The sequence below is a fragment of the Nicotiana tabacum genome, chromosome 1, assembly GCF_000715075.1.
Source record: "Nicotiana tabacum cultivar K326 chromosome 1, ASM71507v2, whole genome shotgun sequence".
NCBI lineage: Eukaryota > Viridiplantae > Streptophyta > Magnoliopsida > Solanales > Solanaceae > Nicotiana > Nicotiana tabacum.
In genome coordinates, this window is record NC_134080.1 from 114,144,355 (window position 1) to 114,216,443 (window position 72,089).

A 72,089-nucleotide genomic window follows, 5' to 3' on the forward strand; every position below is an offset into this window, starting at 1 on the left:
GACGGTTATGACAGAGGTACATGCTGGAGTTTGTGGGCCCCATATGAGCGGATATGTATTGGCGAAGAAGATTCTTCGAGCAGAGTATTATTGGCTCACCATGGAGCATGATTGTATCAAATTCGTTCGGAAATGCCATCAGTGTCAGATACACGGCGATCTAATTCATTCTCCACCAACGGAATTGCACACAATGTCAGCACCGTGGCCATTTGTGGCATGGGGGATGGACGTCATTGGGCCTATTGAGCCGGCAGCTTCGAACGGTCACAGGTTCATTCTGGTGGCCATCGATTATTTTACTAAGTGGGTTGAAGCCAAAACTTTCAAGTCAGTAACCATGAAGGCAGTGGTGGATTTTGTCCATTCCCATATCATCTGTAGATTTGGGATCCTGAAAGTGATAATCACGGACAATGGTGCTAATCTTAACAGCAGTTTGATGAGAGAAGTATGCGAACAGTTTAAGATTACACACCGTAATTCCATACCATATTGTCCCAAGGCAAATGGAGCTGTTGAAGCGGTCAACAAGAACATCAAGAAGATACTGAGAAGATGGTAGAAGGATCCAGGCAATGGCATGAAAAATTATCATTCGCATTGTTGGGTTATCGCACTACCGTCCGGACTTCAGTAGGTGCAACCCCTTATTTGTTGGTGTATGGAACTGAAGCAGTGATACCGGAGGAAGTGGAAATTCCATCCCTTCGGATTGTCGCCAAGGCTGAGATTGATGATGATGAGTGGGTCAAAACCCGTTTGGAACAGTTGAGCTTGATTGATGAAAAGAGATTGGCAGCTGTGTGTCATGGCCAGTTATATCAAAGGAGAATGGCAAGAGCCTACAACAAGAGGGTGCGCCCTAGAAAATTTGAAGTGGGGCAACAAGTGTTGAAACGAATCCTGCCACACCAAACGGAAGCAAAGGGCAAGTTCGCCCCGAATTGGCAAGGACCATTCATTGTAACCAGAGTATTGTCCAATGGCACTCTATGTTTAATGGATATCGAAGGAAAATGCGTCGACATGGCTATCAATTCCGACGCAGTTAAGAGATATTATGTGTGATCCCTTTTGATTGTAATTGATATTTGTTTGTGGATTGGCATTTATCGGAGAATGAAATGACGGAGGCAATTCTTTCTTCTATCAAAACACTTTAACCTTGCTTTCCCTTTTGAGCCTCATTTATTCTTTCATATCCCTCTTTTGGAATCAGTAATTAAAATAAAATATAAAAAGAGAGAAAAACACTGATAAAGACAAAAGAAAAATCACAAGAAAGAAAAAAAACAAAGAACGTGGGAACTACGTTTGACCTGATTCCTCAAAGAAGGATACGTAGGCGCCTCACGGCTCGGTCATAGTGTAACAAAAATAAGAATCCCCAAGCAAGAAAACTGGGGCAGAAGTTGTGTTTATAATTTTGGGAAAGAAAGTTTGATTTCAATAGTTGTAATGTTTTACCCGTCAAAATTATTTTGAGCCTTTTGATACCCCTTTTCCCTTTTTTAGCCATACACAAAAAACCCATATTGATGTCCAAAAAAGACCTCCCGATCAGTATTCGAGAAGTGCCAAGTTCATGCACGTGGAAGTCGGGAACAACACTCTGATCCCCAACAGAGAAGATGATCATAAACTGGAAACGAATTGATAGCTAAAAGAATCCCCAACAAAGAGCGTCGTATCGACACGCTCCAATCCCCAGTTGAAAAATAAAATAAAATGAGAGAGTCTTATTGGTGAAAACCTTCACAGGCACCATGAGACGACGGGAGTTGAGAGAAATGAGAGAGTCTTATTAGTGAAAACCCCTCGAAGGGCACTATGATGCGACAAGGCAAGATTGGCGGAAAGGGTCCGCCTTTGACAAAAGTCGAATATTCATTTATCCCTAGCGAGATGAGGCCATCCGAAAGATTGATCGATACAAATAGACTGGGTTGATTGATCTGGAATGCACGACATGATCGTTGGGATTGGTTATATCATTCAGATAAGTTCTTTTCTTTTCTCTGTCCCCTAGCGTTTGTTCAGAAAGACTTCTTTTTCTATCTTTTTTATCACTCTTTTATTTCTTGGTTTAAAAGATTTTATTTCTCCCCCAACAGTTTATTTTTGAAATTTTCAGAGTTTACTACCAATTGCCAAAATGGTGCAAGGCGAAATACGAAAGGGACAAGCCAAAGATAAGGCGACAAAACGAAAAGAAGTTTGTCGCAAGACCAAATGATGAATGGGTCTAGATCCTAAGAGGCCCAAATTTCCAAGGGAAGTTATGGATCAAATTCCAAGATGATCCGTAGCAGATTTGCGAGATACAAGGACAACTCTGACAGATTCTCGATTAAGCTCCACAATGGTCGGACGACACGGAGTGGGGAAGGAAGAGAAACGACAACCATCCCCAGCGGGAATATCAGCCCCAACAATCAATATTCTCCCTAGCAAGTTTTATAGCAATGCAAGGAAAAGAAAAGGGGAAAACCATCCTCAGCAGAAGTGGCACGACCACTCGCCTCATGTTAAACTAACAAATTTTTCTTTGATTTGAAACAGGGAAAAGAAATATTATTGACCACAGGAAGACAGAGTCACAAAGCATATTATCAAACTGGGGTAGAAAATTTTCTCTCATTACGAAACTTTTCTCTCAATAAGAAGTTGTTGAAGTCAGGAGCCCGCCTGGAGAATGGAGGTGATAATTTTTTGAAAAAAAGTTGTTGAAGTCAGGAGCCCGCCTGGAGAATTGAGGCTGATTTATTTTAAGAAGTTGTGGAAGTCAGGAGCCCGCCTAGAGAACGGAGGCTAAATTATTTTTAGGAAAGTTGTAGAAGTCAGGAGCCCGCCTGGAGAACGGAGGCTAAATTATTTTGAGAAAAGTTGTTGAAGTCAGGAGCCCGCATGGAGAATAGAGGCTGATTTATTTTAAGAAGTTGCCGAAGTCAGGAGCCCACCTGGAGAATAGAGGCTGATTTATTTTAAGAAGTTGCCGAAGTCAGGAGCCCGCCTGGAGAACGGAGGCTAAATTATTTTTAGGAAAGTTGTAGAAGTCAGGAGCCCGCCTGGAGAACGGAGGCTAAATTATTTTTGAAGAAATTGTTGAAGTGAGGAGCCCGCCTGGAGAATGGAGGCTGAATTATTTTGAAGAAATTGTTAAAGTTAGGAGCCCGCCTGGAGAATGGAGGTGTTACATTTAAGTTGTTGAAGTCAGGAGCCCGCCTGGAGAATGGAGGCTGAATTATTTTGAGAAAGTTGTTGAAGTCAGGAGCCCGCCTGGAGAATGGAGGCTGAATTAAATTTTAAGAAGTTGAAGAAGTCAGGAGCCCGCCTGTAGAACGGAGGTTGTTATATGTTCAAGATGAAGAAGTCAGGAGCCCGCCTATAGAACGGAGGTTGTTGTATGTCGAAGATGAAGAAGTCAGGAGCCCGCCTGTAGAACAGAGGTTGTTATATGTTGAAAAATGAAGAAGTCAGGAGCCCGCCTGTAGAAAGGAGGTTGTCATATGTTCAAAATGATGAAGTCAGGAACTCGCCTGTAGAACGGAGGTTGTTGTATGTCGAAGATGAAGAAGTCAGGAGCCCGCCTGTAGAACGGAGGTTGTTATATGTTGAAAAATGAAGAAGTCAGGAGCCCACTTGTAGAACGGAGGTTGTTATATGTTGAAGATTGATGAAGTCCGGAGCCCTCCTGTTGAACAGAGGTTGTTGTATGTCAAAGATGAAGAAGTCAGGAGCCCGCCTGTAGAACAGAGGTTTCTATATGTTGAAAAATGATAAAGTCAGGAGCCCGCCTGTAGAACGGAGGTTGTTATATGTCGAAGATTGATGAAGTCAGGAACCCGCCTGTAGAACGGAGGTTGTCATATGTTGAAGTTGAAGAATTCAGGAGCCCGCCTGTAGAACGGAGGTTGTTATATGTTGAAGATTGATGAAGTCAGGAGCCCGCCTGTAGAACAGAGGTTGTTATATGTTCAAGATGATGAAGTCAGGAGCCCGCCTGTAGAACGGAGGTTGCTATATGTTGAAAAATGATGAAGTCAGGAGTCCGCCTGTAGAACAAAGGTTGTTATATGTCGAAGATTGATGATGTCAGGAACCCTCCTGTAGAACGGAGGTTGTCATATGTTGAAGTTGAAGAAGTCAGGAGCCCGCCTATAGAACGGAGGTCGTCAAATTCAAGATAGAAGAAGTCAGGAGCCCGCCTGTAAAACGGAGGTTGTTAAATTCAAGATGATGAAGTCAGGAGCCCGCCTGTAGAACGGAGGTTGTTATGTGTTGAAGAATGAAGAAGTCAGAAGCCCGCCTGTAGAACAGAGGAACATCTTTCAAGATCAAGCAGTAACCCACCGGAAGGCAGAAGGTTACAACAAAAATCCCCAGCAGAATGAAGAAAGCTGCATCCTCAGCGGACAGAACAAAATGATGAATACTGGTATTCGGAAAAGTAAAAGGCCAGTGTCATCACCAGCAATTGTCAGAAAAGAGAAGCACCGGAAGAAACACCATCCGACAAGAAAGCAAGACAGCAAGAACAAGTTTGAAGATAGATAAGATCTTGTGATCCGTAGTCTAGTCTAGCATCTTGTTTTCTTTTTAGCACGGTGTAATAAGGAGACCGGTAGAGTAGTAGTAACAACAAATATTACAGTCACATGGTAGTCCCAGCTACCAAAACTTCCCGATCTACATTAACCTGATTCCCTTTTAGCCAGGGATATGTAGGAGACCTTTGAAGCAAAGGTTCGGTTAAATCTTTTTTCAAAAAATGCTTCACACGGAGTACTCCAACAGGGCAAAAATCACTCGTATCCGCTCACTTTATCTTTGCGTGAAAGCTCTTTGTGCTTTCGGACAAAGAGGGGCAGCTGTGAGCACGTGATTTTTGCTTCACGGAAATTACTCCAAAAGAAATCAAAAAATAAAACAAAATCCATCTGTGTACGATTTTTAGAATTTATGTGACATTTTGGTAATTATTTGGTCCGTAAAAGCTTGTCGTTGTTGTGATTGATATATATATATATATATATATATATATATATATATATATATATATATATATATATATATATATATATATATATATATATGTATGTATGTATAAATACATGTTGCATGCGCATTCAAGATTTAATTGTGCATTTTGGAGTCAATTAAACCATGTTTTATTTTAAAAGAAAGAAAATCACAAAAATAGGCATAGGCGTCTTTCATTGTATGATTGTATTTTTAATTTGTGGGTTAATTGCTATGGGTGTCAGAAATGTGTGTGTAATTTTATTTATGATTTTTACAATTTATTTAGGATTTTGTTTTAATTTTGGTAATCAAAGGAAAGGGAAAAAGGGATGAAATACCAGGAAATTCGGTTTGGGCCAGGCATGAATTAAACAAACCAGGCCCAAACCCATTGCACTGACCCAGCCCAAGCCAGTCTTACAGAGACGCCTCCAAATGACGTCGTATTGGCGTCTCCAATCTGAGCCGTCCATCTCCATTGATCCAACGGCTCCAGGCTCTCCCCTAGACCCGTTGACCTGACCCAATCCATTCCCATACCCAGTCTCACCCACCACTACGCCCAAACGACGTCGTCCCCCTTTAGTGAATAGATCCTGGCCATCGATCTCACCTGATCCAATGGCCAGGATCTAACCCCCCTAAGTCGTATATAAGCCTAACCTTGTTACCCCGCCCCCTATCGAAACACCCCCCTGTTTCATCGTCTCTCTCAGAGACGATCCCAAACCCCCCCCCCCCCAAAACCCTAGTAGCCGCCATAGCTCCCCTTCAACGTAAACCCGATGGCAACAACGCCACCGGTCACCATAGCTACACCATTGAACCTACAAACCACCCTGAGCACGAATTCCTGGTCACTTAACTTCGAATCATCTCCAGGTTTCTCGAATCTTCGATCAAAGATTTGAGCCAAAACCCTAAATCACCTAATGAGTCCCAAATTCACACCAGTCACTCCCCTGACATCCCTCATACCCTAATCAACGTTGGTTTCGTTCGAATCTCCCTCATACCCTAATGAGTTCGGTTCAGGCCTGGGTCGTTTTTGATGCTTAAGCTTCCGAGGTAATTTTCTTTTCTTTCCTTCTATTCAGTATTAAGTGTATGTTATGAGATATCTATTCGCTTCGACTAATGTCGTCGAGTAGTTAAGTTTCGTAAGCTCCCTGCTAAGTGTCCCGAAAATTGAAATAATTTGGTGGCCTGTTTAGTCTATATTGTTTGTCGATTGGTTGTTACATGTAATTGTTCGTATAGTCAATTTGAGTAACGTCGTCGAATAATTAAGTTTCATAAGTTCCATGTTTTGTCCGAAAACACATGAATCACCTGTGTGTTCTGTTTTAGCCTTCTTTTGTTGTCGACTGATTAGTATACGCTATAACTCGCAAAGTCGATTCGATACATATTGTCGTTTGTGTTTTACAGTCTTGAAAGGCAACAACTTGATTCATACTGTCTGATTCTGATTAAATAGTTGTCTAAATCCAGTGGTAAACTAATTATAGGTTGTAGTTTGTTAGTTGGTGAGGTTCGAATTAGGATTAAAATGGTTATAGCTGACAGACTCAACGATGTGAAGAGGGTGGGGTAAGGCAGTAATAATCAGCGACTTTAGGGTTAATTTGGGGTGTCAAAGACTGACAAATGCTTAGGATTAGTGGACTGTCAGTTGGTTAATGAAAAATACTATTAATCTAGTATTAGTGGGGTGCACAACACAAGAACATGGGTTTAAAATAAATAATCTAATAAAGCCCATGACTCTTGAATGAATCAATATGACAATCATGCTATAGTGGGGAACCAAATGACTTGCATCAAGAAGATACTTAGGCATGGGAAGTTGAAGGGTATGGGCAGGAAAGTCTGGATACGAGGCAATCCTGTGAAGGTCTTTTGGACCTATAAATGAGCTCATTTTTTTTACTGATGAGGGGTCGGCAATTGAGAGAGAAAAGCTGATAGTCTTAAAAGGCAAAAAGGGGGGCTGGTCAGTTGTTTGGTTGGATATGGTTGGGTTTTTCAAGCTGTTTTGCTAAGTCCGATTGTTTGATTGTCAAGCTATTTTCTGTCAAGTCTGTTATCTAGTTGGGTTGTTACTATTTCAGTGGGGTATTCTGGTTTCCCTGCTGGGTTACTACTGTACTCTGGGTTTGTGTATGCTGCTGGACTGCTTCTGGTTTTATTGCTATTAAAGTTGTTATTGGTTGTTCGTTGAGCTACTGTTATTGTGGAACTGCTGTTGCTGTTTTGTTACTGCTGTGTTACTGTTGTCCGTTTGCTTGTTGTTGTTGTTATTACTGCCTTACTGCTGCCCAGCTGCTGTTGCTGATCTTCTTCCTCTTCTTGTTCTTGTTTCCAATCTCAGGTACACAACTGATACACTGTCAATGTAGGCTGAAAATTGAAACCTGAGTATAGAAATGAAGAGTTGAAGTGCCTCTTTCGAATTTGCTTTAGTTGTATATTGAATGTTAAGCTGTGTATAATAGTTCATGTATTCCATTAGAATCATGTCTGGGTTTGTTCGGATTTTGTTTCAATGGGTAATTGTCTAGCCATAGCTTTCAATATAATTAGAGTTTGTTTGACTCAGCATTTTGTCTAAAAGGCAAAAATCCGAAATAATGTAGATCTCATGTTGATTTCAATTTCAAGTTGAAAGTATGTCTCCACAGCTTTAGTATTGCAATAGTTAGTTGACAAAGTCATTGACGGTTTGCTTCGAGTGTCATATAATCAGATAGGAACATAGTATGAATTCACGCCCTTAAATTTATAGAATCCGTAGGCTTGACATACTTGTGGCGCGATTCAAGAAATGTAGAAAGAATAAGAACCCTAACCCAATAGGTTATTCAAGTTAACAAGCAAGTTAAGTAACTTTCGTAACCATAAGTAATTAAGGTTGGCTTAGCTTCAAGTAGTTGAAAACAATTAGTCCTAACGGTTCATTTCGTCTAACAATGTGGGTTTAAATTAGTTATAAGATACTTTGTCCCTTTTGAATGCGTATTGTCTGTCAATTCCGTATTTGGTTATAATTTCAGCTTCAGTAGTATCGGCTTATAGAATGAGGCATGAAACAACTTCCTTTCGCGCAAAGTTTGATTGCAATTTTCTGGCTGTGTTTGCTTGAATCCGTGAAATAAATGATGGTCTTTTCAAGCATGTAAATAAAGTAGGACCTTTTCTTCTTCCATTTAGAGACGGACGAAAAAAAAATATAAAAAAAATATATATAGCTGCTTTAGGATATCCTTCTAGAATAACGAATGAGATGAGCCTCGCTAAACAAAACACATAAATTGAGGGGCCCTCGTTAAATATATATATTAAAGTACTTAGTTTTCGGGACGGGCCGTTTAGCAAATTTCACGGCCTTCCCAGAATAATAACACGATAGTCTCTTTAGGCGCGTGTTTCATAATTTACTCTCTTAAACTTGGGTTTGCATTTCATGCGACCCAAATCCAAATCCCAAAACATTGAATAAAAATGTGTTCCGGATTGCGGGTGCATTTCATGTGACGTAATCCAAAGACGTGTTTTAAACAATGTTCACATTCTTTTAAAATAATAATAATAAAGTGGTAAAAAGTTAAAATTGGCACATAGGTTTATAGTCGTATAAAATCAGATAAACAAGCCGAATATGACAGTTGAGCGACCGTGCTAGAACCACGGAACTCGGGAATGCCTAACACCTTCTCCCGGGTTAACAGAATTCCTTATCCAAATTTCTGGTACACAGACTGTAATAAAGAGTCACTCTTTTCCTTGATTCAGGATTAAATTGGTGGCTTGAGACACCCTAAATCTCCCAAGTGGAGACTCTGAAAATAAATAAACAAATCCCGTTCGATTGTCCTTTAATTGGAAAAACTCCCTCCGGACCCCGAAAGGGTGCGGGCCGAAAGGAGGTGTGACAATGCCCACCATGTTAATAACACATAACATAGTTTAATAAGCCTACATGGCACCACGAAATCCTAGGTTGCTTAGCGAAATTTTTCGGGGCCTTACAGTCTCTAGCCTCTTGTGTTATTGTGGAAGATGCAGAAGATGTGAAAGTTTCTGATATGAGTTTAAATTCATTTACACTCCGTCCCATTGAATGTAATATATCATTTATTTGATTTAGGACCAAATAACGAATGTTGTTTGTTTGTTTGGTATAATTGAGAAATCTTCAAACATGGATCTTTCAAATCGTTCCCATAATTATCTTGGATTAGCGGGGTTACAATATACTAATAGCATTGCAAATAAACGTCTTAGACTGTGTCATGACCCCAAAACCAACCCGGTCGTGATGGAACCTATCGTGAAACTAGGCCAACCGACACAACTCCCGAATTAACTATTTAATCAATAACAATCATTTTAAGCCTTTAATTAATCAGATATCTCATAATGTAAGTCTAAATGAACAGTGCAAAATAAATACACAAGCCCGACATTGGGGTGTCACAAGTCACAAGCATCTACTAAGGTCTGAATACAACAAAGAGTCTAAAAATGTACTAAATATAGCCTAAGGAAGACAAGAGGGAGAAAAGCAGTGCTGCGAACGTCGGGCAGCTACCTCGCTAACTCCGATGACTCTGCCACTAAACAATCAGCACCCGCTATCAGATTTAGAAATGCCTAAATCTGCACACAAGGTGCAGGGAGTAATGTGAGTATGCTAACTCAGTAAGTAATAAAAGTAAATGAAAGCTGAGCAGTAAGAAAACACGTAAACAATGTCATAACACTAAAACAAATGTAGATCTTTTCCAAAGCAGTACACAAATCATTTACTTCGTAAATCAAGCTCAGTTTCAGTAAAAATCTTTTAAAACAACTTTCAATTGTTTTCAAACGAGTGATAAAACAGTGAGTATAAATGATAGAAAATGTAAACAGCCCCTCGAGCAAAACATGTACCATAAACCGCCCCTCTGGCATAATATGAACAGAACCAGCCCCTCGGGCTACCTCACAATCACTCGCAATTAGCCCCTCGGACATAACATGAATCAAGAATAGCCCCTCGGGCAACAACATGAAACAACAACAGCCCCTCGGGCGACATCATATCATTCACACTGGGTACCCGCGCTTACTGGGGGTGTACAGATGGTTTTCAAACACAATGATATCAAACAGTTTTCAACCTAATACGCGGTTTAACAGTCATACGGGACGGACTAAGTCACAATCCGCAATGGTGCACGACCCCATGCTCATCATCTAGCGTGTGCATCACCTCAAAGTAGCACAATGATGTGAAATCCGGGGTTTCATACCCTCAGGGCAAACATTTACAATCATTATTTACCTCAAATCGGTCCAAACTATAGCTCACGATGTACTTTGCCTCTCAAATCAGCCTCCAAATGCTCCAAATCTAACCAATAGCAGTATATTATCATCAATATACTGAAAAGAACAAAGCCCAAGCGAAAATAATCAAATTAACTCAAAAATTCCGAAATTGGCTCAAACCCGGCCCCCGGGTCCACGTCTCGAAATCTGATAAAAATCACGAAAATGGAAAACCCATTCGCTCACGAGTCTACCCATATCAAATTCACCAAAATCCGACATCTAATGGCCATCCAAATCCCCAAAATCAACTCTCCAAACCTTCCTTCATTTTCCCCAATGTTCACCCCAAATTCATAAATTAAATGATAAGAATCAAGGCATAATCATGAAATTTAACCAAATTTGAGTGAAGAACACTTACCCCAATCAATCCTCTGAAAATTCCTTCAAAAATCTCTTCAATCCGAGCTCCATAGCTCCAAAAATGCAAAAATGGTCAAAATCCTCGAAATAGAGTACTTTATAATCTGCCCAGGCATTTACTCTATGCTATCGCGGACAAACTAATGCGATAGAGAAGCACAAAATTTTCCAACCCTTCTTTTACCCTATGTGATCGCCGCCATTCCCCCGCGATCGCGTAGAACAAATTTTTCCAACAGCCTTCTCCAACTCTTCTGGACAACCTCTAGTATAATGGTCATATCTTTTTGTACAAAACTCCAAATTACAATTGGTTTCATTTTTTAAAAACTAGACATTAAGGGCTACAACTTTCACTTTGGATCATCTTCAAATTCCTTATAGATTGTGAGATATAAGCTTCCAAAATCGGGTCAGTGCAGCAGAGATTTTACTCTATGCGATCGCGGGAAGACTTACGCGATCGCATAGCACAACTCCATTTTTCCAAATTTTCTCTATGCTAACACGGTCAGATCTATGCTAACGCATTGTACACCTCTGAAGCCAAAAACCAGCAACTAAAAATGGCCTACAAATGGTCGGAAACCACCTCAAAACTCACCCGAGGCCTCGGGACCTCAACCAAACATGCCAACACATCTCATATCATCATTAAAACTTGTTCCAACCTTCAGAACACTCAAAACAACATCAAAACATCAAATCAACCACGGATTCAAGCCAAAGAACTCCAAAAACTTTCAAATTTCGCTTTCGATCAAAAAGTCTATCAAACCTCGTCCGAATGACCTGAAATTTTGCACACATGTCACAAATGACACAAAGGACCTACTCCAACTTCCAGAATTCCATTCTTACCCCTATATCAAAATCTCACCTATCAACCAGAAAATGCCAAAATTCCAATTCGCCAATTCAAGCCTAAACCTTCCACGGATCTCCAAAATACATTCCGATCACGCTCCTAAGTCCCAAATCACCTTACAGAGCTAACCAAATCATAAAAATTTCAATCCGAGATCATATACTAACAAGTCAAAATTTGGTCAAACATTTAAGATTTTAAGCTTCAAACTGAGAACTGTTCTTCCAAATTCATTTCGATTACCCTGAAAATCAAAACCGACAATTTACATAAGTTATAATACATCATACGAGACTAGTCATGCCTGAGAACTGTCGAGCGAAGTGCAAAAGCTCAAAACAACCAGTCGGGTCGTTACATCCTCCCCCACTTAAACATACGTTCGTCCTCGAATGTGCCTAGAGTTGTTCCGAAAACCATCAAATCGATGTGATACCTTCCCATGCACATACCCGGGGGTGATCCCATATCACCCTACCTCATATAGGTCCGATAACACAATGTGACTGAAATTTTGCAATCCAACCTAGCCCAAAAACCTTAGAACCACATTTCCACTTCTGAAATCATCTACAAGATTAGAATCTCACATTTATGCTCTGAATAAGCCTGAACAAGATGTAATAACCCATACCTGCAACCTCAGGTGCAATTACATGATATACCACATAACTCAAACACTTGTAGCGATAACTTCTAATCACAGCAGCTGCACACAACATCCGAATTTCGATAATAAGCCTTTTATCAAATAAAGCCTCATTCTAACACTTTCGTATACTGCCAATGATAAATGAAACACGTAGAAAGTAATAACCATTCCTCAGATTAACCATTCGTAAAGCCACTTCTCTTTTGGCAAGGACCATGATAATTTCTAAGCCGAACATCGATATTATCCTTCCAACATGCTGAAATTGAATCCGTTTGTATTCATTATAGATCCCAATGATCTCATCTAATCCAACACAACTACTCTGGTGACATGACACATAAATACAAACTAAATCCACAACTCGTGCAATCCGCGCACCAATAAGCAACAATCCGAACATACTCAAATCATGAAAATGACTCAAATGAGAGAGTTGTACCGCAAGCTCACCAGTATCACCACAACACAATACTGGGAACCCATCACACATCGTAGAAACAGAACATACGAATCTAACCCAAAGGGTCATAACTTCACTGCAATACGCGATCCTATCCAAACACTGGTCCACATGAAACACCTCAAGTCACTATGCTTAAAATCGACAACTGCGCACAGTTTGATGTCTAGAACCAAAGCAAATCATCATAACCACGGTGAACCAATTGACATAACATTACACAAACCAAAGGGACTCAACCGATACGCCATCCGCCGAGCAATACCCAATACTCTTCCCGCTCGAATTCCAGTGAGAGACCCCAATAAAACCGCACCATATGTGCCAACGCCTCACAACATGGAAATGTAACTCATAGATCTCCCCAGATCACTAATAATCTCAATAATAATCAAATCAACACATCCCTCGACAATACAACTCGGAGTCAACCAAGCCGACTTGATGTAGAACACACATCCATATTGGCCTACCAATGAACCCCTTATCAAGGAGTTCCTAAAGCTGCTCCATCAACTCCTTTAAATTTACCGGGGCCATACGATACGGTGCCCGGCACCAAATCAATATCAAAATCAACACCCCTGTCCGATGACATGCCGACAGCAGGAAACACATCCGGAAAATCCCTCACCATAGGAACTGAATCAATGGTAGGAGTCTCTATACTGACATCCATCACAAAGGCCAAATAAGAAAGATAACCCTTCCCAGCCATCCGCTGGGTCTTCAAAAATGGAACCACCCTACTGGGAACATAATCCATTGAACCTATCCACTCAATCCGTGGCATTCCCAGCATAGCCAATGTTGCCGTCTTAGCGTAATAGTCCAGAATAGCATGACATGGAAACAACCAGTCCATACCCAATATCACACCAAAATCTAGCTTACTAAGCAACAAGGATCCACTCGGGTCTCTAAACCTCCAATAGTTACCACACTAGACCGATATACGCGGCCCACAACCACAACCTAACCTGTTTATGAGAACTCCAAGTGTCCAAGTCCATAAAGCACACGAATCACCATATCTGATCCCAATTTCACCGCCCGAATATACAACACACCTCTAATACCCAATATCCCATGAGAGGTACTCCTATAATTCTTCTGTGCTACCAAGAAAACTCGAATATCAGTAGTCGATCCAACAAGAGAGTGTCGCAATAATAATGAAGTATCCTCAACTCAAACACATCGCCCTTTCTAAAATGTATACCCTCATCAAGCCACACCAATCAGTGATCTCATTTATCTAGTCATCTGAACTGTCCATGCTACCTAAGAATTTGTGACCTTCCTTTCAAAACTGAACCGTGACCTTACACATGCAAATCTCAATCCTATACAACACACCACATATACCATACCATCCTAGGATAAACATGAGAACTTCATATCCTTCCGAGCCACAAGTAACTTCGTTCTCACTAGCCAAGAACTTTCCATTAATCCCATCTAGAAGAAAATCACTACACATCCCATGCTCCTAAAAAATGTACAACTCTAACCGTGGTAGAAACCATCAAGAACTCAACGAATTCCATTTGCACAAAACTAAACCGTCAGTACTGAATCCTTCTAACTCAACCAAGCTGTAAGGCCCCGTGAATTTCCAGAGAAGTGCGATTTTGCAGTCAAGAATGCGGTCGCATATCAGGTAAGCAGACCGCATAGAGGGAATAGTCACCACAAAGTGAATCAGTGTGTTAGTCAAATTTGAGGTTAAATATGCGGTCCATTATGCGATCGCATAATCGATATGCGGACCGCATAGTCGTCGCATAATTTCCTTAGGGTTTTGTAAGGAGTAGTTCTGGGGCGCATTATGCGACCGCAGAACGGGTATGCGGACCGCATTTATAACGCATACCCAGACAGAATACTCAAATTTTGGGAGCACTTTTGCGGTCCATTCTGCGGGCCGCATTTCCACTTTGCGATCGCAGACCTGACTAGGGGCTCCAATTTTCTAAATTTTAAACTCGACCCCTTATCGATATATTCGGTGTTATAACTCATTTTGAGCATATTTCCTGATGCTTTTAGAGAGAGAGAGAGAGAGAGAGAGAGAGAGAGAGAGAGAGAGAGAGAGAGAGAGAGAGAGAGAGCGGGGGTCTTAGAGAGGGAAGTGCTTCCCATCAAATTACTCCGTGAAACCTTGCCAAATCTTTGAAGATAATCAAGTGAGGGCACCTAAATCTTCATCCCAAGAGGTAAGACTTCATTACCTCAGCTCTTATTCCTATGCTTAGCAATAAGGGATCACTAGTGAAGTAATTCATGGGTATAAGAATGAATTTCTTGCATGCATATCACACCATAGAATATTGGGAGGTAGTGAACTAAAAACAAAGCAATTGGGGTATAAAGTGATAGAAATTTCTCTCAAAGGGGCCTAAGATCACAATGCACTTTTAGTGTTTGATAGTATGCTCAAAACAATCTAGAAGCTCAATCTCGTCACTAATTCTCGGTTTAATTTGTAATTCTTACACAATATATTGAAGTGCTAAAAGTTCCGGAATTTTGTAAGGAATAAGGAAAGCTTTATTGAGGTATGTATGGATAAAACCCCGTCTTTTAAAAAATGAGCTTCATCGTTGGTTGTGCGAGTATGATAATATTAAATTGAATTGTTGTATTGATTGATATTTCACTTGACTTGGTGTTGAAACCTTAATGGCGTGGAAACTGAGTCTCAAATTGATCAACGTGTTATTCTTGATAATTTGAAAAGATGCAAGGGCTATGAACCATGTATCGAAATGCTTAGACCTTAGATTGAAATTGAAGTGCGTTGTTGTGCCATTTACATGAAGTCTCATCTATGCCTACAACCTTATTTGCTCTTGTGTGCCATACTCTCTTGAATTACAAACCTAATGTTGAAAATGGGAACAATGTGAAACGTGAATTGTGGAATGTGAAAATTGTGGCCCCAAGTGCCGGTAAACTAATACATGTGTAACCAAAGATTGGAGTGAGATGAATAATGGAAAATGGTAACGCCTCGGTAAGGCGGCCTAGCCGATCGGGCCGTGATCGGACGCCATGACATATACATATGGCGGTATGCATTGATGATTGAAACTAGAAAGTGTGAATAGAATATTGGTAACGTCTCCGGGAGACGGCCTAGCCGATCGAGTCGAGATCGGACTTCGCTGAAGATAGCGGTGGTAATGTGAACGATGTGGAAAAGTATGAAATGCCCAACTAAAGGCTATGGAAACATGATGTGAAGGTTGTGTAATTCTTTCATGTTGATAATGTTGTGATCGTTTAAAGCTTTGAAGTGATACATGTGATTTCCTTATTTGTGTATGAAAGTTCTTTATAATTTGATGGTGTTTAGGTATACATACTAGTGCTATTCCATGGTACTAACGTCCCTTTTTCCGGGGGTGCTACATTCTTTTTAAATGAATGTAGGTGGCTCTATAGAGGATAGTGCTGGTCGTGTGTAGCGAAGCATCCCTCTTCTAAAGATCTTGGTGAGCCCCTTTCTCCTTCAAGGGGCTATATTGTATATCTTTGTATTGTGGACTTTCACTTTTGAGGTATAGCCGGGGCCTTGTTGCCAGCATTGTCAAACTCATCTTTTGTATCCTAGAGGCTCCGTAGACATATGTGTGGGTTATGTACGGGGGTTGGATGGGTCTACGAACCATGTTGTAATTCTAAACTTATGTTGCCTATAAATTGTAACTCTATGAGGATCTTGGAAACTAACTCATCTACGGTTTAATGTGGTGTTTAAAATGAACTATTAATGTAGAATGTGTGTTCTTTCCCCGTCTAAATGGATAAACAAAAGTATGGTTTCTTTATTCATATCGAGGTGGGTAGGAAGTGTATGGTAAGGCTTGCTCAGTTGGGTTCACTCGATTGAGCGCCGGTCGCGGCTCCCGAGGTTGGTCATGACAAACTTGGTATCAGAGCCAAGTTTTGAAGTGTCCTAGGATGTCTCGGAGCCGTGTCTAGTAGAGTCCTTCTTATCGGTGTGTAGTCGACCACATCTATAAGTTGGAGGCTACTTTGGCATTTAGGAATAACACCCTTCTTTGATGTTCTGGATCGTGTGGTGAAACTGTCCCTCTCTAATTAGTGCAATGTTCTATCTTTCAGTAAATGGCACCTAAAAAGAAAGCGAGAATTGGCCAAGGAGCCAATACCACCTCAGGAGTGGCTGATGATTCACTACTTGATACTGTGGATGAGGGTAGCCGCCCTGCTATCGCTCTGCCTGATTCTTCTACTCCAGAGCAGACTACCCCAATTCCCACACCCGTGGAGGGTACCACTATCCCTCCCATTGATACTCCTGTCCCGCCTCTAGCTCCAGCTTCCGGTTCTGGTATTTTGAATGGGGATTTTAGGGGATCTATTTAGATGTTGGCCCAGCTAGTGGCCTCCCAAGCCCAGAGGTCGAATGTTGCGCCTAGTTCATCCAGCTAGCAAGGGGATTATACTAGTTCCAGAGTGAATAGATTTCTTCAGTTTGACCCTCTGGTGTTTACAGGTGCCAATCCAGAAGAAGACCATCAGGATTTTATTGATGAGATGCACAAGACCCTCAGGGTTATGCGTGCAACTGAGACAGAAGGAGTAGAGTTGGCTGCCTACTGCTTGAAAGGGGTGGCCTATTCATGGTTTGAGTTGTGGGAGGATTCCCGAGAGGAGGGGCACCCTATGGCGAGGTGGAGCGAGTTTGTTGATGCCTTTATTGACCATTTCCTGCCCGTTGAGACAAGGGCAGCCCATGCGACAGAGTTTGAAAATTTGAGGCAAGGTAACAGAAGTGTGTGGGAGTACCACATGGAGTTTGGTCGTTTGTCCAAGTATATCATTCATATGTTGCCCAGAATGGAGGCTACGGTGCGCCGGTTTGTTCAGGGCCTTAATTCTTTGACCATTAATGAGGCTTCTATGACTGCATTGAATTCCGACATGAATTATGGGAAGATGGTAGCATTTTCTCAGGCCACAGAGAACCATAAATTAAAGAACAGAATGGAGCAGTAGTGGAGTTGTTTTAGGCCCGGTCAGGGCAAAAAGGGATCCCATCAGCGGGGTCGGTCAGGAGAGAGGTTCCAGTTCCAGCAGCAGCAGAGGTCCCCGTGCCCCAGGTGCGGGAAGATGCACTCAGGGACTTGCTATCTAGAGTTACCTATATGCTATGGATGTGGGATGAGGGGTCATATTCAGAGACATTGTCATGCATCCCGCCAGGGAGTGGGTAGGGGCACAACTCAGTCATCCAGCCAGGCAGCTGCTACATCTTCAGCCCCTTCCCCAGCTCGAGGTACCCCAGCACCCACAAGGTGTGGTGCAGCTAGGGGTGGTGCACAGAGTTCAGGAGGACCCAGTCGATTTTATGCTATGAGTGGTCGCCAGACTACAAAGGCTTCTCCAGATGTTGTTACAGGTATTCTGACTGTCCAATCTCATGATGTGTATGCACTTATTAACCTTGGGTCCACCTTGTCGTATGTTACCCCTTTTGTTGCTATCGGATTTGGGATAGAGCCAGATCAACTTTATGAGCCCTTTTTGGTGTCTACCCCAGTTAGTGAGTCTATTACAGCTGCTCGGGTTTATAGGGGATGTGTTGTTACGGTACGGGGTAGGGATACCGCGACCGATCTTATTGAGTTAGGGATGGTCGACTTTGATGTAATAATGGGAATGGATTGGCTTTATTCATGCTTTACCAAACTTGATTGTCGGACTAGAACCATTAGGCTTGAATTTCCTAATGAGCCCGTAATTGAATGGAAGGAAGATAATGTAGTGCATAGAGGTCGGTTTATTTCCTACCTTAAGGCCACGAAGATGATCAAGAAGGGGTGTATCTATCATCTTGTTCGGGTCACATACACCAATGCCGAGGCGCTTAGCCTTGAGTCTGTACCAGTTATGAATTAATTTCCGGACGTCTTTCCAGATGAACTCCCTAGGATTCCACCGGACAGGGAATTGATTTTGGGATCGATGTGATACCAGACACGTAACCTATATCAATTCCACCTTACAGAATGGCACCGGCAGAATTGAAAGAGCTAAAGAAACAATTGAAGGATTTGCTAGAGAAAGGTTTTATCTGGCTGAGTGTGTCGCCATGGGGCGCACCGGTCTTGTTTGTAAGAAAGAAAGATGGATCGCTGTGGATGTGTATTGACTACCGGCAACTCAACAAGGTCACAATCAAAAACAAATATCCTCTGCTAAGAATAGATGACTTATTTGATCAATTTCAAGGTGCCACATGTTTCTCAAAGATTGACTTGCGGTCCGGGTACTATCAATTGAAGATAAGGGAGCAGGATATTCCAAAAATAGCCTTCAGAACTCGGTATGGGCACTTTGAAATTTATGGTAATATCATTTGGGCTAACAAATGCCCCGGCAACTTTCATGGATCTTATGAATCGAGTCTTCAAGCCCTTTCTAGACTCCTTTGTGATAGTGTTTATTGATGATATCCTTGTGTATTCCCGAAGTCGAGAGGACCGTGCTGCCCATCTCAGGGCAGTTTTGCAGACTCTTCAACAACATCAATTGTATGCAAAAATTTTGAAATGTGAATTCTGGCTTGAATCTGTCGCGTTCTTGGGCCATGTCATTTCCAGGGAAGGAATTCTGGTTGATCCTCAAAAGATTGCAGCAGTGAAGAATTGGCCTAGACCTACCACTCCAATTGAGATTCGCAGTTTCTTAGGCTTGGCTAGGTACTACAGGAGGTTTGTGGAGGGGTTTTCTACTCTTGCCACTCCATTGACTAAATTGACATAAAAAGCAGTTAAATTCCAGTGGTCCAATGCTTGTGAAAAGAGTTTCCTAGAATTGAAGTCAAGATGGACAACAACACTGGTGTTAGCCCTGCCAGAGGGTACAGAGGGGTTTGTAGTGTATTGCGATGCTTTGAGAGTCGGGCATCGGTGTGTGTTAATGCAATACGGCAAGGATATAGCCTATGCTTCTGGGAAACTCAAGAATCATGAGAAGAACTATCCAACCCATGACTTAGAGCTAGCAGCAGTGGTGTTTGCGCTAAAGATTTGGCGACATTATTTGTATGGGGTCCATGTGGATGTATTTACGGATCATAAGAGCCTTCAATATATTTTCAAGTAGAAAGAGTTGAATCTGAGGCAAAGAAGATGACTAGAGTTACTCAAGGACTATGACATTGATATTCTCTATCACCCGGGAAAGGCTAATGTTGTGGCAAATGCACTTAGTCGAAAATCCATGGGAAGTTTAGCTCATTTGGAGGCCCATCAGAGGCCGTTGGCCAGGGAGGTTCAGTAGTTGGCTAGTTTGGGAGTTCACCTTGCGGACTCTAATGAAGGAGGGGTGATTGTGCAGAATAGGGTTGAATCATCGCTTGTGGCAGAGGTGAAAGAGAAGCAATTCATGGATCCGTTGTTAGCACAAATGAAAGAGGGGATTCTTAAACACAAAACCACAGCTTTTTCCTTTGGCATGAATGATGGTACCCTACGGTACCAAGACTGCCTATGTGTTCCGGATATCGACGGTCTTCGGGAAAGGATCATGGCAGAAGCTCACACTTCCAAGTATTCCGTGCACCCAGGTTCCACGAAAATGTATCATGATCTCAAGGAAATTTATTGGTGGAATAACATGAAGAAAGATGTCGCGGACTTTGTGGCAAAATGTCCGAATTGTCAGCAAGTAAAGGCCGAACACCAAAGGCCCGGTGGATTGGCTCAAAGCATAGAAATTCCAATGTGGAAATGGGAGATGATCAACATGGATTTTGTGGTAGGGTTACCATGCACTCCGCGCAAGTTCGACTCAATTTGGGTGATTGTTGATCGACTCACAAAGTCACTTCTTGCCAGTCAAATCTACCGACATAGCGGAATGGTATGCTCAATTGTATATCAAAAAAATAGTCAGGTTACATGGCACTCCAGTCTCAATCATTTCATATAGAGGGGCTCAGTTCACAGCCAACTTTTGGAAGAAGTTTTAGCAAGGTTTGGGTACGTAGGTAAATCTTAGCATAACTTTTCATCTACAAACCGATGGTCAAGCAGAGCGGACTATTCAGACGCTTGAAGACATGTTGCGCTCTTGTACTCTTGATTTCAAGGGTAGTTGGGATGACCATTTACCAGTCATAGAAATTTCTTACAACAACAACTTCCACGCTAGTATCCAGATGGCACCATTCGAAGCACTGTATGGTAGGAGATGTAGGTCTCCCATTGGGTGGTTCGAGGTTGGAGAAGCGGAATTAATAGGGCTGGACCTCGTGCATCAGGCCATGGAGAAAGTCAAGATTATTAAGGAGAGATTGAAAACTGCTCAAAGTCGCCAAAAATCCTATTCGGATGTGCATCGCAGAGATTTAGAGTTCAAATAAGATGATTGGATATTTCTGAAGGTTTCCCCTATGAAGGGCATCACGCGGTTTGGAAAGAAGAGAAACTTGAGTCCGAGGTATGTCGGACCGTACAGAATCATTCAGAGGATTGGTCAGGTGGCATACAAGCTCGAGCTGCCACCCGAGATGTCAATGGTACACCCGGTCTTTCATGTGTCCATGTTGAGAAAGGTAGTGGGAGATCCGTCCTCTATTGTGTCAGTTGAGACTATTGAGGTTAATGAAGAGCTGTCATATGAAGAAGTTCCAATTGCCATTCTTGATAGGCAAGTTCAGAAATTGAGGAATAAGGACATTGCATCCATGAAAGTGTTATGGCGAAACCAGCAAGTTGAGGAAGCCACTTGGGAAGCCGAGGATGAGATGAAAAAGAAGTACCACATTTGTTCGAATAGTCATGTAATAGCTTTTATGCACTTAGCTACTATGAACTCTTATCTTCTGATTTGATCTATGTAAAGCTGCCCTGTTTTTGTTATATATATACATGTCGCCAATGCGGCCATGGTTAGTATTGTACGAGTTATGTCATATCTTATGTCCATGGAATGTGTACCCGCTGTTAGGATATGTTTCTGGGGCTCTCTAACAGGTGGATAGGCCTAAATACAAAAGAAACTCTGGCGAAATTTTCGGAAATATAGGGAGTTAGCTAAATTTGGGGACTGGCAGCATGATTCAGGTTATAAAGAACAGAAGATTGCACTAAGACTGTTAATAAGTGAACCTTGATTCTCATTCGAGGAAAAATGATCTTAAGTGGGGGAGGATGTAAGACCCCGTGAATTTCCTACTCAGAACCCCGAATTCCGTGGTGCCAAGTTAGGAACATGTGTTAGGATTCATAAAAGTCAAGAAATGTGTTCGAACCCCTTTGTATTGAACAGTGCATTAAAAAGTCAAGAAATAATGTTTTCCAAAAAAGTGCGATTTTGCGGCCGAGAATGCGGTCGCATATCAGGTATGGGGACCGTATAGAGGGCATAGTCACCGCAAAGTGAGTCAGTGTGTTAGTCAAATTTTAGGTTAAATATATGGTCCATTATGCGATCGCATAACCGATATGCGGACCGCATAGTCATCGCATAATTTCCTTGGGATTTTGTAAGGAGCAGTTCTGCGATGCATTATGCGACCGTAGAATGGGTATGTGGACCGCATTTATGCCGCATACCCCGACAGAATGTTCAGATTTTGGGAGCACTTTTGCGGTCCATTCTGCGGACCGCATTTCCACTTTGCGATCGCAGACCTGACTCGGGGCTCCAATTTTCTAAATTTTAAACCCGACCCCTTATCGATATATTCGGTGTTATAACTCATTTTGAGCATATTTCCTGATGATTTTAGAGAGAGAGAGAGAGAGGATCTTAGAGAAGGAAGTGCTTCCCATCAAATTACTCTATGAAACCTTTCCAAATCTTTGAAGATAATCAAGTGAGGGCACCTAAATCTTCATCCCAAGAGGTAAGACTTCATTAACCCAGCTCTTATTCCTATGCTTAGCAATAAGGGATCACTAGTGAAGTAATTCATTGGTATAAGAATGAATTTCTTGCATGCATATCACACCATAGAATATTGGGAGGTAGTGAACTAAAAAGAAAGCAATTGGGGTATAAAATGATAGAAATTTCTCTCAAAAGGGCCTAAGATCACAATGCACCTTTAGTGTTTGATAGTATGCTCAAAAAAAGCTAGAATCTCAATATCGTCTCTAATTCTCGGTTTAATTTGTAATTCTTACACAATAGATCGAAGTGCTAAAAGTTCCGGAATTTTGTAAGGAATAAGGAAAGCTTTATTGAGGTATGTATGGCTAAAACCCCGTCTTTTAGAAATTGAGCTTCATCGTTGGTTGTGTGAGTACGGTAAGATTAAATTGAATTGTTGTATTGATTGCAATTTCACTTGACTTGGTGTTGCAACCTTATATGCGTGGAAACTGTGTCTCAAATTGATCAATGTGCTATTCTTGATAATTTGAAAAGGTGCAAGGACTATAAATCATGTATCGAAATGCTTAGACCTTATATTGCAATTGAAGTGTGTTGTTGTGCTATTTACATGAAGTCTCATCTACGCCTACAACCTTATTTGCTCTTGTGTGCCATACTCTCTTGAATTACAAACCTAATGTTGAAAATGGGAATAATGTGAAATGTGAATTGTGGCCCCAAGTGTCGGTAAAATAATACATGTGTAACCAAAGATTGGAGTGAGATGAATAATGGAAAATGGTAACGCCTCGGTAAGGTGGCCTAGTTGATCGGGCCGTGATCGGACGCCATGATATATACACATGGCGGTTATGCATTGATGATTGAAACTGGAAAGTGTGAATAGAATATTGGTAACGTCTCCGGGAGACGGCCTAGCCGATCGGGTCGAGATCAGACTCCGCTCAAGATAGCGGTGATAATGTGAACGATGTGGAATAGTATGAAATGTCCAACTAAAGGCTATGGAAACATGATGTGAAGATTGTGTAATTCTTTCATGTTGATAATGTTGTGATCATTTAAAGCTTTGGAGTGATACCTGTGATTTCCTTATTTGTGTATGAAAGTTCTTTCTAATTTGATGGTGTTTAGTTATACATACTAGTACTATTCCATGGTACTAACGTCCCTTTTTTCGGGGGCACTATATTTTTTTAAATTGAATGTAGGTGGCACCATAGCGGATAGTGCTGGTCGTGTGTAGCGAAGCATCCCTCTTCTCAAGATCTTGGTGAGCCCCTTTCTCCTTCAAGGGGCTATATTGTATATCTTTGTATTGTGGACTTTCACTTTTGAGGTATAGCCGGGGCCTTGTTGCCGGCGTTGTCAAACTCATCTTTTGTATCCTAAAGGCTTGGATGGGTCTACGAACCATGTTCCCTATAAATTGTAACTCTATGGGGATCTTGGAAACTAACTCATCTATGGTTTAATGTGGTGTTTAAAATGGACTATCAATGTAGAATGTGCTGTCTTTCCCCATCTATCCAAGTTCCTTCTGATTTACATTCAACTTGTTACTTCTTCTTGCTATAACACCACAATTCCTCAACTCAGACTCACCACACGAGACCCAAGAATAAAACCACACCGTCTAAGGCTTATAAGCCGCCGGATACTCTCTTAAATATTCCAAAATGCACTACATTCAAAATACCTACCCTGAAGTGACTCCATGCAAACCCCAAAGCCATTACCTTCACCTTCCTGATGCTGATATATAGAATCCCATAATGATATAGAAATACCACGAGTCTTGACACCCTCCAATGCAAACCTCAGTTTCTAGCCAAATATACAACTTGAAAATCTCCAATTATTACATGTAAAATCTTGAATCCATTAGAACCATTCTCGAGAGTCATCCACTCTACTCAAATCGTAATTAGACCGATCAAACAGACGGGACGACCTGTGCTCCAATAGCACTCCAACACCGCGGAGTGTAACCTCACCTTAATGCAACTAAGCAACTTCCTATTCTATGCACCGTACATCCTTTACCAATAACAACTCAAGTCATTCCATGATTCTCATACACCCATAAAGCATAGCATAACCTTTATTGAAATTTCCTTTACTCGAGCCATCCTTGGTCTCAACCTCCGTAAGCCATAACTGATTCACCAGTACGCCTCAAACTGGAACCAACATAGCATATAACTGTGCAACCAACTAATCAATAACAAACTCCCCCACTTGGCTCAAAGACATAGATCAAAACACACAATAACTCATAATGCATATACTCTATTACTGACATAATACCATAGTGAAATTAAACTCAATCCTTCATAATCTTGTGCAACATAGACCATCTAGTACTTCAAATCATCTGCAAATCTCGCATTCACCCTCGTAATAGTCAAGCCCACTCTCTTAAGCGACCCAAATTCAAATTGCAACACATATATTTCACTAGTAAAAGAGATCTTCCAACAAACAACATAAGGATCACACAAACTTCAGAACACTCCGCAGGAGATAACCCACCTGCTTCGCCTGAAACTAACATCTCTTTATACCCTTCCACCTTCATAAATATTACGTAGTCACTTAATCTTCCTGAATCTGAACTTATATCATAACGTAAAATCTACTTCACTTCCCAACTAGGCAACATGAAAAGATCCTTCAACACACCCACAACTCAGTGCTATACATCAAATCACGATGGAAATCAAGCACCAGATAGATCTTGCTACCCCATAGAAGACCCTCCTCGTCTCATTCAATTCATATGAACACATCTTGCAGTCACATCACACTCATCACATAACTATCCAGTCATCACTTCCCTTAATAGGGATGCTATCAAACATATAAATCCAAAAACACGCGCTTGCACAATCAGCAGCTAAGGGCTCAAGCTACATCCAAGGCCCGGCCTCAAGTCCTCCAAACTGGCCCAACATCAACACACAGAGATCACATCTCGCCCCTCGATCAAGGAATCACAAGCAGTCGATGCACAACCAATATCGTGCGCTCATGCACGCATACGAACGCGTGGAAGGAATTCAAAGAGTTACATTTCAAGATGAATCAAGGGCGCGCGATAAGAATTCAAGAATGTGATGTTTTTCCTAAAGGTTCTATAGCCTCCCGAGGATAAGTACAAACGTCTCCGTACCAATTCGCGAGACTCTACTAAACCTGCTCATGACTCGTGAGACCTATGTAACCTAGGCTCTGATACCAACTTGTCACGACCCCAAAACCGACCCGGTCATGATGGCGCCTATCGTGAAACTAGGCCAGCCGACACAAATCTCGAATTAACCATTTAATCAATAAAAATAATTTTAAGCCTTTAATTAATTAGATATCTCATAATGTAAGTCTAAATGAACAGTGCAGAATAAATACACAAGCCCGACATCGGGGGATGTCACAAGTCACGAGCATCTACTAAGGTCTGAATACAACAAAGAGTCTACAAATGTACTAAATAAAGACTAAGGAAGACAAGAGGGAAAAAAGTAGTGTTGCAAACATCGGGCAACTACCTCTCTAACTCTGATGACTCTGCCACTAAGCAATCAGCACCCGCTATCGGATTCAGAAATGCCTAAATTTGCACACAAGGTGCAGGGAGTAATGTGAGTATGCCAACTCAGTAAGTAATAAAAGTAAATGAAAGTCGAGTAGTAAGAAAACACATAAATCACGTCATAACACTACAACAAATGTAGATTTTTTCCAAACCAGTACACAAATCATTTACTTCGTAACTCAAGCCCAGTTTTAGTAAAAATCCATTAAAATAACTTTTAATGGTTTCAAACGAGTGGTAAAATAGTGAGTATAAATGATAGAAAACGTAAATAGCCCCTCGAACAAAACATGTACCATAAACAGCCCCTCGGGCATAATATGAACAGAACCATCCCCTCGGGTTACCTCACAATCACTCGTAATCAGCCCCTCGGGCATAACATGAATCAAGAACAGCCCCTCGGGCAACAACATGAAACAACAATAGCCCCTCGAGTTACATCATATCACTCACACTGGGTACCCGCGCTCACTGGGGGTGTACAAACTCCGGGAGAGCTCATGGCGTAACAAATTAGGCCCTCGGCCTCATAATCATAAATCAGTACCACACTGCTGCGGCGCGCAGCCCGATCCCATAATATCCTCACAATACAGGCCCTCATCCTCACTCAGTCAGAAATCTCTCATGCCACTCGGGAAACAGTAAAACATGATGCTCAACCCAAAATATTATTTAAATATAAAAACGGAGTAAATATGGCTGAGTTATGAAAATAGTAAAATACAAAATGATTGAGTACAAATATGAAGTCAAAATAGTGAAGAATAGTAGTAAAAATCCCTAAGGGTCCCAAACAGTTCGCACGAGGCCCAAATATGGCATTCAGCCCAAAACATGATAATACTTTTCAAAACACAATGATATCAAATAGTTTTCAATCCAATACGCAGTTTAACAGTCATACAGGATGAACTAAGTCACAATCCCCAACGGTGCACGACCCCACGCTCGTCATCTAGCATGTGTGTCACCTCGAAGTAGCACAACAATGTGAAATCCGGGGTTTCATACCCTCAGGACAAATATTTATAATCATTACTTACCTCAAATCGGTCCAAACTCTAGCCCGTGATGCCTTTACCTCTCAAATCGACCTCCAAATGCTCCAAATCTAACCATAATCAATATATTATCATCAATATACGCTAAAGGAACAAAGCCCAAGCGAAAATAATAAAATTAACTCGAAAATCCCGAAATTGGCTCAAACCCGACCCCTAGGCCCACGTCTCGAAATCTGATAAAAATCACAAAAATGGAAAACCCATTCGCTCACGAGTCTACTCATAACAAATTCACCAAAATCCGACATCAAATGGCCATCCAAATCCCCAAAATTAACTCTGCAAACCTTCCTCCATTTTCCCCAATTTTTACCCCAAATTCTCAAATTAAATGATAAGAATCAAGACATAATCATGAAATTTAACCAAATTTGAGTAAAGAACACTTACCCCAATCAATCCTCTGAAAATCCCTTCAAATATTGCCTCAATCCGAGCTCCATAGCTCCAAAAATGCAAAAATGGCTAAAATCCTCGAAATAGAGTACTTTATATCTGCCCAGGAATTTACCCTATGCTATCGCGGACAAACTAATGCGATAGCGAAACACAAAATTTTCCAGCACTTCTTTTACCCTATGCGATCGCGGCCATTCCCCCGCGATCGTGTAGAACAAATTTTTCCAACAACCTTCTCCAACTCTTCTGGACAGCCTCTAGTATAATGGTCATAAAGTTTTGTACAAAACTCAAAATAACAATTGGTTTAACTTTCTGAAAACTAGACATCAAGGGCTACAACGTTTATTGTGGATCATCTTCAAATTCCTTATAGATTGTGAGATATAAGCTTCCAAAATTGGGTCAGTGCAGTAGAGATTTTACTCTATGCGATCGCGGGAAGACTTACGCGATCGCATAGCACAACTCCGTTTTTCCAAACTTTCTTTATGCTAACACGGTCAGATCTATGCTAACACATTGTACACCCCTGATGCCAAAAACCAGCAACTAGAAATGGCCTAGAAATGGTCGGAAACCACCTCAAAACTCACCCGAGGCCCTCGGGACCTCAACCAAACATGCTAGCACATCCCATATCATCATTCAAACTTGTTCCAACCTTCAGAACACTCAAAACAACATCAAAACATCAAATCAACCACATATTCAAGCCTAAGAACTCCAAAAACTTCCGAATTTCGCTTTCGATCAAAAAGTCTATTAAACCTCGTCCGAATGACCTGAAATTTTGCACACACATCATAAATGACACAACAGACATACTCCAACTTCCGGAATTCCATTCCGACTCCTATATCAAAATCTCACCTATCAACCGAAAAATGCCAAAATTCCAATTTCGCCAATTCAAGCCTCAACCTTCCACGGACCTCCAAAATACATTCCGAGCATGCTTCTAAGTCCCAAATAACCTAACAGAGCTAACCAAATCATAAAAATTCCAATCTGAGATCATATACTAACAAGTCAAAACTTGGTCAAACATTTAAGATTTTAAGCTTCAAACGGAGAACTGTTCTTCCAAATTCATTCTGATTACCCTGAAAACCAAAACCGACGATTTACATAAGTCATAATACATCACACGGGGCTAGTCATGCCCGAGAACTGGCGAGCGAAGGGCAAAAGCTCAAAACGACTGGTTGGGTCGTTACAGACTGTATGGCATTTGGTAATTAGCGGCTTCAGACATACAATCAATTAAGTTATTATCACAAGCTAGCAATCCCCTTTTTTGAGGATTCTCTAAATGTGTTGCAATGCTTTCCATTTACAATTTTGATATCTTTGTATGATTTTGGGCCTCTTATGTTCATCAATAATAAGTGAAGATAGTATATTTCCCCTTCTGTTGGATGACATGTGACAATACATCCAATAGCATAACTTTGTTGTCTTGGTGACCACATTTTATCACTCACTGACCATATGAAGTGTTCTGGAAATTCTATGTACAATAACTGAAGCTCTTTAGCGCTCTTATTTGTTTCATTCATTGTAAAGAATTCTGTTAACATTATTTTCTTAATTGCATGATTATTTAAAATTGTGTTTAGACTTGAAGTTGTCTTAAAGGAGACAAATTGTTGATTCTCAAGATTTAGTTGAAGATGGTAGACATTGGGAGTCATTTCACTGATAGGAAAGGCAAACAAACTTCACATAGCCTCCGGTGCTGACACCCATCTACCAGATCTATATTATCTGATGTCATCAATTTCTATATTGGTATCATTATTATATACGTTGAAAGCAATTTTATCATGCCCTTTACAAATGTACTTGTAGATATATTTAACAGCTTTAACATCCGAGCAAATTTCAACATTTATGTGATAATTAAACTTGCTCAGTAGATATGGGTTGTAAGGAACAACCCATGAATTATCAAGATATTGGCTTCTAACTTTGATAAATTTTCCAGTATCTCGCCTTCTGTAAATTGGATATGAATTCTTACCTTTATATGTTTCGTTGGCATAATCTCTGGGATATTTAAATTTACATTGTCTCATATTTTTCATGTATGGACTTGTAGGATTTAAACTTCCACAAGGACCATGCATCATATGCTTAACAACCAAAGAATGTAAATAACTATTTGTATTACCATCTAGTAGTTCGGCATAAACAACTTTATCATAAGCCTCAGGTGTCAATAATTTATACTCGTCAGCAAGTATAATAAGGAAATGAGCGTGAGGAAGACCTCGTTTTTGGAATTCTATGGTGTACATAAAAGCAGCGACTTTTCCAAATATACTCTTTTTAACTATATCTGACTTAAGCTCTTTTACCTTTGCTTTAAATACACGACTCACTAAATCTGTTCTGTTTTGTACTTCATCAGTTGGAAGTAAGAAATCTTCTATCTCTAGCCATGTAGGATTACATGTCAAAGTTAGAAAGATATCAAGTTTTCCAAAGTGTTCTACCAACGTAATGGCATCCAGATATCGGTGCCGCATATCTCTTGGACCTCCAGTAAAGCTAACAGGAAGGAGTGTTTTTTTGCCAATATTTGAAGCTTCTCTTTAGCCTAATCTTAGAAGATCAGTAAGTCTTTCTAATACCTCAATTCAAAATAATTCTTGATTGAATAGGAAAAAGTCTAATCTCTGTATTTCGAGTTTTATATATTCATCTACAGAATATTGTTGGAATAATCTTCCAGAATGTAAAATTCCATTTTCTTCATCATCTCTAATTTGAAGTTTGTAGCAGTAATATTCTCAGCAGGAAACAATATTTTTTTTCTTCCTTTCTTTTTTCAAGATTTCTTGTTCTATATTAAGTAGTCCATCAATTGAACACATATTAGTTACACTTGGAAGTTGCTCATGTTTGCAGGAAGCACGAGGCGTAGGAGAGCTAGTTTTTTGTTGAACCCTTTGGATGCTGCAATGCCATCCGTTTTCACCGTAGGGAAATAACAAAGCATATTGTAATGGGTCGTTGTAGCCATAGTAATAGTGAACCAGTTGGTTACTGTTACTATGGGTGTAGATATGAATATAGGGTGTAGATAAAGAACATTCCAATTCTTTATCAACCCATATAGCTGCGACTTCTGATATGCTAGGTAAATTATATGTTCGTTGGTCCAAGGTAGAATCACACTTAAGTGCGATGTAGAAGTTAGATAAATCTGGAATGTCTGTCAAAGATTTCAGAAAGATAGAGTATGTATTAATTTTTAGAATGTTCATCAATTTTGCAATAACCGACCTGTCAAGTTTTTCTGAGAATGCCATCTTGTTAACTATATCATCATCATTGTCATAAATAAAGCTGCAAATTTTTGGCTTTGTTATCTCTGGGGGTGAGGTTATTTATAAAATGGTACATTTATCCTTGAACTCTAAAGGTATAGACACCTTGAGTTCTTTTGTAACGACTCAACCTATCGTTTTGAGCATTTGCACTTCGCTCGGTAGTTTGGGGGCACGAGTAGCTTAGTATAATGTATTAGGACTTGTGTGGGAAATTTAGGTTCATTCCAAGTTGATTTGATATGTTTTGGCGTGAGTTTTTGGAAGTCAAAAGTTTGAAAGTTCATTAAGTTTGATTTGAGATGCATTTAGTCGTTTCGATATTGCTATGTGTGTTTTGAGGCCTCGAGTAGGTCTGTATTATGATATAAAACTTTTTAGTATGTTTAGACGGGGTCTCGAGGGGCTCAGGTGAGTTTCGGAGAAGTTTGATTTGTGTTGCGCTCGTTTTTTTTATATTTCGATGTCGTTTCTTCAAGCATAAATGGTACCACATTGAACAAGTGAGATCCGATTTCTATTTTTATTGAAGCATTAGATTTGTATCATAATTACGGAGCCATATAAAAAGAATCGTCAAATTTAGACATCGTATGAGGATTTTATGGTCATTTTACTAAGAATTAGGTTGCCAGCTTTTTCAGATTAATTACGAAATTGCCACTGCTATGTATTTAAAAATCTGCACTATTTTCAAATATTGAAACCAACATATCTCCTTTAATATAAGGTCAAATGGAGTGATTCAAGAGCCTAACTTGACTAGAATTTCATAAGGAATCTATTGGTGGTATCAAAAGTGAGTTACGAGATTTGTTTGGTATAAGAAATGAGGCTGAACAATGTTAAAATGAGGTTTTTATGCATTTAACATATTTTGCGTTGGGGAGCTCGGAATAGGGTAATTTTTTGAGGCGCTTTTCAGCATATGAATTGGGGTAAGTGTTCTCTACTAGGTTTGGTTATATATCATGAATCTATCTTCGATTTTAGCTTTTGGTAGATGAATTTTAAAGAAGAAATTGGCGAGTTTTGGCCTAAAGTTTTATAATATGAATTTTTGAGTTTTGAATACCGATTCATAGTCGTATTTGAGTGAAACTAGTATGTTGAACTCGTAATTGAATGGGTTGACGTATTTTGTGAGTTTTGTCACGTTTTGAGGTGCGGGCCCGGGTTGGGATTTTTGGCCAATTTTGAGCTTTTGATAAAAGATTCAACCTTTTTCGATTGGGATTGGTTTCTTTAGCATTGTTTGATGTATTTGAGTTGTTTTTGATTAGTTTCTAGACATTCGGAGGTCAGAACGCATGTGATAGGATTCTTGGAGCATCGCTTGGCTTGCTCGGTGTCAGAATTGACTTGTTTAAGATAAGTAACTCTTCTAAGCTTAGTGCTGAGGGTATGAAACCCCGAACTATGTGTTATGTGATTGGTATTGAGGAGACGCACATGCTAGATGACGGGCGTATGGGTGTGCACCCTATGAAATGGGACTCTGTTGTACCCATGGCCCTATATAGTGGCCCTATTATGTTGATATTTGTGTTTTCATCATGTGATAAAGTAATTGAGATGTCAATCATGCTAAATATCATGTTTAGACATTATGCTGATATTATTTGTACCCATAGTGGTTATTTCTTGTTGTCATCTCACTGATTTCCATTGATATTTTGTGCTCAGTCATATTCATGCATTCATATCGTATCTCAATCTCAGCTGCTGTTGTTGATGCATCATATCATTATTGTCAGGCTAGTTTCATGACATTGTGAGCTCGTGAGTGAGATTGGAGAGATTGATGACTGAGTGAGGCCGAGGGCCTAATTGTGAGGTTATTGATACTATAGCACGTGAGTTGTCCATGCAGCACGTGAGTTGTCTGTGTGGATTCTGATATTGACACTATAGCACGTGAGTTGTCTATGCAGTACGTGAGTTGTCCGTGCTGATTATAGCATTTGGGCTGAAGCTGCACACCACAGCGATATAGCACTTGGGCTGTAGGAGCCCCTCCAGAGTCTGTACACCTCCAGTGAGCGCAGTTGACTATATATATATATGGATCAGGTTGTACGCCGCAGTAGTTATTATACATAATTGAGTGATTTAGTGTGCTGAGTATTAACCTTAGTAAGAGAGGATGCAAGGTAATGAGATTGAGTACTCTGAGAGTGTGAGTACGTGTTTCATCTCTGAGATACATCGCATTGACATGCATACATGACATACATGCATAGAGATGCATTCTTCCTCATGCTATATAGTATCACATCATTCATGACATATTATATACATTGATATGTGGGTATGGAGAGGTACTTTATACTTGTTATTTGGAAAGAGAATGAAACATTTTATTTATTGTGGAAAGGATATTTGGAAAATTACAATTTTCAAACTTACTCGTACTTTTGGCATTTTCGGTAAGAGATGTGGGATTTTCTTTCACTAAGATATTTGAAAAGCATGACCATTTTCTAGAACTGTTAACGAGCTAAATATGTTACTTTTGAGATATCTCTTTTATACTTGCATTTATGTTGTCATGAACTGTTATGGAAATATTGGCTTTGGACCCGATCCGGTGTTAGCTCATCACTGCTTTCAACCTAAGGTTAGGTTTCTTACTTTTTGATTACATAGGGTCGGTTGTACTCATATTGCACTTCCTACACAGTGCGTGCAGATCCCGGATGACGATGTTGCTACGTTCGATGGTTGCTGGATTTGAAGGCGTACCTGCATTCCTACTGTTGCTGCCTCTTGTTCACGGTTGCTTTAGACTATAAAATTCTATTTATGTACTTTTCAAATAGACTATGTAATTGTTCCATTGTTGCTTTGTAAACTCCATTCGTAGAAGCTCATGATTTGTACTACCAGTCCGTGGGAAATGTATAAGATTTAGATAATTCTCTTGTTTAATTATTTTATTAAGTTAAATGAAACTGAATAATTGTTAATTGGCTTACCTAGCAGGTTGGGTTAGGTGCCATCACGACTGGTGGATTTTGGATCGTGACAAGTTGGTATTAGAGCTCTAGGTTCATAGGTTCTACAAGTCATAAGCAAGTGTCTAGTAGAGTCTTGCAGATCGGTATGATGACGTCCATATCTATCTTTGAGAGGCTACAATACATTTAGGATATACTTTACATCTTTCTTTTCTTATCGTGCGGCATTAATTCAACTTGAAGCGTGACCCTTTGAATTCCTTCCACGCATTCGTATACGCATGTGAGCGCTCGGTATCAATGCTTGTGATTCCATAGAAGAGGTGCGAGATTTTATTTCAGTATGCTGATGATGGGCCAGTCTGGAGGACTTGAGGCTGGGTTTTGACTGTGGTTTGAGCACAGAGGTTTTGATTGTGTAAGCATGTACTTTTGGATTTATATGTATGGCAGTGTCTATATTCGTAGAATTTATGGATAGATGGCCACGTGATGAGAATGATGTGACTGTGAGATGTGTTCATATGATTGAATGTGACAAGAAGGGTCTGCTTAGAGTGTAGAAAGAACTATTTGGTGCTTGATTTCCATCTTGATTTAATGTATAGTCTCGAGTTATGGGTGTGTTGATGGGTCTTTTCATGCTGTTTAGTTGAGGAGTGAAGTAGATTTCATGTCCTGATATGAGTTCAGACTTAGGAAGATTAAGTGATTGCGTAATGGTTATGACTGTGGAAGGGTATAAGGAGATGTTAGTTTGAGGCGAAGCAGATGGGTTATCTCCAGCGGGGTGTCCTGAGGTTTGTGTGACCCCTATGTTGTTTGTTGGGAGTTCTCTTTTACCAGTGAAATATATGTGTCGCAATTTGAGTTGGGATAGCTTATGAGAGTGGGATTGACTGTTACAAGGGTGAACACGAGATTTGCAGATGATCTGAAATGGTTTGTGTTGCATGAGCTTATGAAGGATTTAGTTGAATCTCACTATGGTATTGTGGCAGTAATAGAGTATGGGCATTGTGAGTTTTTGTGTTCTTTGATCTATGGCTTTGAGCCAAGTGGGGGAGTCCGCTATTGATAAGTTGATTTCACGGTTATGTGTTGTATTGGTTTCGATTTGAGGTATACTTGTGAATGAGTTATGTTCTGCAGAGGGTGAGATCGAGGATGACTTGAGTAAAGGAAATTTTGGGTAAACTTTATGAGTATATGAGAATCACGAAACGATTTGAGTTGTTATTGGTAAAGGATATAATGTGTATGGAGCAAGAATTTATTTGGTTGCATTAATGTATTAGGTTACTTCCTTGGGTGCTGGAGTGCTAACGGGGCATCGGTCGTTTGGTCTATTTGGTCAGTCTAATAGAGAGTTGAGCAGAGTGGAAGACTCTCGAGAATGGTTCAAATGAATTCAAGATTTGTGCGTGGCAATTGGGAATCTTCAGGATGTGTATTTGGCTAGAAGCTGAGATTTATATTGGACGATGTCCGGACTTATGGCGTTTCTATATCATTATGGATTCTACATATCAGTATCAGGAAGACGAAGGTAATGGCTTTAGATTCGCAGAAAGTCTCTTCAGAGTGGGTATCTCGGTTGTGGTACTTTTGGGGTGATTAAGAGAGCATTCAACACCTTATGAGCCTTAGGGCAGTGTGGTTTATGCTAAGGTCTCGTGTGGTAAGTCTTGGTTGAGGATAGTGGTATTATGGTGAGGAGAAGCATCAATTAAAAGGTAATTCAGAATGAACTAGGATAAATAGGACAGCTTGGTAGTAGGTTGGATCGGCATGGTAATGGATGTGATTGGCTCTTTTGGTCCTTATGAGGTAGTGAGTTTCTACAGGTGTTTTGTGGCGGTACTCTTGGGTTTTGGTGGTCTGTGTGGCTTTGTTGAGTTTGAGAGATTCAGTTCTGATGGTTTGGTTATGTGCAAATGGGTTTCGAAGAGTTCTCGATAGTTTCTACCATGGTTGGAGATATATATTTTTTACTGGCATAAGGAGCATATGATGTATAGTGATTTTCTCCGGATGAAATCAAATGGAAAGTTTTTGGCTAATTGAGTAAGTAGTTGCTTGTGACTCGGAGTGGATTACAAAGTTCTCGTATTTTTTGTATGATGGCATAGTATATGCGGTGTGTTGTGTAGGATTGAGATTTGCATGTGTAAGATCACGGTTCAGTTTTGAAGGGGAGGTCATAAGTCCTTAGGCAACATGGACAGTTTCAGATGACTAGGTAAATAACATTACTATTTGATATGGCTTGAAGAGAGTATACATTTTAGAAGGGGGATGTGTTTTGATTTATAGATACTTCATTAGTATTGCGGCACTCTCCTAGTTAATCAACTGTTGTGTTCAAATTTTGCTTTGCGGCACAAAAGAATTATAGAAGTATTCCTCGCGGGAAGATCATGTATGAGAGATCTGTTAGACATTTAGGTGGTGGAGTTGGGATCATATATGGTGATTCATGTGTTCTATGGATTTGGAGACTTGGAGCTCTCAGGAGCAGATTGTTGCATGGTTATGGACTGTGAAGTATGGTTGAAGCTAGCCAGGTGATAGTATGTGTCATAATTCAGTCATTGTGGACTTTTGGAGGATTATTTATCTATTTGTGGGTGACCAAAGTTGATTTTGTGGTCCATAGGTAGGCCCAATTAGGATGTGTATTCTACACCGAGTCCGATTGGTTGGCTCCACAGTGCTTTTGCTGAGGGATGCGCCATTTGGTTGTTGTTGAGCTTATTCGTGTTCTGAAATGATCTATGAGCTACTCTTCTATGCTACGAGGAGTGGTGATTCATTGGTTATATGCACATATGGTGCGGTTTTATTTGAGCTTTATAACAAAATTTGAAAGAGATGAGTATTTAGGTATTACATGATTGATTGCGCGTTGGCTATGTTCTTTCCTGATTATGGTAGTATGTTATTTGCTCTTTGTGGTTATGGTAATGCACTTGTATGCTTGATGTTGAATTTTGCGTGGTTATTGATTTTGAGAAGGATGGCTCGAGGTATATAATATGGACCAACGTTTGGATGGGTCACATATTGTAGCAGAGTTATGTTGAGACATGATCCTTTGTGTTAGATTCGTGTGTTTTGGTTATACGGTGTGTGATAGGTTCTTAGCATTGCTTTATGGAGGTACCTGTTGAGCTTGAGAGATAATTCCCTCGTCTGAGTCATTTTTCATGATTGAGTACATTTTGAATGTTTCTTATTGGTGCACGGATTGCACAAGTTGCGGCTTTAGATTGTATTAATGTGTCATGTCACTAGAGTGAATATGTTAGATGGGATGAGGTCATTGTACCTAGAATGGGTGCTATCAGATCAGAATGCGGTATATTTGGAAGGATATTAATGTTGATCGGCTTAGATATTTGCTATAGTTCCTATCAAAGGACAGGGAGTTCCACAACTTGTTGGTTTAACGAATGGTTATGAGTTTATGCGTGTTTCTTTCATCATTGGCAGTATATGAAGGTGTCAGAATGAGGCTCTGTTTGATAAAAGGTTTATTACGGGTATTGGGTTGTTTTGAGCAACTATTGTGGTTAGAAGTTATTGCTATGAGTGTTTGAGTTATATGGTATATCATGTGATTCATCTTGGGTTACGGATATGGCTTGATATAACTTTTTCAGACTTATACAGTGTGTAGATGCGAGATTCTGATTTTATGGAAAATTTTGAATGTGAAAAATTTGGTTCTAAGGCTTATTGGCTAGGTTGGATTAAAATATTTCAGTCATGTTGTGCTATCAGACCTATATGGGATAAGGTGACATGGGATCACCCCCGGGTATGAGCATAGTGAGGTTACACAGCGATTTGATGGCTTTTGGAACAACTTTGGGTACGTTCAAGGACGAACGTATGTTTAAGTGGGGAAGAATGTAATGACTCGACCAGTCGTTTTGAGCATTTGCACTTCGCTCGGTAGTTTGGGGGCACTAGTAGCTCCATGTGATTTATACGACTTGTGTATGAAATTTGGGTTCATTCCGAGTTGATTTGATATGTTTCGGCGTGAGTTTTTGGAAGTCGAAAGTTCGAAAGTTATTAAGTTTGATTTGAAGTGCATTTTGTCGTTTCGATATTGTTATGTGTGTATTGAGGCCTCGAGTAGGTCCGTATTATGATATGGAACTTTTTGGTATGTTTAGACGGGGTCTCGAGCGGCTCAGGTGAATTTCGGATAGGTTTGGGTTGTGTTGCGCTCGTATTTGTTATGTTTCGACGTCGTTTCTTCAAGCATAAATGGTACCACATTAATCAAATGAGCTCCGATTCCTGTTTTTGTTGTAGCATTAGATCCGTATCGTAATTACGGAGTTATAACAAAAAGAATCATCAAATTTGGAGACCGTATGGGGATTTTAGGGTCATTTTACTAAGAATTGAGTTGCCAGATTTTTCAGATTAATTACAAAATTGCCACTGCTGCGTATTTAAAAATCTGCACTATTTTTAAATATTGAAACCAACATATCTCCTTCAATATAAGGTCAAATGGAGTGATTCAAGAGCCTAACTCAACTAGAATTTCACAAAGAATCCATTGGAGGTATCAAAAGTGAGTTTTGAGATCTTTTGCACAAGAAACAAGGCAGAATAGTGTTAAAACGAGAGTTTTATGCATTTAACATATTTTTAGTAGGGAAGCTCGGAATTGGGCAATTTTTCGAGGTGCTTTTCAGCATATGAATTGGATAAGTGTTCTCTACTAAGTTTTGGTTATATTTCACGAATCTATCTTCGATTTTAGCTTTTGGTTGATGAATTTTAAAGAAGAAATTGGGGGTTTTGGCCTAAAGTTTCATAATATGAATTTTTGAGTTTTGAACACCGATTCAGAGTTGGATTTGAGTGAAACAAGTACGGTTGAACTCGTAATTGAATGGCTTGACGTATTTTATGAGTTTTGTCGGGTTCCGAGGTGCAGGCCCGGGTTGGGCCTTTTGGCCGATTTTAGGCTTTTGATTAAAGATTCGACCTTTTCCGATTGGGATTGGTTCCTTTAGCATTGTTTGATGTATTTGAGTTGTTTATCATTAGTTTCGAGCCATTCGGAGGTTGAAACGTGCGTGATGGGATTCTTAGAGCATCGCTTGGCTTGCTCGGTATCGGAATTGGCTTGTTTAAGATAAGTAACTCTTCTAAGCTTAGTGTTGTGGGTATAAAATCCCAAACTATGTGTTATGTGATCGGTATTGAGGTGACGCACATACTAGATGACGGGCGTGTGGGCGTGCACCCTATGAAATGGGACTCTGTTGTTCCCATGGCCCTGTATAGTGGCCCTATTTTGTTGATATTTGTGTTTTAATCATGTGATAAAGTAATTGAGCTATCAATCATACTAAATATCAATTTTAGACTTTATGCTGATATTGTTTGTACCCATAGTGGTTATTTCTTGTTGTCATCTCACTAATTTCCGTTGATATTTTGTACTCAGTCATATTCATGCATTCATATCATATCTCAGTCTCAGCTATTGTTGTTGATGCATTATATTATTATTGTCGGGCTAGTTTCATGACATTTTGAGCCCGTGAGCGATACTGGAGAGAGTGATATATGGATCGGGTTGCACACCGCAACGATATATGGATCAGGCTGCACACCGCAGCGATATTGGGTCGGTATGCATGTCACAGCGATATAGTTCTTGGGCTGTAAGAGTCCCTCCGAAGTCTGTACACCCCAGTGAGCGCAGTCGACTATATATATATATGGATCGGGGTGCACGTCGCAGCAGTTATTATACAATGTTGAGTGATTTAGTGTGCTGAGTATTGAGCTTAGTAAGAGAGGATGCAAGGTAATGAGATTGAGTACTCTGAGAGTGTGAGTACATGTTTCATCTCTGAGATACATGGCATTCACATGCATACATGACATACAGGCATAGAGATGCATTCTTCCTCATGCTATATAGTATCACGTCATTCATGACTTATTATATATATTGATATGTGGCTATGGAGAGGTACTTTATATTTGTTATTTGGAAACACAATGAAACATTTTATTTATTTGGGAAGGATATTTGAAAAATTACAGTTTTCAAACTTACTCGTACGTTTAGCATTTTCGGTAAGAGCTCTGGGATTTTCTTTCACTGAGATATTTGAAAAGCATGACCATTTTCTGGAACTGTGAACGAGCTGAGTATGTTCCTTTTGAGATATCTCTTTTATACTTGCATTTATGTTGTTATGAATTGTTATGGAAATATTGGCTTTGGACCCGATCCGGTGTTAGCTCATCACTACTTTTAATCTAAGGTTAGGTTTGTTACTTTTTAAGTACATAAGGTCGGTTGTACTCATACTGCACTTCTTGCACAGTGCATGCAGATCCCGGATGTCGATCTTGCTATGCTCGATGGTTGCTAGATTTGAAGGCGTACCCGCATTCCTACTGTAGCTGCCTTTTGTTCACGGTAGCCTTAGACTATAAAATTCTGTTTATGTACTTTTCAATAGACTATGTAATTGTTCCATTGTTGCTTTGTAAACTCCATTCGTTGAAGCTTATGATTTGTAATACCAATCCTTGGGAAATGTATAATATTTAGATAATTCTCTTATTTAATTATTTTATTAAGTTAAATGAAATTGGATAATTGTTAATTGGCTTACCTAGCGGGTTGAGTTAGGTGCCATCACGACTGGTGTATTTTGGATCGTGACATTTTTTCTAATTCCTTATCGTACTTTACACAAAGTGAAGTAAATACGAACATGTTGTTGTATGTTCTAATATAAGTACGGAAATGATTGGATTCATCGTTCACGCCAAAGTAGAGGCTTTTTAACTCAGAAGGTAGGCGTTGTGAAACTAAATTTACCGAACCATTACTACAACAAAAGCTAGGAGTTTCATATTGAAATCTTCTAGCTCCGCAGAATTTACAATTCGGAACCCTTTTTAGAACGGAAGGATAGCTGGGTAGCTAGTTGATATTTCAGCACCCTACCTATGTTGAGGTGCGTCCTGCAACATCATAAATAGTTAAATTTTCATTATATGTTCCTGATGTAGAGCGTGTAATATACAAGCAACACCTAAAAATATGTTAACTATCTGAGGATAGCCTAAAATGCCGGAAGTTAATCGAATATTACAGTTCAATTCAACCAACCATTTCGGAAAGAAGAAGGTATGTCTCGGACGAAGGTAGCAGCTTGTCCTGGAATCATCCTTTGAGATTCGGAAGAAGAATGACTTTGATCGGAAGGATTGGCGGAAGAATTTCAGAAAGACGACGGTTTCTCGCAGCATATTCAGTCCGACGTTGCTCTAGAAGTGCTGCCTTTTTATCAGGTGGCATCTCTCTATACGCGATATGTCGCCTAAGGTTTCTTTCACTATTTTTGGCACAAAGATATGGATTGTCTGTCGTGTGATCAATTAGGTCTTTATCCATCTTTCTTTTGTTAGAAGACATTTGACTTGCACACATTTCATATAGGCCTTTTGTTAAAGTTGAAAATTTATAAGGGTAACATTTAATCTATTCCCATATTATAACATAAAACATAAGGTAGAAGCAAGTTGCGTTGTAGCTAAACATATAACGTTATAGATCAGAAGCTGCAAAAATTACCTGGTGTAGCAATACTGTTTTCACTTTCCCCCAGAGCAAAGTTCACTCTCAAGAGCCTGAAAAATAAAATTGAATAACCATTATATTCTAACTGAATCGAGGAAACATATGCGATAATTTGCGGGAAAAATATGATATATTAGTATTGCTTGAGGTAAATATCATGCGTGTATACAGCTGAAGGTAAAAGCAGACGGTGTTGTTTTTGGATCGAAACCCACTTCCTTTTCTGTTTTTGTTTCTGTTAGTCTAATTTAAGAACATGCAAATAAGCAGATATGAATAAGTTCACTACTAACAGAACAACAAAATTTTGAATGTGCTCAATTATTAGCAAAAACCAGCAGCCCAAAATACCACAAAGAATTATAACACACATCTACATCTTAATTTTCGTTGTTTAATTCAAGTTGTAGGTAACACATCCAGCACACAAAATAGCTTGATAGAGATCAGAGAATATTAGACCTAGAATTTTATATTGAAACATAATTAAAATACATGCATGATTGAAAACACAGAGGAATAAGCAAACAAATGTCCATTTCTCTTCTTTGTAGTGAGGAAACAGAAATTTTACCAAATTATTCCAAAGAATACATAACGCAGGTAACAAACACAAAGAAAATAAAAGATAGAAATAAAACGAAGAAGAAGTAAGCAAAAAAAATAGAAGATTAAAAACAAAACTGACAAAAAAAAGAAAAATAGAAAGAAAAACTCACCAAAATGGGAGAAAGAGCAAGCGAAACTATAGAAAATAGAATAGAGAAATTAGTAAGGCAAATGATAAGTTACTTGCTAAATTTTACAAGAAAAAGCTATGAAGGTAAAGTGGATCTGACAACAAATCAAACGTGGAAAGGTAAAAGATCCATGCTATTTACCATAATACCCACACATGGAGGGGTCCTAAATTTTATTCAAAACAGCAGATATGAAGACCAAATTTAGCAAGTAACCACTATAAATTAACTTTCACCATTCATCCCAACATATAACTAACACATGCAAGACATAGGATAATTCAGTCAAAATCAGGAAAGGCCAATTTCCAAAATTAGAAGTTGAAAATTGGAAGACATGAAGCATGAATAAAGCCTCAAAAAAGAGGAAGACAAAGAATAATCCTGCAAAGATTGAAATAAACAAGTCCCCATTATTCCAACAAAATTACTGAAAAAAGAAAGAGGAGGAGGAAGAAGAAAGATTTTTAACAAGAATCAGAAATAGAATAGCTAACACATGCAGGACATATGGTAACTCAGTCAAAATCAGGGAAGGCCAAATCCCAAAATTAGAAGATGAAAGAGGAAAAGAAAGTATTACTACTTAGATGCTAATCCTACCTAATTAAGAGATCGTACAAAGAAAATGCCTAACTCTTGACCCATACTTTCCCATGGATCAACCCACATAAATTTATCTAAAAAAAATAAAAATAGCGAAAAACTATTCAGTGTAGCATAAATTTCATCAGAAACAGTAAAGATAATAAAATTTTCAGCAGAAAAAGAATTTCAGTTGCCATGCATGTAGGTAATCAACAAAAATAGCCAAAAGCTCTAGATGTCCTAAATTTTATTCTGAAACAAGAGATAGAAATATGAAGTTTGTAGGTGCTAATCACTATAAAGTAACTTCCGATATTCATCTCAATGAGCTCACACATGCAAAACATAAAATGCAGAAAGCATAAAGAAATCAAAAAAAAAAAAAAAGAGGAAGACCAAGAGGAATCCAGCATAAATAGAAACAAAGACATGACGAAAAAATTTAGGAAATCGCTTTAATTGTTATTACTAACAATCCCATTAACAAAGAAAAAGCAAAAATTGCTCTAAATTAACACATGCATGGTTGGAAAAACAGAGGAAAAACAAATAATATCCATCTCCCTGCTTTTATAGTGAGAAACTTGAAAAGCTACAAATGAAACCCAAAAAGGAGTACCAAAAGTAAAAAATAAAAATAAAATGACAGCTAGAAGAAAATAAACGGAAAGGAAAAGAATATAGAAAAAATTTACCCACAAATTGAAAGCTTAGCAAATTAGACAAAACGGAGAACCTTGAAACCGAGATAGAGATCCACGAAATGTCTGATTATCTTTTCAAAACATTAATTCATATACGGAAAGAACCTAAAATAGATTCCATTGAATAATAAGTTCAAGGATGTATTTGTTACATGAGATGTTCAGAATACCCAAAAGTTAAAAATTAAAAATTAAAAGAGATCAGATATCTAAAACCAAAAGCTGAGAAAAAAGTAAGAAAGAGGAGAAGAAAAACTCACCAGGAAGAAAGGCCGAAGAAGCAATAAAAAGAGTGGGAGACTGAATATCTTAGCTTTGATATGGAGAGAATAAGAAAAGGGTGGGGAAAGTGTAAATCCACGTGGTGCTTGAAATTGGACATCTGGAATTTCGAAGCCCAATTTCACATATGGAAAGAAAAAGCTCAGTTTAGGTTTTTCATATTAAAGTATAAGGAGAACTACTACATGTGGCTTTATATGTGGATGAAGTGAAATTAAGAAGCAATACCAAAATGCCCTTAAAAACAATAGCATTTCAGGATTGCCCTTCATCGTACACTAAACTTCCACTTATTATATAGTAGAATAAAGAGTTGTCGTGAACCAAAAATCCTAACCGGTCTTGATGGCTCCTAACATACTTGCTAGACAAGCTGGATATAATCATAATGTACCAAGATAGCAGAAATGACATAATCAACATAAGTCTAAAATCTTAACATAGCATAATAATACCAATACATGATAAAAATCTCCTAGAACTAGTAAATACAGAGTCATGAGCTCTGCAATGGATTACAAGTCTGAAAAGTTAAATAATAATATTGTCTGAACTAAAGACAACAGTACATAAGAAAAGAGATGCCAAGACTGCGGTCGAGAATGCAGTTTTACCTCGCCTCTCAGTAATCAACTCTGCCACAAGCCTCAGCTACTGATGGATGGGTTCGACACCCGGATCTACACAAGTAAGTGCAGAGTGTAACAAGAGTACAATCGACCCAATGTACTCATCAAGTATCTGTCACGACCCTAAAAAGTGACCCGGTCGTGATGGCGCCTATCGTGAAACTAGGCCAGCCGACACAAACCCAAAATCAATCAGAAGATCATAAGAAGTCATTTAAAACCATTAATTAACTAAATTCTCATAAATGTAAGTTTAAACAAACAGTGCAGAAATATAACACAAGCCCGACATCGGAGTGTCACAAGTCATGAGCAACTACAACACGTCTAGGAACAAGGAAGGACAACATAGTCTGAAAATAAAATACTAAGACAATATCAATAAGATAGGAATGGACAAGCACTGGGCTGCGAAAACCAAGAAGCTACCTAGTCAACTCCGGGGACCTGCTGGAATACCGATCAGCACTCACTATCGCGTCCTGAGACTCTTCGATCTGCACACATAGTGCAGGGAGTAATGTGAGTACGCCAACTCAGTAAGTAATAAAAGTAAATGAAAGCTAAGCAGTAAGAAAGCACATAATTTCACATCATAACACTACAACAAATACAGTACATTGCTCAAAACAAAGCAGAAACCATTTTTCTTGTAAAACAACTCAGTTTCAGTAAAACCTTTTCTTTTAAACATCTTTCAATCGTTTCAAACAAGTGATGAAAATAGTTAGAAAAAGGATAGAAAACGTAAACAACCCCTCGGGCAAAACATGTACTATAAACCGCCCCTTGGGCATAAGATCAACAGAACCACCCCCTCGGGCTACTTCACAATCACTCGTAATTAGCCCCTCGGGCAAAACATGGATCAAAAACCGCCCCTCGGGCTACATGGATCAAGAACAGCCCCTCGGGCAATAACATGAATCAACAACAGCCCCTCGAGCTACATCACATCACTCACACTGGGTACCCGTGCTCACTAGGGGTGTACAGACTCCGGAGGGGCTCCTACAGTCCAAGCGCTATAACAAGCCATCTCGTGGCATAATCAATCAGGCTCTCGGCCTCACATAACAACAAGCCACCTCGTGGCATAAATCTATCAGGCCCTCGGCGTCACAATATCATGAATCAGTAACAACCTACTGCGGCGTGCAGCCCGATCCCATAATATTCTCACAATACAGGCTCTCGGCCTCACTCAGTCAGAAACCTCTCAAGTCACTCAGGAAACAGCAAAACAAAATGCTTAGCCCAAGATATCATTTAAAGTATCAAAACGGAGTAAATACGACTGAGTTATGAAATCAATAAAATATAGCATGACTGAGTATAAATATTAAGTCAAAACAGTGAGGAATAGTAGTAAAAAGCCCTTAAGGGTCCAAAACAGTTGGCACGAGGCCTAAATATGGCATTCAACCCAAAACATAGTAATACTTTACAAATTACACTGATATCAAATAGTTTTCAATCAAATACGCAACTTAATAGTCATACGGGATGGACCAAGTCACAATCGCTAATGGTGCACGACCCCACACTCATCATCTAGCGTGTGCGTCACCTCACAGTAGCACCACGATGTAACATCCGGGGTTTCATACCCTCAGGACAACATTTACAATCATTACTTACCTCAATCCGGTCCAAAATCTTACCCGCGATGCCTTTGCCCCTCAACTCGGCCTCAATTCACGTCGAATCTATCCATAATCAGAATCATAATATCAATATATGCTAAGGGAACGAAGCCCATGCGAAAATAATCAAATTACATCAAAAATCCCGAAATTGGTCAAACCCGACCCCCCACGCATGTCTCGGAATTCGATAAATATCACATCAATAGAATCCTTATCCTTCCACGAGTCCGTACATAACAAGAACGTCAAAATCGGACCTCAAATGGTCCCTCAAATCCTCAATTTACACTCTCCAATTTCAAGCCCTAATTCCCCAATTTTAGGCTTTAAATCCCACTAATTTCATGTCCAATTAGTTAGAAATCATCACAGAATCAAGTATTGAGTTCAAAAATCTTACCTCCAAGTGTTTCCTTTGATTCCCTCTTCAATCCCTCTCAAAAAACTTCAAAACCGCTCAGCAATAGTGGAAAATAGACTAAAAATCGCGAAGGCAACTATTTAAACATTCTGCCGAGGGATAAATTCCTTCTTCGCGAACGCAGTAGCTCCCTCGCATTTGCGAAGAACAAAATTCCACTGACTAATTATTGCTCCTTCGCGAACGCGACATACTCCACGCGAACACGAAGCTCCAACTGTCCAATCCTTTGCGAATGCGACCTTACCTATGCGAACGCGAAGCACGAAACTCCTGGGGTCCCAGCTGCTCCAATTACCCTACTCGAACGTGATTCCTCTCACGCATTCATGATTCACTGGAATCCAAACCTACGCGAACGCGGCCTGCGGCTCACTAACACGAAGAACATTTTCTCCTCCAGGCCTAGATCTACTTCGTGAACGCGAAGAACAAATTCTTCTGCAACAAAAACCAGAAAATCTACAACTTCCCAAAACAAGAATTTGATCTGTTAACCACCCGAAACTCGCCCGAGGCCCCCGGGACCTCAACTAAACATTCCAACACATCCCATAATATCATTCGAACTTAGTTGATCCTTCGAATCACTCAAAACAGTACCAAAACACCAAATCAACCTCAGATTTAAGCCTAAGAACTTAGAAACTTTCAAATTCCACAAACCACGTTGAAACCTATCAAATCAACTCCGATGGAACTGAAATTTTGCACACACATCACAAATGACACTACGGACCTATCCAATTTCCGGAGTTCCATTCCGACTCCGATATCAAGATTTCCACTACCAACCGGAAAGCGCCAAAATTCCAATTTCGCCAATTCAAGCCTAAAGCTACCCCAGACCTCCAAAATACATTCCAATCATGCTCCTAAGTCCCAAATCACCTCACGAATCTATCCGAACCATAAAAACCAAGTTCTGAGATCATTTACTCACAAGTCAACTTTCGGTTGACTTTTCCAACTTTATAATCAACTTAAGAGACTAACTGTCTCATTTCTCTCTACAATCATTCCGAACTCAAGCCAACCAACTCAACACAACATAAAAGAGCTGAACCATACAAAATGAAGCAGAAATGGGGGGAAACAGGGCTAAAACTCTCTAAACGACCGATCGGGTCGTTACATTCTCCCCCACTTAAACATATGTTTGTCCTTGAATGTGCCCAGAGTTGTTCTAAAAGCCAACGAATCGTTGTATAACCTTACCATGCACATACTTGGGGATGACCCCATGTCACCCTATCCCATATAGGTCCGATAACACAACATAACTGAATTTTCACAATCCAACCTAGCCCATTAACCTTAGAACAAAATTTCCACTTCCGAAATTATCTATAAGATCCAAATTTCACATCTATACTCTGAATAAGTCTGAAAAAGCTATATCAAACTATATCCGTAGCCCAAGATGTAATCACATGATATGCCACATAACTCAATCGCTCGTAGCGATAACCTTTAATCACAACAGCTGCTCAAAACAACCGAATACTGATAATAAACCTCTTATAAATTAAAGTCTCATTCCAACACTTTCATATACTGCCAATGATGAAAGAAACACGCAGAATCATAATCATTCCTCAGATCAACCATTCGTGAAGCTCCCTCTCCTTTGGCAAGAACCATAGTAAATTTCTAAGCTGAATCCCGATATTATCCTTCCAACATGCTGAAATTGAATCCGATAGTATTCATTCTAGATCTCAATGACCTCATCTCATCCAACACAACTACTCTAGTGACATGACACATCGATACAATCTAGATCCACAACCCGTGCGACCCGCGCATCAATAAGCAACAGTCCAAATGTATTCAAATCATGGAAAAGTGACTCAAATGAGAGAGTTGTACCACAAGCTCACCAATACCATTACAACACAATCCTGAGAACCTATCACACATCGTAGAACCAAAACACATGAATCCAACCCAAAGGATCATACTTCCGCATAACTTTGCTGCAATGCGCGACCCTATCCAAACACTGGTCCACATGAAGCACCTCAAGTCACTATGCTCAAAATCAACAACCACACGCAATTTGATGTCGAGTACCAAAAACAAATCATCATAACCGCGGCGAAGCAAATGACATAACACCACACAAACCTAAAAGGACACAACCGATACGCTATCCGCCGAGCAATACCCAATACTCTTCCCTCTCGAATTCCACTATGAGAACCTAATAGAATCGCACCATATATCCCTATAACCAACAAATCATAATGCCTCGCAGCATGGAAAGGTAACTCATAGATCACCCCAGAACACTAATACGCTCAATAACAATCAAACCAACACATCCCTCAACAATAGCAACTTGGAGTCAACAAAGCCGACTCGATGCAAAACACACATACATATTGACCTACCAATGAACCCCTTGTTAAGGAATTCCTGAAGCTACCCCTCCAACTCCTTTGACTCTGCCGGTGCCACACGATATGGTGCCCTGCACCAAATCAATATAGAAATCAACAACCCTATCGGGCAGCATGCCCAGCCGCAGGAACACATCCAGAAAATCCCTCACGAAGGCCAAATAAGAAAACAAACCTTCCTAACCATCCGCTGGGTCTTCAAAAATGAAATCACCCTACTGGGAAAATAATCCGTCGAACCTCGCCACTCAATTTGTGGCATCCCCGGCATAGCCAACATCGCCATCTTAGCGCAACAGTCCAGGATAACATGACACGGAGATAACCAGTCCATACCTAGCCAAATCTAACATACTAAGCAACAAAGGATCCACTCAGGTCTCCAAACCCCGATAGTCACCACACAATGCCAATACACGCGACCCACAACCACAACATAACCTATTTATGAGAACTCCCAGTCTCCAAATCCATATAGCATACGAATCACCATAATTTCGATATCAACTCCACCGTCCGAATATACAACACACCTCTAATACCCAATTATCCCATGAGGGGTACTCCTATAATTCTTCTATGCTACCAAGCAAACTTGAATATCAGTAGTCGATCCAATAAGAGAGTGATGTAATACTAATGAAGTATCCATAACTTAAACACATCGTTCTTTCTGAAATGTATACCCTCATCAAGCCATACCAATCAGTACTATCATTTCCCTAATCTTCTGAAACTGCCCATGCTGTCTAAGAATTTATTCCTTTTAGAACTGAACCATGACCTTACACATTCAAACTTCAACCCTACACAACATACCACATGTGACATGCCATCCTATGATAAATATAAGAACTTCATAGCCTCTTCCGAGCCACAAGCAGCTACGTACTCAACTAGCCAAGAATTTTTCATTTGGTCCCATCTAGAAGAAAATCACTATACATCACATGCTCCTCATGCCTGTAGAAAATATATATCTCTAACCGTGGTAGAAACCATTAAGAACTCTTCGAATTCCATTTTCCCAAACCGAACCGTCAGGACTGAATCCTTCTAACTCAACCAAGCTACGCATGTCACGCCTCGAGCCTAGATGGGCCGTGACGGGAACCTGGTACCTTACTCAACCGAGTACCAACATAACGTATCTTTTCATGTCATACTATCATAGAGAACTGATTCGAAAGGCTACTGTGAGATAGGTAAAATACAACATATGATACCAACTTATACATAAGGCATACGGGGCTATAAGGCCAAAATAATCAATCATACACTAAACATAGGCCGACAAGACCATACAATATTTTACGTACATGAAATATGTCTACAAGCCTCTAAGAATACATAATTTTCATAAAGATCGGGACAGAGTCCCACCATACCAAACAATACACATCTAAATCATACTAACCAAACAAGCAACTCCGAAACAAATGGAGCGCACCAACATCTTCCGCTGAGCTGATAGCCTACTTGGAGGGCTCTCGACCTATGTATCGGGACTACAGGCATGAAATGCAGCATCCCCAGGCAAAAGGGATGTCAGTACAAATAATGTACCGAGTATGCAAGGAATAAAAATTAGTAAATAATGGACATGAGAGAAACATGAGTAAAAGACTCGACATATAAATCTGAATGACTCTTTGAATCATTAATATGTATAATGTCATATTGTGCATAGCTACATGTGTTCATCACATCATCAAGCCTTTGAGGGCATCCCATCATATTAGCTCGGCCACTGTGGGTAAAATCATCAGCGTATACCAGCTGATCAGGTGGTGGTGCATATATAATGCCATAACCTTTTTCCATATCCCATATACATAGATACATATATATGAGTATATAACGTCATCTGGTCATGGGTCAATGTACATGAATTCAATGCATAAAAAGTACGTCAATAAAATCTTTTAGAGTGTCATAAGACTATTATACCTTTGAGTGATATCATGAAGTAAACTTTTTTTCAACTTATGTATTTTTTCTGAGACCCATAAACAGATGATAGAATAATATGACACATAGAGAATCAAAAACATAAGCATCTCTAGCATTTCTATGAATAGAGTCATTAATGGAAATTGCATATTTGCTCGTTTCGTTTGTGTCGTATAGATCATGGCAAAAGAAAGAAGGGATAGCCTTAACATACCTGAGCTGGTTATCTTGACAATCCCTCTAACACACGTCAATTGCGGCAACATGTAACGGCAGATCGAAGTAGGAAAAAATCCGTATGACATTCTTGAGAAAGATTACACCGTACTCCCTTAGAATTGCAAAATCCTGTTGCTATTATGCAGTATAACTTCGTATGAAATCCTTTGAAGCAAATTACGTTGTCTAAGAATTGTAAAGATTTCATTATGAAATCTTGAATTCCACCCGTAACTATGTATAAGCATCTCAATTTGTGATTTTGAAAGGCTTTTTATATAAGTGGTGTGGGCCCCACACTTTGTATGACTAAGCCGCAAAGACTCCTCCAATATTGCCACCTTAGTAAATGAACTTAAGAGTCACATTAAGCTTGATTTAAGCCTTCATGCTTGCTGCCACGTTAGGGACATAATTTCTTATCTAATAATTTTTTTGATTATAATCTCTCACTTAAAAATCCCTAATTACCAATTATCATCATAATTAAGAATTATCATAAATTACTTAAAATACTGCTTATTTTTAACACACCTTATACACCTTACTATCATGGTCATGTAGTACCTTGTATGGCACTAGTCTATAAATACCTGGTATTATAGCTTGGACCGTATTTTATCCCCAAATTGCCAAACTTCGATGGAACACATTTTCTTCTATTCTCTTACCCTCTCACCTTCACGAATTAACTTATTACTTATTTGAAATAGCATAATACTTATAACCTCAAAATACTCTCATTCCCGGGCTTTCATCAATTTACTTATGGCGTACTTCTACATATGAAACCGTAGGGTGTAATATCATTCCCCCCTTTGGAATATTCATCCTTGAATATTGACTAATTCACTTATCATTATCATAACCTATATTTCTTCTGAATATTTTAGTACTCTTCTTTCCATCTAGGCAACTGTTCTTGTGAATAAATCCAAAGGTCAAGGCATTCCCCCCTTTAGGACTCTTTCCCACTCCATGACTTGTGATCGAATTCCTTCCAATCTCGTAACTATTGCTACCTTTTATCATGCAGCCTCTACAATACTGATCCTGTAAGTGTGCCTATGCGACTCTCCTCTCCTTTTTCTCCAGCTTTTAGCCAATCTCTAGGCCTTACTTTATAAACATATACAAGGCTTAATTGGATGCCTCTCTGGGCATCTATAGGTGTACTGAAGTTCTTTGCTCAGTACTTTGTAGAACTTGCGAATATGGCTATATCTTATTTCATAGACCTGGTTATCCATTCGCCTGACTTTAATGCATCTACATAGGTCATACTATACCATAATTCTTACTTTAATTTATCTCTGGGGAAGACTGCTACCAAATTCCAGCTCACTCTTGTTGCTTATCCCATATGTATAAATCCCAGACCTTTAATGTCCTTACTACTGTTCATCTTAAAACTGACGACCTAATCTCAACTCATACTTTGTGACTTTTGTCCACCCATTATGATTTACCTCAATATTGATCTACGATATACCACTGATAACTTGAAACTTCTTAGGTAATACCTTGCCACTAGGGCTTATGTTGCATCGAGGAATATTTGAAGTGATTTCCATAATCATAGTTCATAGTATCTCGATGTGATTCACCTTATGGGGGTATTCTAATCTCGTATCGTCTGCGAAATATTTTCTCCTTCTCCCTTTTTTTCTTCAAATCACTATTCAATCGAAGGCCCAAACGTCATCCTTTATCTATTGCTATCACACCTTTATTTCACTACCAGGGCAGCGTTCCATCTCTTCTAAATGCTACTAGTCTTAGACTCCTTTGAGTTTATTTAGGCCGTCAACCCTTATTGTTTTCATGGGCTTAATCCTACGGACTTATCCATTTTCGTCACCGTCTCACTTGCCTTTTTCTTATCCTTACTCTTGTCTTTCTACAACCTTGTTGCTCTATCATACTTTATCTTGCGATCGATTACCTTATGCTTTTATGAACATCACGCAAGACATCGCATTGCTTTTAACTCTTCTTTTACTCTCCGATTAGACCTTTCGCTACATAGAAACCATAGGCTGGAAGGTATGCCACTAACGATGCTACTATCATTCCTGGGTATTGAGTCTCAGCGCTTCTGGCCTTCTATCTGAAGTATGGACTATTTACAACCTTCTGCATTTAAGTATCTCGTACGTTGTTCACCTTTACCTTACTTACCTTAAAATCTAGCATCATATTTTCTACCTCTTTCATGACCTCCCTTCCACATAGGTATCAACGACTTGAAACTCTATTATAATATTTGCACCTTTGGTGCATACATAATCCGGTGGGAGCTTCATACTGACTTCTTATGCCATTATAAAATATGGCCATTGTACTATCTCTCTTGTACCTCTGATATCTAAGAGTGATTCTACATGTTCTCAAGCATAATTTCTATACTTTTCTAAGTATAATTTCTATACTTTGTTGTTGTAACTCTTTAGTTTCCTCCTCCTTTTGATCGGCTTTTATGTAGGCTTAAGCTATCTTCCGATATGTGGCTCATAGTATTAGTTATTACTTTAGCCTTTCATGGGCGCTATAGAATATACATGATACCTACATCTAACAAATCAATCCTTTGTCCATGACCTGGACTCAATTCTTTCTTTTAACTTATACCGGAGTCTTCCACGACTGTATGATTGTCAACATATATACTGCATGGATAATGCTCCGAAATCTTATGTGCATTTGCAACATAACTAACTCTGGATCAGTGATCGAATAATTCCTTTCGTTCCTTCTCAGCTTTCTTTAAACGTAAGCCATTACCTTTCCTGGTCTTTCTTCTCCCTTGATGCGTGCATACTTAGCTTATGTTAGCTCTCACGCATGCCAGAATTTTCGTACAGCTCATATGATCTTCGAATATTATTTTTTATTTTACTTCCCGTTCACTAGCCACGGTAGGTTCCTCTTTCTTATTGAGAACGTACAATGTTGTTGTGAAACTGTTATTACAAGACCATTTCCTCTTTAGGTCACTGTGCTTGGTTGAAGCCTTCTTCCTCATTTTCTCAGCTAGTCTTTTACAATAGTACTTAGGGAGGACCCTCTGACTCTTGTGAAGCTGCGAGCTTATTACATCGTATACCTAATAAAAATTTTGATGTCCTTCCTCGCCTACAATTATCCATTAGTTATCTACCTCAACGCCCTTGTGCTTGTAGGGTTGCTTCTGAACTGATATTTTGACTGTCTTCCCAGTGGCACTCTCCTTTATTCCCGTAATACTCATACGGTACCTTTAACAACCCTAACTCCTATCTGAATATTTCTTAAGTATCACAATGACATTACTGCTAGGCTGAATTCACTATATTGGGTTTTACTATATTTATCTTGAACGATCTGCTGACTCGTCTGTAACCTACTGTTTAGTCATAACTAGTCTCTTCCTTAATCAACTACCAACTACTCATTGGCCCATTCTCAAATCAATGATCCACGTAATCTTTCTTGGGTTATTTCCTTTGTTTTAACTTACCTCTCGCACTGGCTCCTTATCTATCAATAATATTTCCGGCAAGAACCCTTAATTCCTTTCCTTGACGTCGTGTTTGCATAATATTCTGGAATCATAGCATATATGTAGGATTTGGATAAATGCAATCTCATACCTTTCTTATTTTTATCGCATTCTTCCTTTATCATTCCATATTCCCCCTTTAGGGGAGTACTAAGACTTGGAGCTTTGACGACCTGCCTATAGATGTTTTTACCTCTTCATATTTGGCATCCTTTCACATCATCGATGACCCTTACTCACCTTGCGGTAATCCTTCTGTACCACGGATAACAAAATTCCTTATTTACAAGGGTGACACTTAGTATAACTGGCACATACAGCCCCTTAAGCTGAACTTTTCTCACATTGCTTGCTTTAGGGAAGCATCTTCCTGAATGACCATTCTCTGAATTTCTTATGAATCTTCTTCTATTGTCCATTCTGTTATCGCCGGAAAGCAATATGAAATTCTCATGATGCCGAACGTTATCATATCATGTAGTTCCTAATTCATGATTAGTTTACCTTGTTCACTAGTCCATACTGATTTCTATTATTCTAGGGTCTAACTTTTCCTTCTGTTAATCACGTAAGAATCGCGAACTTATTTCTCGAAATGAGGATGTGACCGTATGGCTTATATTCTCTTGTTGTCTTAAGGCCCATCACCTCTCGTCTCTTTCTTCATTTGACTATAGATTCTATAACACTCTATTGTTTCCATCCATGTATCATATCTCACTCATAATGTTTCATTATCCCTCTTCGTACTTCCCTGCTAATATTTCTATTTATCACTTCATCCTGAAAACATTAACAAGACATTCTTTTACTTTTTACCTTCCCTTGCTCCATCTACTGGCTCTTCGGGCTGTCTAACATTCTCCCTCTACTAGGGACGGGAGCCATACTAAGGTAATATTTATACCTTCAAGGTTTCCAGTTCCTATCTTTGTAGTACTCATATCTAGCTATACTATTTTAGTGTGCACCATCTAGGTGTCTCACAAGGAGATCTATTAACACATTTGCAATATCCTTCAGAAATTTCAACTAACGCAAATAATTCATCCACCATTTTGGCTCACTATAACCCCAGCCGGATCGGGATATTATATCCTTCTCTTAAACCATATTTGTTACATTAACTTAGATTGGTGTGGCCAATTATACATACCTCTATTACTGTTGAAGGTAACTCAAAATGCTTATATCTCTCATTCTGAATAGTAAATAAGGATAATTTTTATTAATCGGGTACCTCGTACCCTTCTTCACCTTGCTTCTTTAACTTGCTGCAACTCGTGTCTAACTTTCAATTCCATTATTCATTTTTACCGTAAGAGTGGATAAGTATTCTTTCCTAAAAGCTCCTTATCAAGAACCATACACCTTTTAGTACACACATGATCTAATGAAGACCTCTCATTTACTCATCATAAGAAAGATGAAAAATAGAGTTCCTCTAACTCAACACTTCCATAGCTACATCTCTTATCGATCATCTTTCTGAATGTAGGCATCGTCTTATTACGAATAGAAGTTCGAGATTTAAATTCTTATAAGTGATTTCTACCACATGATCTAGAGTAAGAAGAAAGAGTGACAATCCTAAATGCCCTGTAGCCTCCTGCTTATAAGCGTGGTGCATGATACACCCATAAACAAGACTCTACTAGACACGACTTGTAGACTCCCTAGGACGAAACTGCTCTGATACCACTTTTATCATGCCCCGAGCCTGGATGGGCCGCAACAGGCACCAGGTACCTTACTCAACCGAGTACCAACATAAAATATCTTTTCATGTCATACTATCATAGATAACTGAGCCGGAAGGCTGCCGTGAGATAAGTAGAATACAACATGTGATACCAACTTATACATAAGGCATACGGGCCTATAAGGCCAAAATAACCACTCGTACACTAAACATAGGCCGACAAGGCCATACAATCCTTTACGTACATCTGTCTACAAGCCTCTAAGAATACATAATTTTTATAAAGGTCGGGAAGAGTCCCGCCATACCAAACAATACACATCTAAATCATACTAACCAGACAAGCAACTCATAAGCAAATGGAGCGCACCAACATCTTCCGTTGAGCTGATAGCCTACTTGGAGGGCTCTCGACCTGTGGGCATGAAACGCAGCATCCCTAGGAAAAAGGGACGTCAGTACAAATAATGTACCGAGTATGTAAGAAATGAAAATTAGTAAATAATGGACATGAGAGAAATATGGAGTAAAAGACTTGACATGTAAATCTGAATGACTTTGTGAATCATTAATATGTATAATGTCATGCATATGCTTATAAATATCATGTCGTGCACAGGTACATGTGTTCGTAACATCATCAAGCCTCTGAGGGCATTCCATCATATCATCTCGGCCACTGTGGGCAAAATCATCAACGTATACCAGTTGATCAGGTAGTGGTGCGTATATAACGCCATAACCTTTTCCCATATCCCATATACATATAGATACATATATACACGTATATAACGCCATCTGATCATGGGTCAATGTACATGAATGCAATGCATGAAAAGTACGTCAATAAAATCTTTTAGAGTGTTATAAGACCATTATACCTTTAAGTGATATCATGAAGTAAACCTTTTTTTCAACTTACGTATTTTTTGAGACCCATGAACAGATAATAGAATAATATGACACATGGAGAATCAAGAACATAAGCATCTCTAGCATTTCTATGAATAGAGTCATTTATGGAAATTGCGCATTTGCTCGTTTCGTTTGTGTCGTATAGATCATGCCAAAAGATTGAAGGGATAGCCTTAACATACCCGTGCCGTTCTCTTGACAATCCCTCTAACACACGGCAATTGCGGCAACACATAGCGGTGGATCGAATTAGGGAAAAATCCGTATGACATTCTTGAGAAAGATTATACTGTACTCCTTTAGAATCGCAAAATCCCGTTGCTATTACACAGTATAACTTCGTATGAAATCCTTTGAAGCAAATTACGTTGCCTAAGAATTGTAAAGATTTCATATGAAATCTTGAATTCCACCCGTAACTATATGTATAAGCATCTCAATTTGGGATTTGAAAGGTCTTTTATATAAGTGGTGTGAGCCCCACACTTTGTATGACTAAGCCACAAAAACTCCTCCAATCTTGCCACCTTAGTAAATGAACTTAAGAGTCACATTAGGCTTGATTTAAGCCTTCATGCTTGTTGCCACGTTAGGGACATAATTTCTTATCCAATAATTTTTTAGATTATAAGTTAATATCCCACTTAAAAATCTATAATTATCCAATTATCCTCATAATTAAGAATTATCCCAAATTACTTAAAATACTACTTATTTTTAACACACCTTATACACCTTACTATCATGGTCATGTAGTACATTATATGGTACTAGTCTATAAATATTGGGTATTATAGCTTGGACCGTATTTTATCCCCAAATTGCCAAAATTAGACTGAACACATTTTCTTTGATTTGCTTACCCTCTCACCTTCATGAATTAACTTATCACTTGTTTGAAATAGCGTATTACTTATAACATCAAAATACTCTCATTCTCAAGCTTTCATTAATTTACTTATAGCGTACTTCCACATACGAAAACATGAGGTGTAACAACGCAGGTCACTATAACCCAAGAGCATTTTCGCGAAACACCTGTAGAAACTCATTACCTCATAAGCACCCAAAGAACTAATCATATCCTTTACCATGTCGATCCGACCTGCTACCAAGCTATCCCATCTATTCAAGTTCCTTCTGATTTACCTTCATCTTGATACTTCTTCTCGCTATCACACTACCATCCTCGACCCAGACTCACCACATGAGAACCAAGAATAAAACCACACCGTCCTAAGGTTCATAAGTCGTTGACTACTCTCTCAAATATCCCCAAAAGCACCACCTTCAAAGTACTTACCTTGAAGAGACTTCCTGTGAATCTAAAGCCATTACCTCCACCTTCTTGATACTGATGTGTAAAATCCATAATGATATAGAAATGCCACAAGTCTTGGCACCCTACAATGTAAAGCCCCGTTCCTAGCCAAATATACATTCGGAAGATTTCCATTTACTACATGTAAACCTTGAATCCTTCAAAACCATTCTCAGGAGTCATCCACTCTACTCAAGTTTCAATTAGACTGATCAAATGAACCGAACGACCTGTGCCTCATTAGAACAACAACACCTATGGAAGTAACCCCACCTTAATGCAACCAAACAAATTCCTGCTCTATGCATCGTACATCTTTTACCAATAACAACTCAAGTTATTCCGTGATTCTCATACACCCATAAAGCATAGCATAACCTTTATTAAAAATTTTCCTTTACTCGATCCATCCTCGATCTCAACCCCTACAAGTCACAACTGATTCACTGGCATACCTCAAACTGAAACCAATACAACACATAGTCGTGCTATCAACTAATCAAAAGCAGACTCCCCCACTTGGCTCAAAGCTATAGATCAAAACACACAATAACTCATAATGCCTCTATTCTAATGCCGCTATAATACCATAGTAAGATTAAACTCAATCCTTCATAAGCTCGTGCAACACAAGCCATCTAGTACATCAAATCATCTGCAAATCTCATATTCATCCTCGTAACAAACAAGCCCATTCTCATAAGCGACCCAAGCTCAAATTGCAACAACACACATATATTTCACTAGTAAAGAGGACTCTCAACCAACAAAATAAGGGTCACACAAAACTCAGAACACCCCACAGGAGATAACTCACCTGCTTTGCCTCAAACTAGCATCTCTTCATACTCTTCCACCGTCATAAATATCACGCAATCACTTAATCTTCCTGAGTCTGAACTCATATCGTAACAAGAAATCTACTCCATTCCCCGACTAGACAACATGTAAAGATCCTTCACACACCCACAACTCGATCTATACATCAAATCACGATGGAAATCAATCACTAGATAGTTCTTTCTACCCTCAAGCAGACCCTTCTCGTCACATTCAAATCATATGAACACATCTCACAATCACATCATGCTCATCACATAGCCATCAGGTCATCACTTCCACTAATAGGGACACTACCAAACATATAAATCTAGAAGTACATGCCTACACAATCAATGCCTCAGTGCAAAAACTATAGGTAAAACCCGGCCTCAAGTCCTCCAGACTGGCCCAACATCAACACACAAAAATCACATCTCGCCCTTCGATCAGGGAATCACAAGCCATTAATGAACAACTGATACTGAGCGTTCATGCACGCATACGAACGCGTGGAAGTAATTCAAAGAGTTATATTTCAAGCTAAATCAAGGACGCACGATAAGAATTCAAGAATATGGGATTTCCTAAAGGATCTGCAGCCTCTCGAGGATAAGTACAGACGTCTCCATACCGATCCGCAAGACTCTACTAAACCTGCTCATGACTCGTGAGACCTATGTAACATAGGCTCTGATACCAACTTGTCACGACCCTAAAAACTAACCCGGTCGTGATGGCACCTATCATAAAAATAGGCCAGTCGACACAAACCCACAACTAACCATAAGATCATAAGAAGTCATTTAAAACCATTAATTAACTAAATTCCCATAAATGTAAGTTTAAACAAGCAGTGCTGAAATATAACACAAGCCCAACGTCGGGGTGTCACAAGTCAAGAGCAACTACAACACATCTAGGAACAAGGAAGGACAACATAATCCGAAAATAAAATACTAAGACAGTCTGAATAAGATAGGAAAGGAGAAGCACTGGGCTGTGAACGCCAAACAACTACCTAGTCAACTCCGGGGACCTGCTGGAAGACTGATCAGCACTCACTATCGCATCCCAAGACTCTTGGATTTGCACACATGGTGCAGGGATTAATGTGAGTACGCCAACTCAGTAAGTAATAAAAGTAAATGAAAGCTGAGCAGTAAGAAAGCACATAATTTCACGTCATAACACTACAACAAATACAATACATTGCTCAAAACAGTGCAAAAACCATTTTTCTCGTAAAACAACTCAGTTTCAATAAAACCTTTTCTTTAAGAACATCTTTCATTATTTTCAAATGAGTGATGAAAATAGTGAGAAAAAGGAAAGAAAATGTAAACATCCCCTCTGGCAAAACATGTACTATAAATCGCTCCTTGGGCATAAAATCAACAGAACCAGCCCCTCGGGCTACCTCACAATCATTCGTAATCAACCTCTCGAGCATAACATGAATCAAGAACCACCCCTCGGGCAAAACATGTATCAAGAATAGCCCCTCGGGCAATAACATGAATCAACAACAACCCCTGGACTACATCATATCACTCACACTGGGTACCCGCGCTCACTGAGGGTGTACAGACTCCGGAGGAGCTCCTACAGTCCAAGCGCTATAACAAGCCATCTCGTGGCATAATCAATCAGGCCCTCGGCCTCACATAACAACAAGCCACCTCGTGGCATAAATCAATCAGGCCCTCGGCCTCACAATATCATGAATCAGTAACAACCTGCTGCGACGTGCAGTCTGATCCCATAATATCCTCACAACACAGGCCCTCGGCCTCACTCAGTCAGAAACCTCTCAAGCTACTCGGGCAACAATAAAACAGAATGCCTAGCCCAAAATATCCAACGGTGCACGACCCCACGCTCGTCATCTAGCGTGTGTGTCACCTCATAGTAGCACCACCGATGTGAAATCCGGGGTTTCATACCCTCAAGACAACATTTACAATCATTACTTACCTCAATACGGTCTAAACTCTAGCCCGCGATGCCTTTGCCCGTTGACAAGGCCTCAACTCACGTCGAATCTATCCAAAATCAGAATCATAACATCAATATATGCTAAGGGAACGAAGCCCATGCGAAAATAATCAAATTACATCAAAAATCCCGAAATTGGTCAAACTCGACCCCCGGACCCACGTCTCTGAATACGATAAAAATTACATCAATAGAATCCTTATCATCCCACGAGTCTATACATACAAAGAACATCAAAATCGGACTTCAAATGGTCCTTCAAATCCCCAATTTACACTCTCCAATTTCAAGCCTTAATTCCCCAATTTTAGGCTTTAAATCCAACTAATTTCATGTCCAATTAGTTAGAAATCATCATAAAATAGAGTATTGAGTTCAAAAATCTTACCTCCAAGTGTTTCCCTTCGATTCCCTCTTCAATCCCTCTCGAAAAGCTTCAAAACTGCTCAACAATAGTGGAAAATAGACTAAAAATCGCGAAGGCAACTATTTAAACATTCTGCCCAGGGATAAATTCCTTCTTCGCGAACACGGTCAAAGCCTCGCGTTCGGCGAAGCACAAAATTCACTGACCAATTATTCCTCCTTCGCAAACGAGATATCCTCCATGCGAATGCAAAGCTTCAACGGTCCAAGACTTCGCGAATGCGACCTTACCTAAGCGAACGCGAAGCACAAAACTCCTAGTGTCCCAGCTGCTCCAATTATCCTACGCGAACGCGACTCCTCTCACGCGTTCGCAATTCACTAGAATCCAAACATACGCGAACGCGGACTCAGGCTCACGAACGCGAAGAACATTTTCTCCTCCAGGCCCAGCTCTTCTTCGCGAACGTGAAGAAAAAATTCTTCTGCAACAAAAACAAGAAAATCTGCAACTTCCCAAAACAAGAATTTGATCCGTTAACCACCCGAAACTCACTCGAGGCCCCCCGGGACCTCAACCAAACATGCCAACACATAACATCATTCGAACTTAGTCGAGCCTTCAAATCACTCAAAACAACACCAAAACACCAAATTAACCTCGGATTCAAGCCTAAGAACTTAGAAGCTTTTAAATTCCACAAACGATGCCAAAACCTATCAAATCAAATCAAATCCGAATGACCTGAAATTTTGCACACACGTCAAAAATGACACTACGGACCTACTCCAATTTCTAGAATTTCATTCTGACCCTGATATCAAGATTTCCACTACCAACCGGAAAGCGCCAAAATTTCAATTTAGCCAATTCAAGCCTAAATCTACCCCGGACCTCCAAAATACATTCCGATCACGCTCCTAAGTCCCAAATCACCTCACGAAGCTATTTGAACCATAAAAACTATGTTCAGAGATCATTTACTCACAAGTCAACTTCCGGTTGACTTTTTCAACTTTATAATCAACTTAAGAGACTAAGTGTCTCATTTCTCTCTACAATCATTCCGAACTCGAGCCAACCAACTCAACACAACATAAAAGAGCTGAACCACACAAAATGAAGTAGAAATGGGAGAAACAGGGCTAAAACTCTCGGAACGACCGATCGGGTCGTTACATTATCATAACTAACATCGGCAAGGTAAACGAAGTAAGAATTATAAATGATACTTGTTATAACCTATATAGTTTCACAAACTCAATAAGTACAGAACAATAATGTTATCAAGTCATAAAGCACAAAAAGAACCATTTGTGTGTGCACAATTACTCAAGTTCTCCGCTTAGTCAATGATACAACATATAAAGTTGATATGCAAATAAATCACGTAATTAACCAAAAAAATTGCAAGTAAAGATGAAATGCAAATCCAAAGCAAACATTGGCCAGATTTTCCTCAATATTTCCATATCAGTCACCTCAAATCCACGTGTACACCATCAAGAATGCACATGAGAGGGTGACCCTAGGGGGGTGGATCCATATTCATGCAGCACGGCTAGTTCAACATGCTATCGGCCCGACATGGTCAATCGTCTTAATATCATAATCTATCTGGCGTGGTCATAGGCATAACAACACTATCCACTGTAATGACCCCAATTTCCCTCCGTAGGATGTCGTGATAGAACCTAGTCTCTAAGAATATGTAAGCCTAATATTCATGCAGGAATAACTAAAATAATGATTAAAGTCTTAATAACTGATCATAATGCGAAGGAAACTCCGCAATTCAACATAACAACTCCCAAAAACCTAGCGAATACATGTCACAAGCTCTATATAATAGTAATGAATATCCCTATATATCAATGTCTATAAAAGGATAAGAAAATAGAATAGTCTAGGTAGAGGGGGACTCCGAAGCCTACGGACGCCGATAGGTATACCTTGAAATCTCTGAAGCTGAGCTCTCGCTAGTTCCTGGACGGGTAGGAGGTACCTGGATCTGCACAAAAATATGTGCAGAAGCGTACATGAGTACACCATAACGGCGCCCACTAAGTGCCAAGCCTAACCTCGTAGAGTAGCGACGAGGTCAGGTCAAGGCCCTATTGGAATAAATAAGAAACAAGATGACTAATTTAACGGTGCAATAATAATAACAATGAAAATGAAACAAGTAAGGAATATGACAAAATTTACTACATAGAATCAAGGCAGTTAATGCATCAAGAAAGAAATCAAGAAATGTTAAGTCAAGGATACAAAACAACCAAACACAAATGAAGTAATAGAGAAGTACCGCCAAGAGTCACTGTCGAGGTACCGCTTTGTAGTCTCAAATCACAAAAAATAATCCACAATCTTTCCTTGTATCACCGCGGGAGCCTTGCATTTAGCTTTGAAAACTATTTTTCCTGAAATAGCATCCCGCATTTTAGCCCACCTTATCACATCGCGTGGCCTCAAGTAGTTCCCCTACTAGCAACACAAGTATCAAGCCCAGCTTATCACACCGCAAGCGTTTCAGCCCAAAACCTTATACCACCGCATGCATATCAATATCAGAACTTATCATAAATTGCACCTTAAGTGCCCAATATCACAACTTGCCAAGAAACCAACAACAATAGTATTTTCATAATAAGTAGTCCATGGCTCAACCATAATATGCACAAGAGTATCAACAATAACAACCGGAAGTGAATAACTCAACGAGAATAGAATTTCACAACTTAACACTTTGCCTCAATGTGAATCATGGTCCTTATAACTCAATACCAATTTTAACAACAAGATATTCCAAGAATAACAACTTCAAGTAAAGAATTTAATGGATAAATAATGAATATGGAATAAAGGAAGCAAAAACTTTGACTAAACATGTAGAGCAATTAACAAATAAGAGATAAGACAAGTAGAACATGTGAAAATACACTAATGATGATGAGAATAGCATGTTAAGATAACTCAATTAAGGCATGAAAGGAATCTACATGGCTAAAAATTGGTAAATTTCCACATTTAGCCCGTGTGTACACACTCGTCACCTTACGTGCACAGCTTTCACACATCATAATTATCACAAAACAACACCAATCCTAAGGGGTAATTCCCCCACACAAAGTTAAGCAAAATACTTACCTTAAAACAAGCTAACTCAATCCACTAGTAGGCCTTTCCCTTGATTATCCAACTCTGAATGGCTCGAATCTAGCCAAAACAACTTCATACCATAAATATAAACTGCAGGAAACTATTTCAAACAATAAAGTTATGATCTTGGCAAAAAAAAATAAAAAGTCAACTCAAAAGGTCAACACGGGCCCGCATCTCGAAACCCAACAAAAATACAAAATCCGAACGCCCATTCTATAATGAGTCCAACCATATAAGAATTACTCAAATCTGACCTCAAATCGCCTTTCAAAACCCAAAAATTTAGTCTAGGAAGTTTTCACAATTTTCCCCAAATTTTCAACTCAAATCACTAATTAGATGATGAAAATAACAATAGATTCATGAAATATAGTTCAATCTGGGTTAGAATCACTTACCCCCTATGATTTCCTTGTAAAACTCTCGAAAAATCTCCTTACACCGAGCTGTAGGTCCAAATTACGAAAAATGAGATGAAACCCACGTTTCTTAACTTTTGCTGCCCAGTCGCCCTCTATCGCGATCGCAGACACAGACTCGCGATCGCGTAACACAATTCTCCCCAGCTCAATAAAATACACTTCGCGATTGCGTGAAACCAGTCGCGAACACGATGAGCAAGCTTCCTTCCCAACGCGATCGCGTCCTAGGTTACGCGAACGCATAGCACAAACCTGCCTCGCCATCCTTATACGCGAGCGCGATTTACTTACGCGTTCGCGATCAACAAACTCAACAAACTTCACGATCACGTCCTCACCTTTGCGAATATGAAGGGAAAAATTCCATCAACTCCTAAAGACTCTAAACGATCGTGGGAAACCTTCGCAAATGCATAGAAGGAAACCACATCAGTAGAAAACCAACAGCTTCAGCAATAGAGACTAAGGCCAATTGGTTTCGGATTCACTTCGTATCATACCCAGGGCCTATGGGACCCGTCCGAATATACCAACAAGTTTCAATTACCTTACAGACATACTCGAGGTCAAAAATCACATCAAACAACATCAATTCTACAAATCACAATTCAAGCCTATTGAAACTATGAACTTTTGAATTCCGAAACTAATGTTGATTCATACCAAAACAACTCCGGTTGACTTCAAACTTTGCACACTAGTCATAAATGACACGACAGACCTATTACAACCTCCGAAATTAGAATCTGACCACGATATCAATAAATTAAACTCCCGATCAAACTTTCCAACCTTCCAAACCTTCAACTTTCAAACTTTGGCCAATTCACGCTGAAACGACCTACAGACCTCCAAATCAATATCCAGGCACGCCCCTAAGTCTAAAATCACCACATGGAGCTATTCGAATCATCAAAACTCCATTACGGATTCATCTACACAAAATTCAAACTACGATCAACTCTATCAACTTAAGGCTCCAACTTAGGGACTATGTGTCACATTTCACTCCGAAACTCACCCAAAACCAAAACCAAACATCCCGGAAAGTCACATAAACACAATATAACATAGAGGAGGCAATAAATAGGGGATAAGGGCTAAAATAATGAAAATTACCGGCCGGGTCGTTACATCCTCCCCCTCTTAAAACAAACGTTCGTCCTCGAACGAGTATAGTGACATACCTGAAGTGGTGAAAAGATGAGGATAACGGTTATGCATATCATACTCGGTCTCCCAAGTCGCCTCCTCGACTCGTTAACCCCTCCACCGAACCTTCACTGAAGCAATGTTCTTCGACCTTAACTTTCGGACCTGCCTGTCCAAAATAGCCATTGGCTCCTCAACATAAGACAAATCCTTGTCCAACTGGACTGAACTGAAATCCAAAACATGAGATGGATCACCATGATACTTCCGAAGCATAGAAACATGGAATACTGGATGAACTGTATCTAGACTAGGTGGCAGTGCAAGCTTGTAGGCCACCTCTCCAATCCTCTCAAGAATCTCAAAAGGCCTGATATACCTAGGGCTCAACTTGCCCTTTTTCCCGAACCTCATAACACCCTTCATTGGAGAAACTCGGATCAAGTCCCGCTCCCCAACCATGAATACAACATCACAAACTTTTCCATCCTCATAATTTTTTTGTCTAGATTGGGCTGTCCGAAAACGATCTTGAATCAATTTAATCTTTTCCAAAGCATCTTGAACCAAGTCTGTACACAATAGCCTAGCCTCACCCGGCTCAAACCAATCCACTAGAGACCGACACCGCCTCCCATACAAGGCCTCATACGGAGACACTGAATGCTCGACTGATAACTGTTGTTGTAGGAAAACTCCACAAGCGGCAAGAAGTAATCCCAAGAACCCCCAAACTCCATCACATATGCATGAAGCATATCCTCCAATATCTGAATAGTGCGCTTGGACTATCCGTTTGTCTGAGGGTGGAATGATGTACTCAACTCAACCCGTGTGCATAACTCACGCAGTACGGCCCTCCAGAATTGCAATGTAAACTGTGTACCCCGGTCAAAGATGATGGATACCCACATGCCATAAAGTCGGACAATCTCGCGAATATAAACCTGATCCAGCTGCTCAGAAGATAAGTAGTCACCACTGGAATGAAATGAGCCGACTTGGTCAACCTATCCACAATAACCCATACTGCATCAAACTTCTTTTGAGTCCGTGGGAGCCCAACAACAAAATCTATAGTAACCTGCTCCCATTTCCACTGTGGAAGCTCTAGCCTCTGAAGCAATTCACCTGGCCGCTGATGCTCATACTTCACTTGCTGACAATTTAGGCACCGAGCTACATACTCCACTATGTCTTTCTTCATTCTCCTCCACCAATAGTGTTGACTCAAGTCCTGATACATCTTGGCGGCACCCGGATGAATGGAGTACCGCAAAACACACACTTAAATTCTGCTCGTTAGTCAAATATAGTATAGTATAATACCGTATCCACATGTAATTTAAACCCTTATTCTCGTAGTTTCTAGCTTGATTGCTATCCAAGATGATCAACAATTGAGAAGTATATGAGTACTAACTAAAATTTCTAAGATTCCTAAGCTATTGACCAATGACAATCGATATGAAGATAAGCAAGGAAGTTATCAGTGGGAGAAAATAGGGGTTGATACGATAGGTGCAAGATAATTGTTCGGGATCTAACTCGAGATAATTCACTTCTAATGTTCAAGTGAGTCTCTCGAATTCACTCAATTATTAGTTCAAACGTTTAGTGGAAACTCCTCTCTCGATTAAGTCTTAACCTCACAAGATAAACCAATTTAAGCTCGGTGAAGCTATGCAAGAATACTTAGTGGATTGGTCTTTAGGAGAACCTCTCTCGATTATCCTCCTAACTAGGTATAATCAATGATTCAACTAGCCTCTTTCGATTACTAAGAAGAATTAATGAGCTCAACCAACAATATAATGGAAAAATATCACAAGTTATGACTCTCTCGATTAGATGAACAAATGAATATAGATGCAACAATTAAATCATCCAAAAATGTTTCAATACATAAAACTAGAGTTATAATCCACAAACAAATATCAATACACCAAATCCATCAAACCCTAAAGGGAACTACTCCATAGATATGGAGCAATTCATCACAAATGTATTTAAAGTATAGGAAAACATAAAACGATCCAAACTCGGGTCTTGAGTGAGGAATGAATGATAAATTCCTTGTACTCGTATTCTTCCAACTCCTCCTTAGCCTCCTTAGGTTGAATATGTGTCAAAATCCATAAAATAACATTTTTCCAAGTATTTATACCAAGTAGGGTCGGGCCTAGATAAAATCACCCTTTCTTAGCCGAAATAGGAAAACTACTCTGTAAAATAAATACACAGGCATGCCGCATGGGGCGACGTGCCATGCCACGCACTAGTGGAGATCTTTAGGAAGCTCAACAATTCAACATGCAACAAAAATACACTGATGCATCGCACTAGTGCAAATTTCTTAGAGTACGGCTCAAATCTTGTGTTTTGACGTCCAGACTTGGTCCTCGACCCTACCCCCCCCTCCTCCCAACACGATCCCGGCTTAATCCCTTGGACGTTTACTCATACTTTAAAGCTCAAATAGCTCGAATTAGCTCCACAACATCTACATAGCTCGGAATCACTCCTACAAGACATAAAACACACAATAAGTGCAAAACACTATCAAATAAAGCTCAACACAAGTAAAGTGCAGTAAATTAGAATGCAATAAATGACTAAAATACGTAATTATAGCCTACCATCAACACCCCACACTTAAACCATTGCTCGTCCTTGAGCAATCAAACTACATTACACATAGACACGGCCTTTTTAAAACAACTCTACTAACTCATCACACCAAGAATATTTAAAACAGATTAAGCACAATACCATAACATCCTTGCCTCAAGATTTGACTCAAAAGCACCACATATTTTTTATAACCCACTCACTTACTCTAACACAGAGGTCAAAGATTCCCTTTCATTCATGAATAGAGTGATCTCACACAAAAACAGAGAGTAGTTCTACACGCAATAAAATTAGAGCACAATTAAGAACTTAAGATAGAAAGAATTCGCTCACTCTTAGAAACAACATTCATATGCCACAAAAGATGTACCATAGGCTTTCCCTTAGTGTAATACTTTGCTAATCGAGCTCATTCAGTCAAGGATCAAGTAGGACTTTGTTTGGTTGTAATGTAGGCTTGTGGATGGGTAGGATACATTTAGATATAAGAGTGACTACACCTCCCTAATCACTTTAATACATATAATTAAACGTTCAAAACCCCACACTTATGCCAAACCATAACTCCACCTTCAAATTAATATACGTCAACTCCCAACTTCTTTAAGCGAAAATACATCGAGAGTTACCACTATCAAGGAATATTGTTCAAAAATCATACAATTATTTTTTCTTTTCTTTTTCAATTCAAATGGCTCTTACTTTTTCAAAACAGTGCACCTTTCTCCTTATTCATTAGTTCCACTCAAAAGCCAAGCCGAGACCCCACACTTTAACTTTTACAAAGTTTATAAAACATTCAAGTGCTCACGAGAGGTAAAAGGTTCAAATAGATGGTCAATTCAAACAAAGGGTAAGGCTTGTAATGTGGTTACCAAAAAAACTGGATTACAGGCTCAAAGGGGTTAACTAAGATACATAACAATTAGGTGGGTAAATGCATATAACTGGCTCAACAAAGAAACACCTCTATCACTTCCAAGACTGAATAAAACTACTATTTCACTTTGCAAACACACGGGGCAAGTTCTAGACATCAAATGCAATGTACAGAACAATACAAAACCTCACACACACATGGCACATAACTCACTCAGGATCGGACTATAAAGACACTCTAGTCAACGTAGTTAAGCAAAGTTAAGATCATACAATTCAAGGTACTTATACAAGAGTCAAAACCTGAGCCTAAGAGTCACAACTAAAGCACTAACTATTCTCAAGGCATAATAAATTCAAGAGATATTGCTTTCACTTCAAATCACAGCACAAGATTTCCTACTCCTAACAAAAATAAAAACTAACTACCCCCGGTTCAAATAAAACCCTTGGAAAAGAACCGCGGTACAAAGAAAAACAAAGAGTGACTTGTTACACTACCTACCAAAAAATATGTCTTTTTCTTTCGACTTTACTCCCTCAAGAAACCTGTCGATGATATCCGTCGTCGGGAAAAAATGAAAATTTTAAAATTTTTATGTTTTTTTTTCAAATTTTTCTAGCTTTAACTACTAACTTCTAAGCAAAAAGAAACACATATACATACAAATATCCCCCACCCGACACTTTAAGTTGTGGCATGTCCCCATGACACACAATTATAAAGCATAAGGTAAAGGAAACTTTACTGAACATCTAGTCGGGGTGCGAGTCGAAGTCGGGCTCCATTCCTCACCTCTGAACTAATGCACACATCCACACAGATAGCTTTTTCTCGGACTTTTTGGGGTATACCCCACACTTATCTTTCTCGCTCATTGCAGCCTTCTCTTTCGAGCCCTTCACTTTCCACTCAACACTCGCAGCTGGTTTGTCCTCTTGTGCCCCCTTTTGTACATTCATCTTAAAAGTCACAGTCTCCTCACCCACTTTAAGTATGAGTTTCTCTCGTGTATATCTAATATAGCTCTACCCGTCGCTAAGAATGATTTTCCTAGGATGAGGGGGACCTCCATGTTTTCCTCCATATTCACCACTATAAAGTCCACAGGAAATACGAACTTATCCACCCAAACTAACACATCTTCCACTATCCCCTAGGGTATTATAGTCGTTTGGTCTGCCAACTACAAAAATATGGGTGCAGACCTTATCTCTCCAATCTCCTTCTCTAATTTCCTGTAGATAGATAGAGGCATTAAATTAATTGAGGCACCAGAATCACATAAGGATTTATTAAAATGAATAGTTCCTATAGAAAAAGGTATAGTAAAACTCCCTGATCTCTACACTTTTGTGGGAGTTTATTTTGTAATATCGCGCTGCAATGCTCTGTGAGCTTGATCACAGATGTTTCCTCTATCTTACTCTTCTTCGTAAGAACCTCTTTCAAGAATTTGGCATAAACAGGAATCTGTGAGAGTACTTCTGTTAATGGTAAGTTTACATGAACTCGTTTTAGCAGATCCAAAAATCTCCCAAACTGCTTTTCCAGCTTTTCTCTACTTTGCTTTTGGGGGAAAGGTAGAGCAGGCATATACTTGCTCTCCTTAGGTTCTTCCCTTCTCCGAATTTTCTTCCTTCTTCTTCTTCTCAGTTTTCATCTGGCCTTTCTTCTTATTATTAACATCACTCTTCAGCTGCTCCCCACTTTCTTTTTCAAGTCTCACCTCCTTTTGGATTGGGGTGAGATCTTTCAACACTTGCCCACTTCTCAAAGTTACAGCGTTCACTATTTCTTTGGGATTTCTTTCAGTAGCAGTAGGGAGAGTTCCTGGAATCCTCATAGACAATAGAGTAGCTAGATGCCCAACCTGTCTTTCCAAGTTCTGAAAACCCGTGCTCAGTTCTTTGATAGCTACTCCACGTTCCC

At 39.6% G+C, this 72,089-nt stretch overlaps 1 long non-coding RNA gene across 2 annotated transcripts; it reads right to left on the reverse strand.

Annotated features, from left to right (window-relative positions):
- Positions 1 to 9,390: 9,390 nt before the first annotated feature.
- Positions 9,391 to 44,111, reverse strand: LOC107813024 (uncharacterized). Of its 2 annotated transcripts, XR_001654223.2 has the most exons (5): positions 43,944 to 44,111; positions 41,646 to 41,701; positions 27,289 to 27,356; positions 26,193 to 26,254; positions 9,391 to 9,690 (listed from the first exon to the last, which is right to left on the reverse strand). It is a non-coding gene; the product is annotated as an uncharacterized LOC107813024 (long non-coding RNA). The 2 variants fall into 2 exon arrangements; XR_012709322.1 differs by lacking the exon at positions 26,193 to 26,254 and having other exon boundaries at positions 9,393 to 9,690.
- Positions 44,112 to 72,089: the final 27,978 nt, after the last annotated feature.